This window comes from Mesoplodon mirus (genome assembly GCF_964341445.2).
Source record: "Mesoplodon mirus genome assembly, chromosome: 13".
Classification (NCBI taxonomy): Eukaryota; Metazoa; Chordata; class Mammalia; order Artiodactyla; family Ziphiidae; genus Mesoplodon; species Mesoplodon mirus.
Window position 1 is genome coordinate 34,368,988 of NC_138989.1, and position 72,089 is coordinate 34,441,076.

At 38.7% G+C, this 72,089-nt stretch overlaps 1 pseudogene across 1 annotated transcript; it reads left to right on the forward strand.

The window, feature by feature from the left end:
* The first annotated feature begins 40,041 nt into the window (after window positions 1-40,041).
* On the forward strand, window positions 40,042-40,456 carry LOC309814702 (large ribosomal subunit protein eL28-like; annotated as a pseudogene). Its single transcript has one exon. The product of its transcript is annotated as a large ribosomal subunit protein eL28-like (transcript).
* The last annotated feature ends 31,633 nt before the right edge of the window (window positions 40,457-72,089 follow it).

The window sequence follows — 72,089 nt, forward strand, 5'->3', positions numbered from 1 at the left end:
GCTCACCTTGCACTATTTGAGCGCTTTCCGTCTTCTCTGCAGCTCTGGGAGCCACTAGCCATTATTCTTCTCCACTTGAAAACAGTTCATTTCCAGAAGCCCTCACTGCATTCAGGCTTAGTTATTGATAGACATAGAAGAGATTAGCTTTACCTACAGTATTAAATACGTTTGTCTTACATGTTTGATAAGTGGGAGGAATAATAACGACAGCAGCTAAGCTCTTTGTCATTAGTAATTCATTTCATTATTCTAACGGTGCTATGAGGTAGATTCTTACCCTGAGAATGAAAAGCTTGATGGGAAGGAATGTAATTTACATGTATCGAACAATCATGATTCTGTAACCTTTGAATCTAATCCTGTAAATAAACACTCGTAAACAATAACATTTTACTTTGGCTTTTTTGTTTGTTTTTTGTTTATTTTTCATTTTTTATTATTTTTTATTGAAGTATAGTTGATTTACAATATTATGTTAGTTTCAGGTGTACAGAACAGTGATTCAGTTATACATATACACATTTTTTTCTTTTTCAGATTCTCTTCCCTTACAGGTTATTACAAAATATTGAGTATAGTTCCCTGTGCTATAGAGTAGGTCCTTGTTGGTTATCTACCTTATATATAGTAGTGTGTATCTGTTAATCCCATACTCCTAATTTGTATCTTTCTCTTTTGGCACCATAAATTTCTTTTTTATATCTGTGAGTCTCTTTCTGTTTGGAAATAAGTTCATTTGTATTATTTTTAGATTCCACATATAAGTGATATCATGTAATATCTGTCTTTCTCTGTCTTACTTCACTTAGTATGATAATCTCTAGGTCCATCCATGTTGCTGCAAATGGCATTATTTCATTCTTTTTTGTAGCTGAGTATTATCCCATTGTATATGTATGTATACCACATCTTCTTTATCCATTCATCTGTCGATGGACATTTAGGTTGCTTCCATGTCTTGGCTATTGTAAATAGTGCTGCAGTGAATATAACATTTCACTTTGTGTTGATAACTGTGGATCCACTAGTTTGAAAATGTGTCTTGGTACAATCATGACAGCTTACATTTGTGAATCCTTACCACATGTCAACACTGTTCTTAGTGCTTTACAGGGCTTATCTCATTCAGTGCTCCTCAAATATCTATTAGGTAGGTGATATTATCCTCATTTTACAGTTATGGAAACTGAGGTAGACTGGAGTTAAGTGAGTTGCCCAGGAGCACACAGCTGTAGGTCACTGGTCCCAGCCCGAGAGACTGGGCACACAGTGCTTGCTTATTACCACCCTGCTCTGCTGCCCACAAATTGCCTGCATACTGCTGCATCTGTGAGGTTTTGAAATCTATTCCCTTTCTTATTTGGACCCTGAGTCAGTAGTTCATTTGAACAATGGGCAGTTTTGTTCCTGTTTCACTGCATGTCATTAAATGCTAATAGTTATTCAATTTAGTGTCACTTAGTACAAAATGCATTCTCTCCTTTTATTTGTTCTTAAATGTGGCCACTTTTGATGATAATGCAGGAGTACATTGCAAGTGTGCAGTATTTTGTCATCTGTAATTTCTGATAATAGAACTTAGACAAACATTTAACTGCATGTTTGCACACACAGATGGTGCACACACACGTGCACAGAAATTGCACAGGAAATGCTTTTACTTCATTAGTTAAGGAAATTAGAAGTGCTAAGTACTAGCTCACATTTTAGCAGTTTGTTTTCTGGCTGTATTGTGACACCCTGCAGCAAAAGCTTTCTTTGAGTACTTTAATTTAACTAAATGTAGAACTGCATAGCTATCGCTGTGTTATTGAAAGATGCAAATGGATATGTTTCTCTCACCTTTGACAAGAAGTATAGCAGAAGACACTGTAGCATCTTAGTGTTGGGAGGCCTCTTAGAAAGTTCCTAATGCTCTAATACAGCCTCCCAATTATGAAATAATTTTTATGTGGTGTTCCTGACACTTTAAATGATGGTGAACAAACTTCTTTACTAGGTGTTCTATTCCATTTCCAAGCAGATCTCATTATTTAAAAGTTGTTCCAGGGACTTCTGGCGGTTCGGTGGTTAACACTCTGTGCTTCCAATACAGGGGGTGCAGGTTTGATCCCTGGTCGGAGAACTAAGATCCCACTTGCTGCGCGGCACGGCCAAATAAATAAATAAGTAAGTGTTTGATTCTGGTAAAAAAAAAAAATTATAAAAAAAAAAAGTTGTTGCATTACTGAGATGAGTATCTACTCGCTTTCTTTGTCTCTGTTATTAGCTAACTTAGCCCACTGCCTCACTGCTTGGCCCTTAATAGGAATTCAATATATATTTGTGGTTGATGGAAGCTCATTCACCTTTTAATATCACGGACATTCAGCTCAACTCAGCTAAAGTCATTCACAGCCATTAGAAGTTAGGTTGAATCTCTGCTTTCCAGTTCCCCTGCTGACAGAAGTTATATGTGGATCATTATAATTAAGTATATGCTATAAGTGTGCTAAGGATACTGTAGAATCACAGAGGAGAGACTCTGGATGGGGCAGGGAGATGGAAAGTAGAGGAGGGGGCGAAAATGTTTTCAAGAGTAAATAAGTTTGATCTGAGTGTTAAAGATGAGGAGTTATCCCAGGAAGAAGGAATGCAGAGGTGAAAGGGCACCTTAAGAAAAGGAATAGTAGCACAAAAGCAGGGAGGCATCCTGCTGTGTGTTGGCTCCGTAATGCAGGAGTTACAATTCAAGGGGAGAGCAGAGGACTGGGGTGGAAATGGTGGGGGGATGGGGGGGTAAAGTCATGAAGGCCCTGAGTGCTGTGTGTGGTCACTATATTTGTGGAAGTTGGGGATCAAGGGAGGCACAGAGTCACACTTGGATGCTCTCTTATTTTCCTGAATTTGGCTCCTTTTCAGACTAAGCAGCTACTCCCTTTCTTCCCCATCCCCGATGACATATTTTCCATCCTGTCCCCATCATGCACATCCTCTGAATGTCTTCTAGATTTCAATGCACCACTTGAAATGGTAGTCCAAAAACTGAACTGAATATCCTGGTTGCTTCCTGAAAAAAATCAGGGTACCAAGAGATTGGTGTTTTTCCTTTCCGTACTCTCATTCCATGAATACCGTCTACCTGTGCTACCTTTTTGGTAAGCCATGTCATACCTTTGATGCATTTGAGTGTGTAGCCAATTAAAATGCTCGGTCTTTTTCAGATGGCCTACTTTGTAGCCAAGACTTTCCAATCCTTTCTTAATGCCTTTTTATTTTGCTTAATCTCTGTCCATTTTTTGGCAATATGAGATATCACCCAGTTCACCATGCCTCATCATGACTGCTTGCTGAGATCATTGGAATCCAGACTTTGCCTCTAGTGTAATCATAAATTTAGCCTTTTACCATTTACCTATCTGCTGAGGATGCTATTGCATCTTGGGGCAAAGCAGCACAGATCTGTTTTCTCCTGAGAATTGGATGTTCTGTAAAAGGCATGAGAAGGATTCTCACTCACCTCCCCCATATAAAATATATATCTGATATTTATTTCAAAATATGACTGTTAAGTAACAAAAACAACTTAACCATATCAAATTTCATTTATATTTAATATGTCTGTGCATAGCAAAATAAACTAGAACAAATGTCCCTAAAGAAGGTAATGTCAATTTATTTTCTTTTCTATTTCAGACAAAGGTAAATGCATTATTAAATAGCTAATGACAAAATAAATACCCCTTTTTCTTCAACTTATATGATCCTGAAATTGTACATTGTTTCCTTGGTTTTCAAGATCACGTTCTTGTTATTACATAAAATTGTTTCATCTTCAAAGGAGTACTTGTCCTCAGTATTATAGGCTGGCACCTGTAGAAAAGTAACAGAGAATAGGCATAAAATAGAACAATAAAAGATAGCAGTAGACTTAATAGAGATTATTCTGATGGGCAGTAGATGTTTTGTTTGGGGAATGTCTGGTTCACTAATGCACCTGTCTACTTGGTAAGAGTGCCATCAGCCCTTTGACAAAAGTTGACTGTTTATTTTTGTTCTTTATATTATTATTTCTATCATTTATATTATCTATCAAAGTGCATTAACCTTGATGCTAAATATCAGGTGTTACTCTGTGTAACCACATACAGGTCAAGTACCCAACCCAGGAAATCTCAAGAGGATACTTACATTTCTGTGGAAATTGGTTTATTTTTAGAGATTACCTTCCTCCTCCTTCTGAGTGATGCAGGCCCAGAAACTGAGCCTGACCACTACTGCCACTGAATAGGTGATATCAGTAGAAATTTTCAGACCAAAGTCTTCTCTCCACCATTTATAGGGAGAAAGTTGACAGACTTAAATAATGAGTAATTTGTCTCTAATTAATGAATAATTTGTCTCTTTCTTCTGTACCCCAAAGTATCCAACTTGTTTGTGATTTAGGCACAGGTCTAATTTACTGTCTTCTAAAATAAAAATTTTTTTTATTTCCAATGTGTTAATTTCTGTTGTATAGCAAAGTGATTCAGTTATACATATATATATAATATTCTTTTTCATATTCTTTTCCATGATGGTTTATCACAGGATATTGAATATAGTTCGTTGTGCTACACAGTAGGACCCTGTTGTTCATCCATCCTATATATACTAGTTTGTATTTGCTAACCCCAAACTCCCTATCCTTCCCTCCCCCAGCCCCCCACCTTGGCAATCACAAGTCTGTTCTCTATGTCTGTGAGTCTGTTTCTGTTTTGTAGATAAGTCTAATTGTGTCATATTTTAGATTCCATATATAAGTGATATCATATGATATTTGTGTTTCTGTTTCTGACTTAGTATGATAATCTCTGGGTCTATCTGTGTTGCTACAAATGGCATTATTTCATACTTTTTTATGGCTGACTAGTATTCCATTGTATATATGTACCACATCTTAAATGAGGACTTTTAAGATCTTTGGTCTAAATGACTTTTTAAAGAGATCTTGCAGATGAAAACAGTAAAGGACTATTTCTTTGGGCTTATTCCATGTTCCACACTCATATACCTTAGGCTCCTCTCGCCAGTTCCCCCTCTGCTTCCCTTGCTTCTCTCTCCTGCATTTCCTCCTCTGCTTTTCCTCCTTCCAACCTCAGCCCCTGCTGCTGGGCTCAGCTCCGCACCCTATGGAGGGTGAATGATTGCTAGGAGTCCTTGAATGCAGTTGTGGCCCAGACATTGTCTGAAACCCAGATCATTGATGACTTGCACATATGTACAAATACTACCTTCAGAAGTATGTATAGTTGCCCCTGGAATAATGCAGGGGTGTTAGGGCCACCGACCTCCTTGCAGTTGAAAATCTGAATACTGCCGCCTCTGCCTCTGAAACAAAGGAATTGCTAAATGACTCACCCAAAGGCAGGAAGCTGAAACAGTTTGGGTAGAATCAGGACTCAAACACTGATTCTTTTGATTCCACGTCTTGTGATCTCTAATCGACCACAAACTTTCACCCACACTTAGTTAATCTAAAGATCTGTAAAATGAAAATATAGGTACTATATTTATTGAAAAAGATTCGTGTGTAAGATGTATAAGTGGACCTACTCAATTCAAACCCATTTTGTTCAAACAACTAACTTGAAAAGCAGCTATAACTTCAGTGTTTCATAAGATTAGTATTAGGAGAGGGAAAAGAAGGTTGGAAGAGTCTCTGCTTGTCTCCCATTCTTCCTAATACTGTAAGGTTTAAGATCCCTCAGGGTTCTAAAGATGGGGAGATCTAAAGATGTGGTATTGCTATAATGAATCATCAGTTGGAAAATAATTGAAGTGAAATCAATCAAGTTTTATGACTTTTTTCCCAAGTCATTATAACTTGGTTGCAGTATTTAATATTTTAAGATTATATATTTTTTCACTTTTCTCACTTATCTTTGGTAGTTATATTTTTCTTCCCTTAGATAGGAAATGGTAAAAGTGATGCTTGGTAAGTCTTACTGGCTGTGGGGAAATGGAATATAAAATAGAATCCAAATCAATTTACCTGTCCTTCAAAAATGGAAACTTTGGGAAGGGTAAATCATCAAGAGATGGTCTTGTCATACAGAGTGAAGTAAGTCAGAAAGAGAAAAACAAATACCATATGCTAACACATATATATGGAATCTAAGGGGAAAAAAAAGCCATGAAGAACCTAGGGGTAAGACGGGAATAAAGACACAGGCCTACTAGAGAATGGACTTGAGGATATGGGGAAGGGGAAGGGTGAGCTGTGACAAAGTGAGAGAGTGGCATGGACATATATACACTACCAAACGTAAAATAGATAGCTAGTGGGAAGCAGCCGCATAGCACAGGGAGATAGCTCGGTGCTTTGTGACCACCTAGAGGGGTGGGATAGGGATGGTGGGAGGGAGGGAGACGCAAAAGGGAAGAGATATGGGAACATATGTATATGTATAACTGATTCACTTTGTTATACGGCAGAAACTAACACACCATTGTAAAGCAATTATACTTCAATAAAGATGTTAAAAAAAAAAAGATGGTTTTGCCTATTATATTGAAAACAGGAGTCTTAATTTTGCCTAAATACAAACTTGGCTCTTCTAGGGAACGTTTTCAAGGCTAACTTACCCCTGAATTTTGGTTGATAACATGGATCAGATGAGTCACATGCTTCTTCAAGCAAAAAAAAAAAAAAAAATTTGTTTTTTGCTGACAGAATTTGACATAGCCGTTTTTTAAAAATGTATGTACAATTCCTGTCACAGTCTATAACAATTACTTAATAAGGAAATAGAAAATGAAGTGGCCAATAAATACTTTTTTATAATTCCTTTCATGTTGATGATCACATTTGTTCCTAAGGGTTTACCGATTGCTTGGTTAGTTTATATTTTGGAAGATAGGAAGTCAACGGCTATCATGGGACCAGAAAATTCTGAAAGTAAATTAATCAAGGGAGAGTAATAGAACTTTGGGTCTTAAATCAGAGTTTATAAAAATTCTGGGAGACAGTTTATTGAGAGAAGTAAGTGATTCGACTGATACCTTTCTTTAATAATTATGGTTTTATTATTATTTTTTATTTATAACATTTTTTTTGTCCCACAGCTTGCAAGATCTTAGTTCCCCAACCAGGGAATTGAACCCATGGCCCCTGCAATGGAAGTGTGGAGTCCTAACCACTGGACTTCCAGGGAATTCCCAATTATGGTTTTAAAACAAGGTTTTGTTCACAATTCTAAGATAGGACAATTTCCATATTAAGCCCTAGGTGTTTAGCCAGATGCTGCTAAGTCACCTGGTATTTACATTCACAACCAGACGAGTTAGCATCAGGCTCTATTTTCCCTTCAGAACTAGAGGACTTCAGCTGAGTGCCCTTCTCCAGCCCCTAAGTCAGATAAGGGTCCATCTGGCCATGTTGATGCTTTAAGCATCCTTCATATCATTTGGACATCTTGTTCAACATTTCTCTTATCTCCTTGTTATGGATCACGACACCTTTCTGCTTACCCTGGCAGTTCAGTATCCTGTACTTTCAAAGTTCTCAAAGTATCAACATAAGTAACCTCTTTACTCTGCTCTCTGCATGGTTCCCTTCCCCCTGAAATGAGATAAATACATCACCATTATACAGTGCTTCGCAGTATGTTATTTCTGCTCCTTCCCTCAGTCAGAATCAATGCCAGAGTCACACTCTGGGAGCTTTGACAGTGCTCTTCACATTTGCTCTGTGCTGGGGAGAGGACCCAGACATGACATCCCTGCTCTTCCTTTCCAGCTGACTTCATCCCTTCTCTTGGTCATGTCACGTTTCCTTGTGTCCTTGGACTGTAAAGGAAGCTTTGCATTCAAAACCAAGAATAGTCCAGTTGTCTTCATAGCTTGTTCTACTTTTCAAGGGGGGTACGTTTTCAATGACTGATGTAATTTCACTACTTCAGGATCTCTCAGGAGAGATTAATACAATCCAACATAATTGTTCAAGGCTTTGGCATAAAAGACATGTAATTGTAAAATGAAAACCTTAGTTAATCATGATGTGTGTGCCTGTGTATACACACACACACACACACACACACACACACTCACTCTTCACCTAAGAATTCTAAGTTGAGTAAGTCACAGTAAATTTTACAGAACATATTGAAGTAAAATGAGTCCCTTTGAAGTAGTAGAACCTATGTACAGAAGTATGATTTTTATTGCTAGGATTGCTTTTGACAAGGTGTTCCCACAGGGCTGCTCAGAAGGGCAGAGCATCAAATGATTTGCTTGAGTAATGTGGAAAGTCAGGGGTTCAACTTGCATTAGCATCTGCATGCTTGTGTGTTGCCTTGAGTTGTCAGAGCACACTGTGCTTTCTTCCAGTCTGTGTTCTTACACATGAATATTAAGGTGAATGATTGAGTGGCACAGTAAAATCTAATCTTTCATTCTTTTGCCAAAGAAACTAAATAAGGACAATTGACGGTGAATTTCCTTAGAATTAGTTGAAATTTTCTAGATAAAAGTCTATAACATTTTACATTAAACATGGTGTCTTTTGTATTTTCTTTTTCTTCGGCAAAATTTTTTTAAAAAACATGTTTATATTTAGTTTCTTTGGGGAAAACCTTAATTTATATCGCCTCAACTGAGATTTAAGTAGTAACATCTCTCAGCCTTGCCTTTAGACTTGAGACATGTGGAAATGATTTATGCGAAATGGCCCGGACTTCAGGGTAGGTCAGACTGTGGCGGGAAGATGCTGAGTTTCATTGATGTTGCTTTTCTTTTCATGCTCAAAGCTGGAACTTTGCAGGATAGGGAAAACAATGGTCACTAATGAGTTTAGTGTAAAAAAGAAAAATATATGTATATAAGTAATTGAAGTCAATTTGAAAGAAAATCAGAACAAAAGGTAAGAAAAAAAAACCAATTTCCTTGACAAGATGATGGAGAAGAAATATTTTGCTGAATAAAGGCGTGAATTAAAAACTCAGAAATCTGCAATTTAGGACTCATGAAAACAAGTTTTTGTTTTCATTTGTCACCTCCCTGGTTTCCACCTCTGCTTCCCAAACAGGTTCAATAAATTGTGGCAGAGGTCAATCTAAAGGATTGATAAACTTGGACGTGTACTCTATTCCATAAATGTATTAAATCTCAATCCCTGCTCTGGGGTTTCTGTCTGGAATGCCTGAAACAAATTCCTACGTTATCTCCCAGGCTGCCTCAGCACCTCTTCTCTGCTTTGTCCAGCTCAGTTTGATTTCTTCCCTGGTCCGTCCTGCTAATTTGGGGCCTTTGTTTATGGTTTCTCCCTCTCTGCCTTTTAAAGGCTCTGCCTGTCTTCCTAGATCTTGTTCCATTGAACTGCATTCTATTCCTGGAAGTTTAGCACTTGACTGCAGACTGTCATGATTCATGCTTTTGTATGTTACTGTTCCTGCATATAAGCTATTTTAGGTCACGTCTTATTCATTTGTGTTTCTACAGCTGTCAAAAAATCAAGGGTCACTACAAAACATTTCTTGATTCAAGGTGTTTCTGTGAGAATTAGGACATAGAGTCAAGATGGGAAAAATTTTTTTAACCTCAACTGCTCCCCAATTTCCATAGACTGGAACAGGCCAAGATGTGCCTATTTATGTAAAACTATGCTAAATTTTTTATGATTTCTTGCTTATGGACCTCAGAATGTGGTCTCATAGTCTGTCTTTTGGAAAATATAAACAATGTGATTGACAATAAGCATTATTTTAGATTCTGGATGTGTTCCCAAATGCAGGACAAGTTGACTAGAGGTAAGAGTGATGTCTTGGATGGGTCATGGTTGAGTCTAGTAATATGTAGATATTAGATCAGACTCAATTACCAGCAGTTGGGTATCTCAGAATTAACATCTTGAGCTATCAGTTTTCTGCTAACAAGCTGGGCAATGATGGGCATGGTATTTACCTTCTCTGCATATGAACATCCTCAACTTCAAGACAGTTTGGACCAGTTGATCCATCTCTAATCAACCTTGCAGCTCCAAAGTTTTGGTTTCCATTTAATTGTTGATAACTGGGGCCATCAACAGAAGTACCTCTTTGTGCAAAAATAGGGTACCTGCGGATCATGGCACTTAGAGAGAAGAATAATTTCTAGGAATTAGGATTCCAACTTCCAGGTCTTGAGAAGAAGGAATCTCCTGGGCAATATTTGCCATGCATAAGCCTTCCCTCTCTCCTATGAACTGTCTCTGCCTTATGTAGCACAATGGGGACACATTACATAGGTCTTGATCTTCAAACTGGTTGTGCATCAAGGGATGAGAAAGAGGGGAGGCAGGATGAAATGTGAGATGTTACCTACCAGAGACTTATTTTTGTCTTCTCTGAAGCATACAAATTTTAGAAAGGGAAGGGAGGAAGGGAGGGACTGACCCAGAGATGGTAGACAGAGTGCTGACCCTGAGAACAGAAGAAGGTAGAAACACGCTTATATGTGGAAATCTAGAAAGAAAAATGATACAAATGAAGTTATTTATAATACAGAAAAAGACCCACAGACATCAAAAACAAACTTGTGGGTACCAAAGGGGAAAGCGGGGGGGTGGGGAGGGATAAATTAGGAGTTTGGGATTAACGTATACACACTACTATATATAAGGCAGATAAACAACAAGGACCTTCTGTATAGCACAGGGAATTATATTCAATATCTTGTAATAACCTAAAATGGAAAAGACTCTGAAAAAGAATAGATTTATATATATATATGTGTGTGTGTGTGTGTGTGTGTGTGTGTGTGTGTGTGTGTGTAACTGAACCACTTTGCTGTATACCTGAAACTAATGCAACATTGTAAATCGACTACACTTCAATTAAAAAGTAAAGACCCCAAAAATTATTTTAAAAAGGTAGAAATGGTGTACAAAATACAAATATAAATGGAAGGAATTCTTGGAATTTAGTTGAATTCCAAAGGAATTTAGTCTTGTGTTTAGCAAAATCAACCAGGGATTGGATCAGTATTTATGCTTATTCTGGTCCAAAGTCATTAGTATTGAGAGCCTGAACCATAATCACCTTAGAATCAGGAAAAATGTCTTTTGATAATAAGAGTTCTAAGAACTCTCTCTTTTGTTTGCAATGTTTGAATGTTTCATAATACTATTTTCCTTTTCTCACTGAAACTTATCTTTTGCTTCTTCTTTTGTAACTCTTCATAGCATCCTGGAAAAGGTTAGTTTAGGGCTGGCTGGATGGAGTTGAATGGCCATAAAATCTTACTGCACAGCCCATGACTGTGTTTCCTAGGATTTTTCTTTTATGAGACTTTACTGCATTAATGAACGGTCCTTTGCTACTTCCCTGGGAGTGGAGCAAGTGGGTGAGTCTCTGCTGATACATAACTGCACACGGTGCTTACTGCATCAGTTTCCTGCCTTTCTCTTCTCCCAGGGATTTCAAATGCCAGCCACCAGCACTGGGCTTGTTGATAAAAATCTTTAACTGCTATGGTACTTTGAATCTGAAGGCCAATCTCCAGGTGTCTTGAAAGCATTCAGCCTCAAAAATTCTCAAATGTGAGGAAAATATGAGTTTGTTTAAGGAAAAAAAAGGTGGCTTACGATTAGGGGCACAGCTATTGTGAGATGTGAATTGGTTTCTGATATTCAGCTCTCCGGTGATAACTAACACTGACATCTGGGGCAGTGTGCTTTGTCTCACCAGCAGCCAATGTTTTATCTTCCGTGGCTGCATTTGAATTCTGCAAAAACTATTCTTTTTGAATTTGAAGGTAAACCTGACTGCTTTGTTTTGTTTTGAATATTCACCTTCCCATTCTTAGCTACTGGTTTACAGCGAAAGCACAAATGTTTTAAAAGCCCACTTCTGTAAGAGCTAGGAGTGCTCTTTTGTGTTAAACAAAGGAGTCTAGAATACAGTGTTTCATGAGAATATTGTCGATTTTTTCTTTCTTTCTTTTCTGACTCGCCTCAATATAAGTGATCACAAAGTTTATTTTCAGTGGATGCAGTGAAGCCACGGCCAGCCGCAACTTCAGATACATTTACCAGATCCCCCTATTGATACTAAAAGAGGTTTTATTTATTTTCATAAGAATATTACCCCCCCCCAATTGCTCTTATGTCAGGTTCCTATTTACAGTGGCCTGAATGCATAGATATGATTTGCACATTCACAGTTTCAGAATGAGACAGTGAGTTCTCAGTCTTTTTCAACTCTAAGCAAATTCTGGAATTCTGCAAAGAGAGTGTGGTAAGGCAGGTTGTCTGCAACTTTGGTTACCGAGAAAAACACAGAGGACGAAGTTGGAGGCCCCACTCGTCCCATCTGCTTGACCATGACTTGTTCTTCTCCTCGGAGCCCAATGTTCCCATCTGTAAGGTCAAGTTCTTGGACTAAATGAACTTGACAGACCTTCCAGCTTTAAAAGTTATATAATCCCATGTCTGGAAAATTTTCCTAAAAGATAAACAATTTATACGATATATGTCTATGAGGATTTTGGAGAGAAAGATAAACACCCTTCCTCCCTCCCTCCCTCTCCCCCCCCCCCAGTGTATCTAAGTGTATTTTACTGGAGGCTGCGTTCCTCTGAGAATCCCTTTTACTTCCATGTTTCTAAAAGTGTTTAGTGCCCTAACATTCTGGTTTAACTTGGTTTCCTGGGGAATAATAGATTTTTTTTTTTTGAGTATTGAATGAATCGGATATGATACCTGATTCAACTTATGTGGGTATATTCTTCCTAAGTCCATACTTTAGGATTTTGTTTTCTCTTTTCAGTATGTGAATCTGCTCTTAAATAAATTAAGCAATCAAATGTTTTTTGAAAGTCTTGTTTTATAGTCAACTCTGCATGGAGAGTCTGTAGGAAGGAAGTGACACGTTGTCACTGCATTCATAGTAGGAAGTCACATGGAACAGGTCTGAAGACCTAGCTTTTATCCTTAAAGTGAAGTTTCTGAGTAAAAATCTTGCTTAAGAATGATGGTGACAGGCATGAGAAGGTGCAAGGTTGCTAAATATAAACATAGAATTGTAAGAACAAATGTTCCTGAGCTGAAAAAATATTAGCCCGCCAGTAATCTAATCAACCACGAACTATAAAGCAGTAGCAAAATACTCTTTCATGGTGATCTTCAAAGTTGTTGGCATGAGGACTTTCTCAGGTACAGAGAAACAATGTGACACCAAAGCTGCCGAGTAGTTGTTGTTTTTGTTTTTTTTCGGTTTTTTTGTTCCTGTTAACTACCTGGGGAGGTGACAGCTGTGGGTGTTGGACCTAAGAGCAGAAGTGAGCTTACCACCAATTATAAATACCAAGGTGAATGGAGTGATAACTTCTCCCTCCTAAATGTTTTGCCCTCTTAGATAATAAGGCCTTCGGTTTCTTCTAAGAGGTAACTTCTCTTCTGAAATGACTGTGGGCCAAAGGCAAAGAATGGATCTTGGAGTAGAAGGGAAAATAGTGGTCCCCCCCTTCCCCAACATCTGCAGGTTCCATCCTGTCTCTGGGGAGGTTCCAGAGGAACATCTGCTAGACTTTGGAAGTGCGATTTGCTTGGTGGAAACCAAATGATTCTTTTCTCTGTAAAGAGGCATAGAAAGGTGAAGTTACCTGCCCACAGACACCTGGCTGAAGGATATGAGCTTAGAGTCTATTGGATATAACTATGGACAGTGGAATAGAAGGATGGAGACGAGGAATGTTTACAAATGGCCTGTGGATCTGGGGAGATTGAAAGTTGAGAAACAAATACTAAAGTCTGTCTTTACTGCATGACTACTCTACTGCATCAGGGTAAACATCATGCCTGGTTCCTTTGGGCCAGCATATCTAGAACCAATTTCACTGTTATTTATCTTTGCCAGAGCATTTGACCACATCAGGCCATTAATGTGCATCAGGCTTCCACATCAGGCTGTTGTGCATCCGACCACATCAGGCTTCTTACTGTCCCCATGTAGCCAAATGCATAGTTGGTCATTCCATCTAGTCTCTTTTCCTTATTTTGCAAAATGAAATTCTGTTATTCATTCATTCATTCTTTTATTCATTAATTCAAGAAATACACATTGAGCACTTGCTATGTGCCCGGTGGTGTTCTATGCATTGGAAATTGAGTGTGGACAGAACAGACTCAGACTTGTCCTCATGCCGTTCACACTGCAGAGGGGGCATCTATACAGCCATGAACAGAGTACATTATGATAGTAGATACAATGTATGACATGGGGACAGGTGCAAGGGAGAGAAATAGGGCAGGGAGATGAGTGGAATGGCAGGAGACAAAGCTGCCATTCTCAATAGGGGAGGGAAGGAAAGGAAAGGAAGCCTCACCAAGCAGGTCACATTCACCTAACAATGGGAAGTCGATGAGTGCCACACGGGTGTCTGGATGCTCCAGATGGCGCCCAGGGCCCTGAGGTGGGAGGGTGTCCAGTGAACTTGAGGAACCGCACGCAGACCAGTGCACTGATGCAGCAGAGGAGGCTGAGGCCAGAGGGGCCCTAACATCATGCAGGACCTGGATTCCACTGTGATGACTTCACCTTTACACTGAGAGAGAAAGGAAGCCACTTGGTAGGTTTTGAGAAATGTGATTTGATTTTTTAATTTTGAGGTGTAGTTGACATCTAAGATGATATTCATTTCAGATATAATTGACTGACTTTTTAAGAGGATCGCTCTGGCTGCTGGGCTGAAAATAGACTGAAAGGGAGAATCGAGGAAATCTTTTGTAAGCTTGAGAATTGCAATAAACATCCAGGTGGAGATGATGAGGGGCAGCCTGATGGATGAGCCCGGGCTTCTGGGGCTGCCCACTCATACTTCCAGCTCTCCTTTTTCTGCATTCTTGGTAATGTGTCTACATGTCTTCCCTCTGCCCCCTTGAATAATTAACCAGATTCAGCAACTACAGTAAGTAAATGATATAAAAGGCAGTTAATTAAAGTAGAGAGCCATTCACGAGGCTGATATGCTGGAAAATAATGAGACAGGTTTGATTTCAGGAGAAAATAAGTCCTTACGCAGTGAAATCTTCACAAATGTAGACTTGAAGCAGTAAATATCCTGAAGGCATTGAAATATCCTGAAGGAATATGGTTAGAGCTCCTGCAGTTGTGTTCTTTATTTCACCGCAAAGGTCATTGTTCATTGTTTCCTTTGAGTTTTAAGGTCAACACCCCTGCTTGCTTCTTCAAGTTTTTTTTTTTTCCTAGTAAGCTAATTAATGCCATTGTATAGGAAGCCCAGGACAGGCTCGCGGAGGTCAGTACGGGGCCTGTGGCTGGAGCTCCTGCAGGCAAGGCCAGGGAGCCAGGAGGCCACGTCTCTCTCTTGCCATTTGAGGGTGACTTTGAGCAAAATCACCAAAGTTTTGTTCCCCTCTCCATCCCCGGTGCCGTGTTAATACCCAAGGAATTAAAATGATTTTGCTGTGCCTGTCACTGGCATATTGAATTTTAGATCTCAGTACATACCGAGTTCTTAGATGACAGGGATTTAATTATACAGCAGAAACAGAGGGAAAGCTTAGGTTGCATTCCCATATCTCTCCTTTAGTAACCTTGGTAAAGGTGTCAGTCCTCTTAACTGCAGTGTCTTTATCTGTCAAACCTTTGCTGTGAAAAACATCCAGGATAACATTTCTAAGGATGCTTTTTGCAGTAACAGGGCATAGAAATAAGGCAGCCTAGTGTAGGCATTGAAAAGCTGAGGCTGGCCTACGAGGATTCAATTTATGATTCTATTCCTTCCTAGCCAGGTGAACTAGGCCAAGTTTCTTAATCTCTTTTTTCAGTTTCCTCATCCAAAAAGTGGGACTGAGCATCAGTCCAACTCAGCCAAAATAAATAAATAAATTTATTAAAAAAAGAATTACCGGGCTTCCCTGGTGGCGCAGTGGTTGAGAGTCCGCCTGCCGATGCAGGGGACACGGGTTCGTGCCCCGATCCCGGAAGATCCCACATGCCGCGGAGCGGCTGGGCCCGCGAGCCATGGCCGCGGAGCCTGTGTGTCCGGAGCCTGTGCTCCGCAACGGGAGAGGCCACAGCAGTGAGAGGCCCGCGTACAGCAAAAAAAAAAAAAAAAAAAAAAAAAAAAAAAAAAAAAAAAGAATTACCCTTAGGACTGAAGTCTTGGTAACCGAGGAGGTGTGGTGTAGGTAAATGGGGAGACTGTGGGGATATATCCTGTTCTGCCTCATATCCCAGGTGGTTCTGAAGGTGAAATGCCTTAATCCATAAAAAATGCTTACAACAGTGACAAACTCACGAATGCACGTGGCCGTGATTTACGATAAGCCTCACCACTGTGATTGTCAGGAGGACTCCGTTGTTTCTTGTACCTTCCTCCCCGGCCCTGTACTGCTACTGTAAGTGAAATTCTAAACCTTCCAAAGCTGCTTCACTACCAGGATCCCAGGACATGTTTTTGAAATAAGAGACCTTATCTCATGGGGCTTCACAGCTTTGAAACAAGATATGATGAAAGAATTAGTATCACTCTCTCCCTCTCTTTTATTTCTGAATGGAGAAATAAAGGTACAAATGTCATGAGGAATTGAAAAGAAGCCTAACTAACTAGCTTGGAGTCCTCTCACTCCACATCCGTGAAATCGTGTGCGACGCTGTCACCTGTTGTGCAGACTGCAATTCCTAGACAACCTCTGTTGTCTTGTCTTTGTTACTCTTTTCCATCCTGTGATAAACTAGAAGAATCTTGTTTTCTAAAGAATTACCCTTAAGGGCTTCCCTGGTGGCGCAGCTGTTAAGAATACGCCTGCCAATGCAGGGGACACGGGTTCGTGCCCTGGTCCAGGAAGATCCCACGTGCCGCGGAGCAACTAAGCCCATGCGCCACAACTACTGAGCCCGCACGTCTAGAGCCCGTGCTCCGCAGCAAGAGAAGCCACCGCAATGAGAAGCCCGCGCACCGCAGGGAAGAGTAGCCCCTGCTCGCCACAACTAGAGAAAAGCCCACACGCAGCAACAAGGACCCAACTCAGCCAAAAATAAATAAATAAATTTATTTTAAAAAAGAATTACCCTTAGGACTGAAGTCTTGGTAACCGAGGAGGTGTGGTGTAGGTAAATGGGGAGACTGTGGGGATATATCCTGTAGACTGTTGGGGCAGGTATCCTGGCCCCGGGAGGATGGATGACGCCTCGCTGGAACAAGATGTTAGGAGCTGTTTTGTTCTTTGCTGCATCATCAGCACCCCCCGAAGTGCCTTGTGTACACTGGACATGCAGTGGAGGAAGATGAAGTTAGAGGGGTGGCAGTGTCCTAGGTACAGCTTTAATATAAATGCTGTATCCCATTGATATAAATGCTCTCAATGGTGAGTGCTTAGGAAACAACACCCACTTTAAAACAAGGTTGTTTTCTAATTGAAATATAGTTGATTTACAATATTGTGTTAGTTTCAGGTGTATAGCACAGCCATATATATATACACACACACACACATGTATACGTACACACACACATTCTTTTTCATATTATTTTCTCTTATAGGTTATTACAAAATATTAAGTATAGTTCCCTGTACTGTACTAAAACAAACTTTTAAAAATCAGAAATCACCCCTTAACAGAACTTGATAATAGAGGCATTCTATGTCAGTGGGTAACAGAGAACAAGGATGGAATAGTTTGAAACAATAGATATATGATATGTATTTAAAGTTAAGTATATATTTTATGGAGTACCTATAGACATACAAATGCTAACAATGCAATTAGTTGGTACCTCTCTGTTACTGCCAGATCATCCAGTTTCATTGCATATAAAAGTGTTACACAGGGCCTCCCTGGTGGCGCAGTGGTTGAGAGTCCGCCTGCCGATGCAGGGGATACGGGTTCGTGCCCCGGTCTGGGAGGATCCCATATGCCGCGGAGCGGCTGGGCCCGTGAGCCACGGCCGCTGGGCCTGCGCGTCCGGAGCCTGTGCTCCACAACGGGAGAGGCCACAACAGTGAGAGGCCCGCATACCGCAAAAAGAATAGAAAAAATAAAATAAAATAAAAGTGTTACACAGGAACACTTTGTCACCGAAATTCTGAAAACAATTTGTTCAGCCTTCTGAAATAATACCTCAGGAGAGTGAAAAAAATCATTTAGAACATTTCCTTAATATTGTTAAAAAAGCAAAGTTCCACTGAGTGAATTAGAAAGATCTTATGGACTGTATTCAACGATTCCTGAATCTGGCAACATCCCAGGTAGTAAACAGAAGGGAGCTCCGAGGAGCTGTACAAAATGAAAGACTTTTAAGGTAGAAGGGAACAGGAACAAGGAAGTTATGCTAGGAAAAAGTGGACTGATTGGGGCAAGGTCGCTTTCCTTTAGGGGATGGCAGGGGTCCCTCAGGCCGATAATGTCACTAGTGTTGACCAGGCAATTTCTGAGTGACTGGTTTAAGATTCCATTTCTGGGAGAGCCAAAACTGTTATTAAGTCTGGGTTTGGTGATGAGGGGCCTGGCATAAGTGACTCCATTTTGGGCCAGTTGTCTTGTTTTTAACATTATCTATGTTAAGAACTTGGTAAAACCTAATTATACTTTATTACATTTTATAATTGTATCATGCTCTGCTGCCTCTGGGGAATATCAGGTAAGTATCTCCAAGATACATGCCTGCGCCCTCCCCCTCCTTCCAATAATAACGAACTCATAAACCCTTCAGTAATAACTGAGACAAAAATATACATGAGGGTTTCTTTCTCATCAGCCAGTGGTGCTAAAAATTACAGGTTTTCAGTGTTAGTGTTTGAACATGTACTTAAGGCATTGGGTTTTTATGAAAGGTTCCCCCTTCCATAAAGATGACTTAAAGTGGAACCTTGCATATGAAAAAAAAGCAACTGATGGATCTGAGCCCTGCCCCCAACCTCTTTGCTTTCTCTTCAGCACGTAGGTGTGATCATGTTAGGTGAATAAAGAACATGTGTGCATTCATTGATATAAATGCTCTCAAGCTCTCTAGAAATAGCAAAATCAACTCTGACTTGAAAAGGAAGTGTAATGCTTCTCAGCAAAGTGATACTGTCCAAAAGGATTCTGATGATACATCATTATTTCCTGCTGTAAGGTCAATGAACTGCTCTGGGACTCTGTATTATCTCTGCACTGCTGTTGTCTGGGACTTATTGCTCCTTTTACAATGTGGGCCTATTGCTTATAAAGAAGAAAAACTGCTAGGATTAAGACTTTTAAGAGATGGAATGTTTGTTTTATTGCATTTAAAAAAAATAGCAGTAAAGCTGCTAAAACAGCAAGCTTTGCCTTTTTTTTTTTTTTTTCTGAAATGCTTTACTTTACTAAAGAAATGTGCTGAAAAATCTCTTTGTAACATAAGCTTCCAAACGTGAGCATATGTCTTTTGTGGATGTCAGGTCACATCTGTAACTCATCACAATATATATATTTGTAATACTGATGGAAGAAAGGGTATGCATAAAATGTTAGAGCTTCAATGGCAATTAATATGGAAATGTTTGGACCTTCGAGAATTAGTAGACAGAGTCACAGCCCTCATGAGTGTGTCAGGGGTTCTCCTAAGCACATAGAGGAGCTTTATACAATTTGAATATCAGAATAATGTGCTGAGTAATAGCAGTAGTCATTGGAAGAGTAGTAGAATGTAGCTATTGCAACTGCCACGTTGAATGTTATGAAATTGTTAATGCTGGGTCATTTTTAATCTATAGAGTGGTAATTTCATAGGACTTAACATTACTATGGTTATAAGAATAAAGACGAGGTAAAAGTTTCTGGAATTTTACAGACTGTTCGGAAAATGTCTTACCAGACATTTGCTGCATTATAAGAAAAGTTCTACCAGTGTGGTATGCTATCACAGTGTACTTGGCTAAGACCCACTCCGTGACACTGAACTACAGCAGACATCATTGAAATGCACGTACCTGGGATTTATGATATGCCCTATCATGTATGAACTAAAAGCAATTTTATCCTATATTCTTTAGCCTCTTAGTATCCTTGTGATGTGGATAGTGATAAAATCTTTCCTATTTTATGGTTGAAAACAATGATGCACAGACCCAAGAACTCATCTGTAGTCACTTAAATATTCTGACTTGGGAGAGAGACAGGCTTTGGCACAGAATCAACAAAGAATGACCAGTGATATTTATTTTTGTGTTATTGCCATTTCTCCTGTCACTAACTTGATGACTCATATAAATAAGAATCATATAAATATGATTACTGTCACATTTAAAGCAATATTTACTCCAAAATAGGTACCACATGATTTTGTATAAAATTGTATAAACTAGGCAGTTTTTATTTTCAAAAGATAAATTTAATATGTTATGGCCATGTTGAAAATCTAAAAAAAATCTCAAAAATCTAGAAAAGAAAGAATGTTGTCTAATGCATAATTTTTTTAAATTAGAAAGTTAAAGTCATTTGTTAAATTCTTAAGAAGTGGCCCATTAATCTGATCAAAGCATGGTCGTATTAAATATCTTCCCCTCCCACAGAGGACTTGGTGGGAGGAACAGGACTTTGTTAGCCAGATATCCTGCTGGCACTCTTACCTATGGAAATGCATTTCAAATTATTAATAGAATGGACTGCATATTAGGTAATATTAGTGTATTAAAGTGACATTTTCGGGGGCTTCCCTGGTGGCGCAGTGGTTGAGGGTCCACCTGCCGATGCAGGGGACGTGGGTTCGTGCCCCGGTCCGGAAAGATCCCACATGCCGCGGAGCAGCTGGGCCCGTGAGCCGTGGCCGCTGAGCCTGCGTGTCCGGAGCCTGTGTTCCGCAACGGGAGAGGCCACAACAGTGAGAGGCCCACGTACCGCAAAAAAAAAAAAAAAAAAGGGACATTTTTGGGTGTACTTAAGGTAGGGTGGTTATGTAGGAGAATGTCTTAGTTCTTAAGACATGCATGCTGATGTATGTAGGGTTAAAACATCATGATAACTTCAAATGGCATAGCACAGAAGAAACAAAAGGATAACAAGAATGAGCAAAATAATAACAATTGATGAAATTAGGTGATGGGCACACAGATGTTTATTGTATTGCTATTAATTTTTTGAAGGCCTGAACAATTTGGAAATATAAAGGTAGAGAGAAAATATTCCAACATATAGGGATCCTAAAATCCATTTTTAAAGTCCATTTGGATGTTACTTACCTTTGAGCCACAGTGTAGGGTAGCCCAGCTAGGAAAAAATAAAGTGGGTTTCCATCTTTCTAAAGCTACACCTGAATGAAATATACAACTTCTCTTTTTTTTTAAAAAAAAGTGAACATTTCTGACGCCAAGGGGAAATCTGCATATGATAATATTTATCATCCAAGTAAATGGACTTAGAAGTAAACATCGTGGGGCATGAAGACAGCATGGAATAGCCCATTGCTGTGAAATGGTTGTGTTTGGTATTCAATTTTGTTTGTGTTCTTGTGGGTTTCATAGTGAAATCTAAAACATATCATCATGGACTCTGAAGTGACCTTGAATTAGCTCTTGAGCTGACAAAGTCATGGATGATGAATATCTCTGCCCATGGGAATGACTTCTCCTCTCATGATGACTCAGGGATGCCAAGCCTTAGGAATACCTGGCAGTAAGTTCACCAAAGCAAAACTGGGGCAAGAGTGTCCTAGTCCTCAGTGCCCATCAGTTGTAAGTTGTAAGTCTGTGTTCCTACCTGAGAGATGACAACAAAGATGCTCTTAAGGAACACTTACTATGTGCCAGGCACGGTACTAGGAACAGGCACTTCCTACAAGAAAGGAATTATTATTTTATCCATTTCACAGATAGGGAAATGAAAGCTTACAAAGATTGCAAGTAACATGGTTTCAAAAAACTGTGAAAATTTATTTGTTATAAATTCTATAACAAATTTTTTTGTTATAAAAAACAAAATTTTTTGTTTTGAAAATTTTGAAACATTTTTGAAAATTTATTGAAGTATAGCTGATTCACAATGTTGTGTTAGTTTCTGCTGACAGCAAAGTGATTCAGTTACACATATGTATTTGTTCTTTTTCATATTCTTCTCCATTACGGTTTATCACAGTGTATGCTATACACTAGGACCTTGTTATTTACCCATTCTCTATATAGCAGTTTGCATGTTCTAACCCCAAACTCCCAGCCTTCCCTCCCCCACCCCCCTTGGCAACCACAAGTCTTTTCTCTGTGTCTGTGAGTCTGTTTCGTAGATAAGTTCATTTGTGTCATATTTTAGATTCCACATATAAGTGACACCCTATGGTATTTGTCAAGAAACATAGTTTTTTTTAAGTGTCCAAGGCCAACCGTTAACGCAAATGACTATGACTCCAGAACTCCCTGCTTTGCCCCCTACTGCAGTGCACGAGCTTCACAAAGTGTTGCCTAAGGGCAGCTCCGTCCACCAAATTAGCTCTGGGTTTGGGGCAGCTGGGAGGGGAGGTGTGTGGCAGGTGTGTGTACACTCTCCCGTATCTGATGTACTGTCACCACACTCACGTGAGCTGAGTAGCCTGAGCAGCTGAGGGCATGCTGCATGAGTGCACCCCCTAGCCCTAGTTGTATATATGACATGCACCATCGCAGGTCGTACCAGCTGCCTAACTCCTAGTGCCTCTTTCTGTCTACGCTTCTCCCCTGGTTGCCGCCCTGTTGTCCTCATGTTTCTGAAAAGAACTTCTGAATGAACAAGTTAGCAAATCTCTTTGCTCTGCCACTGCTCAGAGGAAATTGGGACTGTTTTTTAAGCTAAAAGTTTTTTTTTATAAGTTCCTACTTCCAAGGCCAGCTTTAGCCCCAGATCTCCTTCACATCTGGCCACTTGTGTGCACCTTCATTTTAGGTCTGTCTCCCGGAATGCTGGGCATACAGGTTTGCAGATGCTGATGCAATCAGCTGCGAGACAGACAGTGTCCTTGAAAAGGTGATCCACACAAGCCAAGTTAATTCCCATGGCTTAAAAAAAAATAGAATGCATAAAATAGTTCAGGATGAGTCTTGGTAAAGTTGTCATATGGGCAGTACTCCTTCGGCCTCTGAAAAGACTGGGGAGGAAGCTATAAAATGGAGTGCATTTTGTTGTTATGGAAAGCCACATTCTATTAAAAAAAATCAAAATTATGCAAGAATCGATTGAAGGCTATGAGGATAAAGGGGAACCATTTTTGAGTAGCAGATATGTCGGCATCTCATGGTTTCCATGAAGGAAGCATGTTAGCACATCATTCTTCTACATAATGGCAGATGACCACCCCAGGTAAATAACTGTAAGGGAGAAAGTCCCCAGATGGTATCACCGGCTACTTAATATGTTAACAGAATCATTGCCTGGGCTTCTTTCCAAAATATTCAGGATCATACCAATGTGTAGCAATGTAATGGCAGTGCACAAAACCTATATTTAAAAAAAAAATTGAATAAAGGGAGGAATGAGGCACCATACTATTTTTTGCTGGTGTTATCCCGTATCTTACAGCCAGGGCTTTGGGATTTTGCATTTCTGTTTGTTTCAGATTGGTGACAAATTATTTCCTTTTTCTCATTCATCCATTCAACAAAGAGTTACCTCTTTGTAGGCACTGTGTAATTTCTATTGTATTTTATATGAAACCATTCTTTTGAATTTTTTTTGATTAAAGTATAGTTGATTTACAATATTACATTAATTTCAGGTATACAAAATAGTGATTCAATATTTTTATAAATTATACTCCGTTTGAAGTTACTATAAAATATTGGCTATATTCCCTGTGCTGTACAATATGTCCTGTGTCTTATTTTATACATAGTAGTTTGTACCTCTTAATCCCCTACCCCTATGTTGCCCCTCCCCTATCCCTCTCCCCACTGGTAACCACTAGTTTGTTCTTTATATCTGTGAGCCTACTTCTTTTTCATTATATTCACTAGTTTGTCATATTTTTTAGATTCTACATGTAAGTGATATCCTACCGTGTCTGTCTTTCTCTGACTTATTTCATTAAGCATAATACCCTCCAGGTCCATCCATGTTGTTTTAAATGGCAAAATTTCATTCTTTTATGACTTAGTAATATTCCCCTGTGTGTGTGTGTGTGTATTATCTTCTTTATCCATTCATGTGATGATGGATACTTAGGTTGCTTTCATGTTTTGGCTATTGTAAATAATGCTGCTATGAACATTGGGGTGCACATATCTTTTTGAATTAGAGTTTTCCTTTTCTTCAGCTATATGCCCAGGAGTGGGTTGTTTCGGTAGTTCTATTTTTAGTCTTTTGAGGAAACTTCATACTGTTTTCCATGGTCGCTGCACCAATTTATATTTCTAGCAACAGTGTAGTAAGTTTAAATACAACCATTCTTGGGCTTCCCTGGTGGCGCAGTGGTTGAGAGTCTGCCTGCCAATGCAGGGAACACGGGTTCGTGCCCCGGTCCGGGAGGATCCCACATGCCGCGGAGCGGCTGGGCCCGTGAGCCATGGCTGCTGGGCCTGCGCGTCCGGAGCCTGTGCTCTGCAACGGGAGAGGCCACAACAGTGAGAGGCCCGTGTAACGCCCAAAAAATAAATAAATAAATAAATAAATAAATAAATAAATACAACCATTCTTTGTAAGAGTTGTATTTTAAGCGGATTTCCTAAGATAATATTTTATCATAAATATTTTTTCTGTAATAGTATATTAAATCAAATAATATTTAAATATAGTAATATTTAAATCCAAATAGCATATTTGTAATAGTATATTAAAAAGTTACGGCATCATGGTGCTTATTCTTACTGATAAAATATACCAACTAGATTTTGATGCATAAGTACCTATGTGATAAAAATACATTGCCAGGGCTATAAGGGAAAAAAACTACACGTTTTTTATTTAAAAAAAAAAAAATATATATATATATATATATATATATATATATATATATATATATATATAAATACTGTGGAAAGCAAGGAAACAGTTAATCATTCCCTGGGATTTCCTTGTCTATTAAAAACAATAACTTGTGTCTGGTAACTGGTACTGCATTTCAATAAAGGACTATTTGGCTACCTGAGAATTTCTAACACAAGTAAAGTACAAGATAAAGGAAGTATCACTTTAGAGGGCAAACTTGACATGCTTGAAGCACTAAGAAGATGAAACAAGATATTTAGGTAAACAGAGCATGTAAAAAGAGGACAACAGATATGAGTGAGGAAATGATATGAAGGAGGTCCTGACAGATTCAGTCTCTATTATTGAAAATAACCACGAACATGCAGATAACCAGGAAGACTTATGTAGTTTGATTTTAAATGGAAGACACTTTGCTTAGCCTTTGATTTGAGAAAAATAGTTGTTGAGATGCTGCAATTCTGATTGTAGCTCTGAGAGCCATGAGCCTGATTATCACTTAACCACTGGCTAATTTTTCTAACGTGAGACAGTATTTTAAAGAAGCAAATCGGGTTTTGGTACTTATTTCAAAAGAAGAAATGTATTTTTCAAATGGATTTTTTTTTTCTCTTCAGGGATCTTCTAAGTGTATACTGAATAACTGTAGACTAAAGACTGATCATTCCCATTAGCTAAGATTGCTTAACCAATACTTTCATGGTCAAAATTTTCTAACAAAATATTTTTGTTTCTCTAGCTCCTTGTTTTAAAAACCTAGATTCCATGAAATAAATGATGAAACAAATTGAATTTTCCAAATGATGTCAATAGTTTATTTAACATATAGGGGGTAGATCACAATGCAACCCTTCATACATCTCATACTTGATGACATTGATAACCGAGGCTTTGGAAAATGCAAATGAGATGGATTCTGAGTTGCTATTTTGGTCACTACTTTTTGGCTGTTGTTAGATATGACTTAAGTCTTGCAGTCAGAGCTTCTGTACTATAGACTGTAATATCAACAGTCTATATCAACTCCCCCAAAGCTGTCCAGTGTACCACTCTCCCACATCACATCATGGCCCTACTTTGCCGTCTGTCTGCTCGGTGATGAAGTCTGTCCCACGTGACCTACACGATAGTTCTCAAATTTTGACGTTCATGAAAATACATGGGTCATTTGTTATTAATGTTCATTCCTGTTTCTACTCCTCAAGAAATTGAAATTTAGTAAGTCAGAGGGTTGGGGGACATTTCACACATCTACTCTACTAAAAAGTTACTCCAAGTAATTTAGATGCAGGGGGTCCATGGATTATTCTCAGAGATCTTTACCTAAAGGTTACCCATTTCTAACAATCTGAAAACAAGCATCTTCCATTGTCAGTTCATTTGCTTTCAGTAGCCTGAAAGGGAAGCTACATACTTTGATTAGAATTATTGGTGCTACTATAAATGTATAATCCTTCAGTATGTTGTATCATCATGTTCTTTTTTACTATATAAACCTTCTCAATAGTTACTGAATATGTTTTCCTGAAGGAAGCATACCAAAAAAAGGAGTGAGAGGAGATAATTTTTCAAACTTCTACTGTGTATTTGAACAGTTGAAAAAAAATTTTTTCAACACCAAGAAGGTTTTTCTGCTTCTGTTCAATTAAAGGAAAACACAGTCCATCAAAACGTTGTCTGAAAATTGTCAAATTGACTTAAATTAAAAAGCTAGCCTTATTCATTTTTAGGATCTAAATAATTTCAGATGTCAGCCCCTTTTTTTCTACTTAACAAAGGCATAAACTTAACCTTAGGTTATCAATAGAAAATAGTTTAGAATTGTTATGTAGATTTTGGTCATAATTTATGGAGGGTCTTCTAAGAACTTTTATAGATATAATCTCATTTAACTCATGATACTTTGAGGAAAGTGGCATTCTCTTTTACAAATGATGGAACAGACTGAGAGGAAATGTACCTTCTGCAAATAGAGGTATGACATACTTGAAATACTCTAAGTGGCATGTGTCATCTACAGATTGTTTTTGCAGGTGTTGAATCTTAATGAATTTTTTATTTCGTGTATATAATAATTTGCATCATAATATTTTCATTATAGCTTTACAACTCATAACTAATTTCATGCTAGTCATGATCCGTGACAGGAAGTAATTACAAAGTGATTCATGTTAACATAACTTAGTTTAAGTTTCATAACTTATGCTATCACTGGAGCCATTTGTACACATTGAATTTCATCTACTCAAAACTCAGGCAACAATTGCTTCCTTCCCCCCCAACCCCAAATGGCGTTTTGCACATACATGCAAACATACAAGCATATACACAGACATGCATACCCACATGCAAATGCACACATACATGTATACACACATATACGTGCATACACATGCACACATAAACATTCATACACACACATAAACACACACACACACACACATAAACTGAGAAATCAAAAGTGACAGTGTCACCTCTTTAAGTCACAGTATAGTTTACAGCCAGTGGGCCTTGCCAGCCTCCCCTCTTAATGAGACAGACTCACACGTAGATACTCACGCAACTGTGAGCCCCAGTGCCCCCAAGGGTGGCCCCGACCAAATGGCAGCATGCAGGCCAGTATGAAGCCTCCTCCCTGGCAGGCAAACCCAAAAGGAAGAAGCGGCAGAGGCCAATCGGAGCCTGCTCTGTCCCTCCTCTCACATCGCCCATTCAAATGTCAACCCTTTGCCATGGGGAGGCATGTGGAAAAAGACCAGAGGTTATTATTCTAGCAGAAGTCTTTTCACCAAGACCTGAGGTCATGGAATTTGGGGCCACCCACCAAACAGTATCCATTATAAGTTTAATTTTTTGTATCATAAAAGTGATTCTTGCACAGTGTAAAATTCAAGTCAATAAAGTACAAATAACAAAATTAAACTTTCTCATAACACCACCATCCCCTAAAAAAACACTTAACATTTTGATGCTCGTGCTTCTTTCATTTTAGACATTTATGTACATATGCATGCCTACATATATTTACTTATATTTTAACACACATCTTAACACATACACACATGTATGTCTCCATCTTCATAGGGATAATTCTAACATGACCCTAGTAATTCTTACTGCCATAGAATCCACACTTTTGTGTAATCACCTCTCCTTGAATGTGGGCAGACTTTGTGACTTACTTGTTTGTTTCAACCATTTTTAAAAATTGAAGTGTAGGGCTTCCCTGGTGGCGCAGTGGTTGAGAGTCCGCCTGCCTCTGCAGGGGACACGGGTTCGTGCCCCAGTCTGGGAGGATCCCACATGCCGTGAAGCAGCTGGGCCCGTGAGCCATGGCTGCTGAGCCTGCGCGTCCGGAGCCTGTGCTCCACAACGGGAGAGGCCACAAAAGTGAGAGGCCTGCGTACCACAAAAAAAAAAAAAAAAAAAAAATCTTCTTCAGATTCTTTTCCATTATAGGTTATTATAAGATACTGAATATAGTTCCCTGTGCTCTACAGTAGGTCTTTGTTGGTTATCTATTTTATATATATAGTGGTGTGTATATGTTAATCCCCAACTCCTGTGAGTCTACGTCTCTTTTGTAAATAAGTTCATTTATATTAGTTTTTTCGATTTCACATATAAGTTGTTACATGAGTTGACGTGGGTTGTGAAAGAATTCACAGAAGTATTAAGGGAAGAAAAGAAAGTTTTTATTCACTTTCCAAGGAGGAAAGGGACCAGACACATAGAGTGGCATTAGCACTGAGGGGTGAGGTTTTGAGTCTTTTACTAAGTTTCAAAGGGTAAGATGCAGGAAAAGGGGGTGGGTTCATGTCTCTTCTGGTCCACAGCAGTACCCGGGCTGGCTGTGTCTCTATAGGATGTGGTTTTTTAGAGAATAGACTTGCAGTCTCAGTAATTTTCCACTCTTTGGGTGTCTGAAAGAGACTTGATAGTGGCCCTTGACAGGCGCTACTCTATTATGAACAGTGTTAGGTGGGTTTACATAAGTGATATTGTATGATACTTGTCTTTCTCAGTCTGATGTACTTCACTTAATATGGGAATCTCTAAGTCCGTGCATGTTGCTACAAATGGCATTATTTCATTCTTTTCATGGCTCAGTAGTATTCCATTGTGTATATATATCACATCTTCTTTAACTATTCGTCTGTTGATGGACACTTAAATTGCTTCCATGAGCATAGTTTTATTATATATGAGGGTAAATATGTCTGGACCCAAAGGAGCCATGGATGTGGTTTATTGTGTTTTCAAGAATAGGAAAAGTGCCTATGTATTGGTCTCTCCTGCTCAAGTATGCCACCAAGCACATTTCTTGGAATTTCTCAATAAATAGTTGCTAAATAAAAATGAGGGGGAAAGAATAAAAGAGTTAAATGTAAACAGTTGTTATTCAGCATTCTAAAAATTGGTAGGGATGTAAGTCTTATAGGTTTTGAATCAGCTAGACCACACAGCTGTGTAGATAGTATTATTTACTTTTATGTAGTAGATGTCATCTCCTCAAGGATAAATATCAATGAAAATAGGGAAATAAACAGCATTGCATTAAAGTGTCAAGATAATTCATTTAGGGCGAAAAACATGCCACAATTTATTTATAAACCTTAGGTGATCTGAGCTATAAAATGCAGCTTGGGAATCAGAGAATCATTTTTGACTGGTCTTTGAAAACATTAGCTCAGTGTACCACTGTAGCATATGAGCCAACAGATTTCCTGAGCCCTATTAGGAAGATATATGAAAACAGAGGTGAAAATACTGCAGTGTTCTTATAGCATTCCAAGCTTCACCATCATAAATAGTATGTGTGGTTTGCACACTGTCCCTCCAGGAGACCTAATGGACTTGATGAAGACCCAGAGAATGACCAGAGGGATCATGGCACTTCTATTAAAAATAATATTAAAAATAAATTTTATTGAAAATGGATTCTATTAAAAATAATTATAATAAGAATATCCAGCACTGCTTCAGTTCTTACTCCAGTCCAAGTGGGAGTTACTTTGCGTGTATTTACAGATTGAATCCTCACAAAATCTTCTTGGGCAGGTAATATTATATCATGCCCATTTTACAGATAAAGTTACCAAGGATCAGAGAATTTAAGTGACTCACCCAAGTTAGACAACTAGTAAGTGGCTGAAGCAAAATTTGAACCCAGGAAATCTGGTCCTAAAATCCATGCTCTTAACCATGACACTCAACAGGGAACATCATATATTCTGTTCTGTGAAGTGGAAGGCAGGGACAAAGTATTATGAACATGTACAAAACAGAAAACCATGCCGAGAGACTGAACTTGGATTTGTCCTCCATTTACCAAAATACTGAAAATAGGTTATATTTTCAGATGAATAAGAAAAAGTGTTACTTTGGACAGTACAGGCAAAAACAAGCAAAAAAACCACACTTTTATTTAACACATTATTCCAAATAATGCTAGGAATAAAATAGCCAGTTCAATAAAGGCTTAGATAGTTTTATGGCTTATAGCTCCAGAACTAGAATAACTGCTATTTCACCTACAAACATTAACAATTTTCATGTGGTTCACGTGATTATTCATCTCATGCTGGTGTCATGATGTCACCCCTGGCCTCCAGGTCACTTCCTCACATTTGGGGGTAGGGGAAATGCACCAGACTCACTTCCTCCCCTAATGGGTGACTAGCACAAGTGATAGTGTCACAGTTACTTTTCCTTTATTCCCGCCTTATTTTAGCAATTTCCCCATATTGGTGCGCCTTGAACCTTGCTGTTACCCAAACCTCTCCATGTGTGAAACGTTTGATTGGCAGTAAACCCATTCTTATATTAATCCTCTCCTTTTAAAATTTTGAGACCGCCCTCCCCCTGCCCTGCCCCCATCCCCCCGTCACTCAGATTCTTTCTTTTCTGAACTCTGTCTCTCCTGGATAATTTCATTTCCTCCTTGACCAGTCATCATTTCTTTAAGATTTGCAACACCCTCAATTCCTTTACCCCATAGTCATTGGACTCGACCTGTCCTGATCCTAATCTTAAACCCAACCACATTTTTCCTTCCGCTTCTGTTTTTAAACAGCTAGAGAGTGTCTAACATATGCATTTCCTATTATCTGTCAGGGAGATATTAAATATATGATTCATGAGTCAATAAATGCATGAGAAATACAACAGCTTTCCTAACTGGCTGTCACACATTCATGATTTCCAACCTCAGATGGTTCATTAATATCCATTGGCAAGCAACACTTAAAACCCTTTACAGTATCACACGGTGGTTGAGAAACTGACACTGGAGCCACATCTTTGGGCCACATAACATCTCTAAGCCTCAATTTCCACATCTGTAAAAGGGGATAACAATATTAGCCACCTTATAATTTTTTTTCTTTTTTTTTCTAACGGTGCTTCATTATTTTTCTTCATTAAATATGTGTGATTTTGAATTTTTAAAAGAAAAGATATTTATAAAATTCCATTGAACACAGATTTAATGGGGTGTCCACTGTGTTTTGGACACCATGAGAGCACAAGATGAATGTGCTGTGCCCTCTTGTTTCAAGGAGTGCTTCATCAAGTCACAGAAGATGTGCTTCCAGTGAGCTGGAAAATAGGCTTGACTAGGATAAGTCTTAGAAGAGAAGGACAGAAATGTCCTGGGTGAGCTCAGTGAAGGGAACAGCACTGACCTGTGCAGAAGTCAGGATACTGTTAGCAAATGAGGTAAAGTAGTCTCTGAAATTTTCTTTTAAACACCCCCCCCAAAAAGTTTAAAGAATAAGTTCTAGGATGCACTTGCTTTTCTGTTCCTTCTGCAGTAAACATCCTAACTCTTCTTTTAGATTCATTTTTATGAATCAGTAAGAAAGGAGACAAAGAATGTCAAGATGTATTCAAATTGCCATGAGGAGAGAGGGGTGTAATTACTAGTCATAAGAGCAGCACTAAATTCATTCACTTATTGTAATTCTTCTAAAGGAATATATATTGAATATTTTGAAACATATTGTTAAAATATGATTCAAAGAAGAGCGACTGTTTTGATAATTTATAAAACAGAAGGACTGGATTATATAAAATGTTTTCCATTTGATACAGTCTTTCAATCAAAGTTAAAAACCTAAAGAAATCTTCCAAAGGAAATTATTGTTCTCAGAAGGAAGGGTGGACAAGTTTGTGATTTGGAAATTAAATTGGCTGGGTGAATAAGTAAGAGCTGACTGAAAACTTAGAGCCCTTGTACTGGGAGGCATTAGCTTTGGGTTGAATCACAAGTTTTCCTTGGTTACTGTCAAATGGAAATAGAAATTAAATTTAAGCAGAGCTTATTAAGAATTGTTAGTCTGAAGAGCACTTCATCAGTTCTAAAGTATATGTAAGTGTCATGGCTAATTAAAATTGAATTTTAGTGCTGCTAATATAATTTTCAGTCTTAAGAATCTGCTCTCTGGAAACCTCTCCAGTACTTGGTTGAGATATTCTTGGTACTGTAGTTAGTATTCATTTGGGACCGGTATAGTTATGTCTCATTGACCTTCCATCCAAGAAACAAACAAACAAACAAAAAAAGCAAAACAAAAACTTTACACATCTTGGGTTTGGAGAAGATTTTTTTGGTGTAATTGTTTATAGATACGTTGAATTCTTCTCAAAAAGAATCAGGATTGAAAACTGAGATACGTAGGCTTTGAAACCATGCTTATCAAAGCATTTAAAAAAATTTTAGTGGAATCATGACAGGAGGAAGATATAATTTATGTGGACTGTGTTTACTCATATTAAAATAAGAATAGGAATAAAGAAACGGTGACAGGCTACGAGTAATCAAAAAGAGTAGAAATATTTTCCCAGATGTCCTATGGTGTTATCTATTTCCTATGCAGTTCTCTGTCTCCACCAAAAATGGAGATAATCCTTATCTTCTATATTTCCACACTTGTATACATCCCTTTCATACTGAATCAGGACTGACCTTTGTAGCACAATACTGCAAACGGGATGGTTTGTGCTTTCTGAGCCTGGGTCCCCAAAGGCTGTTGAGACTTTCACCTTGGGCTGTTAGGTCACTTGTTATGGGATCCAGTTGGGCTCTATGCTGTGAGGACTCTTTACAGACCTGTGGGAAGTCCCATTTAGAAAGGAATAAGACCTCTGGCTAATAGGCAGCACCAGCCTACTAGCATGTGTGTGAACCAACTAGTAAATGATCTTCTAGCCTCAGTTAGGCCTTCAGATGGCCAGAGTCCAGTCAACATCTGTCTTTATAATCTCACGAGTGACCTTGCATCAAAAATTGATAATAATTATTGCTTTAGGCTATTAATCTTTGGAGTATTTGGTTATGCATTAACTGATGATCAATACAGTTATTTACACTGTAACGTATAATTTTATCAAATGCCATTCTGACCAAGGAGATGATACCACATATTATAAACAACTGTTGTAGCCATTTAATGCTACTTAGAATGTTTTAGAACTGACATCAGATGATCAACAATATCAGTTGCTACCAAATTTGGAGCTTAATGATTAATGAAACATGTGCTTATATTCCAGATAGTAGTAAGATTAAGCCAATGGAGGCCATGATCTACCAAGCTGAATGATAATTAAATATTTGCCCATACTTGAAACTACTTCTGTTTTTTCCACATTACTGTGAATGGCATGCATTCCTATTTTTTGAAGAGTAAAACTTGGCTAAACCTGAGACTTTAGATCTACCGAAGAAACAGCCTCCAAAGAAAACTCATAATAGTTTCACACATCATCAGGTACCATTAATGTCACTTTTTTGGGTGACTATTTCACATTTATTGGCTGTTATATATTTTTTTCAAAGAGCAGGAATTTCAAAATCAGGAATTTATCCTTGACCTTCCCCTTGCACTGAGTAACTCTCTTGAACTCCAAAAACCAGAAATTGCAAAATTTCTCACATTTGTTATGTTAGCACATTGCTTTCCTACTCGAAATATCGGACTTTTATTTTTTTTAACATCTTTATTGTAGTATAATTGCTTTACAATGGTGTGTTAGTTTCTGCTGTATAACAAAATGAATCAGCTATATGTATACATATATCCCCATATCCGCTGCCTCTTGCATCTCCCTCCCACCCTCCCTATCCCACCCCTCTAGGTGGTCACAAAGCACCGAACTGATCTCCCTGTGCTATGCGGCTGCTTCCCACTAGCTATCTATTTTACATTTGGTAGTGTATATATGTCCATGCCACTCTCTCACTTCTTCCCAGCTTACCCTTCCCCCTCCCCGTGTCCTCAAGTCCATTCTCTACGTCTGCGTCTTTATTCCTATCTTGCCCCTAGGTTCTTCAGAAACTTTTTTTTTTTTTTTTAGATTCCATATATATGTGTTAGCATACGGTATTTGTTTTCTCTTTCTGACTTACTTCACTCTGTATGACAGACTCTAGGTCCATCCACCTCACTGCAAATAACTCAATTCTGTTTCTTTTTATGGCTGAGTAATCTTCCATTGTATATATGTGCTAAATCTTCTTTATCCATTCATCTGTCGATGGACACTTAGGTTGCTTCCATTTCCTGGCTATTGTAAATAGGGCTGCAATGAACATTGTGGTACACTGACTTTTAAAGTTGATGGTGAATTCCAGGCTCTTACACTTATTTCTGCAAAAATGACCATTACAGCAACCTTGTCTTCTTAATTCTGTTGCACTATTATAGTCTTTAGGCCTTCATTCATATAAAGGAATGCCTTCAGGGTGCTGATTTCTTGCAGGAAGATCATTACTGAGAAGACAAGTCTAACCTGTTATAATTTCTCTCTTCTATATGCCCTGGCCCATCAATTAGTATATTTACATCTCCTATCAAATATGAATACCTTAAACTGCATATAACCTTAAACTGAGCTGCTTTCAAGTATGAAGAATTTTCAAAAATGTTAACGACCTATTAATAGAGCAAGAGAGCAGATAAATTTTTTCTGTAATTAATGTTGCATTCTTGACCAGTGGCATCCGTTGATGTGTTGGTGGCAGGAATTCTGGGGGCAGTCTTTGGGTTTTATGTGCAATTTTTTTTCTCTTTCTGAAACTAATGAGTAAAATTAATAAGTCTAAGTATGACTAAAGGAATCCTTGATTTTAGTAATACTGTATTCTAAACTTTTGAGCTAACTCCATAGTAAACTCCAAATATTTTAAAAAATATTTTTTGATACCTAGTATTAATAATGGATGCATGAGTCAATCTTCAATTACATAGAAAAGTAGCCATGTATTTGCATTCACAGTGCTTATAGCCTGTTCCCTTCTGACTTGTATATTTTGTGGGCTTTTAATGTTAAGAGTAGTAATGTTCTACTATTCTGTCTTCTCAATTGAATATATTAGTTATGGTTCAAACACTTTCTGTATCACTCACGGACCTGGCAGGAAGTAAGTTGCACTCAGGTGGTTTAAATGAAGAAAGTTTTTTAAGGAAAGGTCGACTTACAGAGTGGTTGGCAGGACTAAGGAAACAAACAAAAGATGTTGAAGCACCAGAGAATAGCAACAGTAGGAAGAAGTTATATCTGTTAAAAGATAAGAAACAAAGGGATGAGCCCAAGAGAGCTAGAGCCCTAAATGAGATCATTTGGTAGATGTGATAGTCTTCAAAAGTTATAATTATTCCTGAAAAATTTTGCCACAGCAGTGAATATTCAGGGAGGAAATATCTCAATCTCTCCCACCCTACCTGCTGATCTGCTCTCCTGCAGATGCTTCTTACAGGCATTTTCCAATCAGAAGCTAGTGTAACAATATGTCCTAGAGATCAGCCACCCAGGTCTGCAAAGCAGAGCAGAGAAGTATGGAGATCTTGGAAAGGGAATAATGGAGAAAAACCAGCATATCACCATATGAAAATGCTTTTTTGGTAAGAGGCCTTCTGATCTTCTTAGGTCATACTTAAAATGCACTTAAATATGAGGAAAAAATAGTAGTTGTTTGAAATTTTATTCAAATATTAATATAAATGGAAATAATTACAATATCCCTGAATGTGGCATATTTCTTCTCAAAGGTAATATCAGACAATAAATAAGTAATAAAAAGTAACTGATAATCTTGAAATTAACTTATGTATGTGTTGACCATACAATAAACCCCAGTGGGTGGCCTCTTCAGGACCATGGACAGATTTCGCCTGGCTGTTCTGTAGTTCTCAACAGTATATGGTGCTTTTGCTACTTTCCTAGCTAAAACTTCCCAAGTTGTACTGAAATGGTTGAAGCTGTTATCTGACTGATTTTATAAAGATGTTATGAGATTACAGCTAAAAACTTAGTTAAAACGATTAGGCACTTTGTTGTAGAAATTTTCCCTCGTATGGCAGGATCTATGAACGTCTGCCGTGATGACTCTCTTAAGACTAATTCTGTCCTCTGTAGAAGCTGTGAAGGGTGATGTTTTGTGTTACAGAGCAGGATGCCAGAAAAAGTTAGTATTTTACCACTACAGCTTCAAGAAGATTTGCATTTCTGGCACAGTAATGTAATAATTCAGTGTAGCTTTTAGAACTACAGTAATGCCTTTACATAGCAAGTGACCTTTAACTGTTGTTACATAATCTTGAGATTTATTAAGATCATTATAGATAATGAAATTCCAGATGACCTCACTAATCACATTTTTCCAACTATATCAACTAGATCATTTCCTTTATTATTTATTTATTTATTATAAATTCATTTATTTTTGGCTGCATTGGGTCTTCGTTGCGGCGCATGGGCTTTCTCTAGTTGCGGTGAGCAGGGGCTACTCTTCGTTGTGGTGCAAAGGCTTCTCATTGTGGTGGCTTCTCTTGTTGTGGAGCATGGGCTCTAGGCACGCGGGCTTCAGTAGTTGTGGCTCATGGGCTCTAGGGCAGAAGCTCAGTAGTTGCGGCACACGGGCTTAGTTGCTCCGCGGCATGTGGGATATTCCCGGACCAGGGCTCGAACCCGTGTCCCCTGCATTGGCAGGCGGATTCTTAACCACTGCGCCACCAGGGAAGCCCTATCATTTCCTTTAAAACAAAAACATAGTACTGTGGTTTTTTGCACTTAGCTCATCTTGTCCAGATGTCAGAAGCACCCACTAATACCTCAGAGGACTGCATAGAAGACTGCAACTATTTTGGTGCAGAATTATAGACTAAGCCACTAAACTAAAGGATTTCAAAACATGGATCAGTTCTTGGAATACATCTATAGTTTAGGAAATATGAGGAATAGTGAACTAGGCTGGTCTTACTTTCTAATGAATTATAGATTTTACTTCTCCATAAACATGTTTCATACTCAGCTGGAGATAAGAAAATGCATTTTTATATTTTTATTAAATATTAGTTAAAGCAATATTTATAAAACATCTGTAGGGTATAAAGAAAAACAGTACACTAAATACATAACCTACACACAGTTTTAAAAGAAAATGGTAACAGTATCCTGAATATGTATTATTCCCTTGATATTCTTTGTCACTCCAGTCTTGAATTATGTCCTTTCATTTTCCTTCTATATTTCAAAATTAGACATTATGGTTTATTTAGTAAATATTTGTATAGATTTACCCACACATTTGCCACTCTCCTGTCCTGCATTATTCTTGCATCTCAGATTTCCATCTGGTATCATTTTTCTTCTGCCTAAAGTATATCTTTTGGGATTCTCTTTAGAGAGGAGCCACTGGCACTACATGCTCTTCAGTTTTTAATTTAGGTGAAAAAGTCTCTAATTCTGTTTCATTCTCGAAAGATCTTTTCATTGAATATAGAATTCTAGGTTGAGAGTGTGTTCTTGCAGCCTCTTAAATATACTATTCTACTAACTTCTGGCTTTCTCTGTCAGTTCTAAGAAGTCAGCTGTCTGACTATAGTCAATCCTCGAATGAAAAATACCTTTTCTTTTCACTTTAAACATTTTATCTTTATCTGCAGTTTCACCCTGATATGTATAATTGTTATTTTTAAAATTTATCATGCTTGGAATTTTTGCACCTTCTCAAAGGTACTGTAAGAGTCAAAAACAGATGTGGGCTCTGTCTTATGAAGCTTGTGAGGAAATGAGAGAAAATGAAATAAACGCTAGAAACAAACCTGGTTTTGGATATATTGAACGTGATGCTTCTTGAAAGTATTTAAGTGGAGGTACAAAGTAGACAATATATATATTCTATATATATATAAACTCAGAAACTCAGAGAAATTCGTATTGAACATATAAGTTTGGACATCAGGTAGACAAAGGAAGAAAATAATATCATAGATCTGTTGAGACTTTTTAAGATTATAATGTAGAGTGAGAAGGGATGAAGTCTTAGGATAGATCTTGAGAAATTCCAGTATTCACTGGCCAAGGAAATGGGGACTGAGGACTGAGAGGAAGCAACAAGGGACTAGGGAGAAGTCAGGAAGAGTCTATGTTTGCAGATTGCAATACAATCTTTAAATGAGATAACCCTGAAATCAGACTTAAGTGGGTCAAGGGTAATGGAGAGAGAGAATGGAGGCAAGAAGTCATGGGCAAGTCAATGTAGGCTAAAGTATGAGGCAATAAAGAACAACTTTGAAATTTCAATGGGCATATGATTGCAAAGGTTGACTTCGTGCTCAGCCAGTATCCACTGTGGATTAACATCAGCCCTTCTGATGTCCTGAATCATTCAGAACCAGAATGAAGTGAGAGCCATTATCTGGGACATTATTGGTCTCATAGTGGTTAAAAAAAAAAAAAAAGTGGCAGGACCATGCAATTACTCTAAAAGCTTCTTCTTAGAAGTGGCACATATCACTCTCACGTATAATTTCATTAACTAAAGAAAGTCACATGGCCAGACCTAATGTGAGGGGGGGTAGCAATGAGGAGGGGGATATTTTAATTAAATATACAATCTAATATGGTTAAGGTCTCATAGGTATAGAGAGATTTTTTTTCATTATTTTCATTGTAAATGAGGAGAATGAGAAATGAGCAGCCCTGTGAGTTGAGAGATTTTTTTAAGGGAGATAATTAATGACATTTAACTATGATAGGGGTGAATCTAGCTGTAAGAGAATTATTGACCATATTGGGAGAATAGGGTCTGGTTGATATTTTGAGGTTTCCAAGAAATAGAATCCAATTTAGGAAGGGTAGCCCTGGTCCTAGATAGGAAGACCTTCTCCCTCACTAATGAAATAAGTTTTAAAGAAGGGATAAGAGCTCCTCTAGATAGATTTGTAGGTTTGTTAGAGGGTACTAGATAGAATTCCAATATGTATGATGGCTTCTCTTTGCTCTGTGAAGTAGAACACAAGAAATATACTAAGACAATGGAGAAAAGTAAGGAAGGTGTCCTAGGTCGAAGAAAGCTAGGAATATAGAGAAATTCTTCAACTTGATAAAGAACATCTACAAACATCCTACAACTAACATTATACCTAATGGTGAGAAACTAGAAGCTTTTCCCTCTAAGATCAAGAGCAAGGCAATGATGTCCCGTATCACCAATCCCATTCAACACTGTACTGGAAGTCCTAGCTAATGCGATAAGACTAAAAAGGAGATAAAATTTGTACAGCTTGAGGAAGATGAAATAAAGCTGTCTGTTCACAGATGACATGATTGTCTATGTAGAAAAAGAATTGACAAAAACACTAGTGGAACATGGAATTCCACTAGTGACAAAAACACTAGTGGAATATGCAATTATATCAAGGTTACAGGACACAAAATTAATATACCAAAGTCAATTTTTCTTATATACCAGCAATGAACCATTGGAATTCAAAACCTTTAACACAGTAACATTTACATTATTAACACCAAAAAATTAAAATACTTAGATGTAAATCTAAAAATTATGTACAGGATCTGTATGAGGAAAACTACAAACTCTGATGAAAGAAATCAAAGAAGATCTAAATAGGTAGATATTCCATGTCCATGGATAGGAAGAGTCACTATGATTAAGGTGTCAATCCTTCCTAATTTAATCAGTAGATTTAACAGAATCTGAATAAAATTCCCAGCAAGCTTTTTGGCACTGTCAACCAAATGATTCTGAAGTACATATGGAAAGGCAAAAGGCCAAGAATAGCCAATATAATACTAAAGAAAAAGAACAAAGCCAGAGACCTTTCCATCTCTGGCTGCCGCCAGGAGAGGAGCTGCTGCTATGTCCACGCATCTGCAGTAGATTGTCATGAGGACCTGCTGCAGCTTCTTGATCAAGAGGAACAGGCAGACGTACAGCACCGAACCCAATAACCTCAAGGCTTGCAACTCCTTCCGCTACAACGGGCTTATTCACCACAAGACTGTGGGCGTGGAGACGGCGGCGGACAGCAAAGGGGTCGTGGTGGTCAGGAAGTGGATATCCGGCCAGGAAAAGCCAGCCACTTCCTACATGCGGACCACCATCGACGAGAATGCCCAGGCCACCCTCAGCAGCAACCGACACATGATCCGAAAGAACAAGTATTGCCCAGATTTGCCCATGGCCGCCATCCTCAGAGCCAGCCACCATCCTGCACAGCCAGAAGCCTGTGATGGTGAAGAGGAAGTGGACCCGTCCCACCAAGAGCTCCTGAGCGATCTATCCCCTTACCCCATGCAATAGAACTGTCAGCTGACATGCCGCAAAGAAAAAAAGAAGAAAAAACCCCAGAGAACTGACAACTAATACTACCTGACTTCAAGACTTAATATAAAGTTACAGTTAGTAAGATGGCATAGTAGTGGTGAAAGAATAGAAATAATACATCAGTGGAATAGAGAGTCCAGAAATAGACTCATACATTTATAATCAACTGATGTTTTTACAAGGGAGAAAAGGCAATTCAATGGAGGAAGGATTGACTTTTCAACAAATGGTGTTTGAAAAATTGGACATTCATATACAAAAATAATTTATACAGACCTTACACTTTTCACAAAGATTAAATCAAAATGGATCATAGACAAAAATGTAAATCACAAATCTATAAAACTTCGAGAAGATAGCAAGAGAGTAAGCTAGGTGACCTTGGGTTTGATGGTGAATTTTTAGGTACAGTATCAAAAGCACCATCTATGAAAGAAAATATTAAGTTGGGATTTACTAAAATGAAAAACTTCTCTGTGGAAGACACTGTCAAGAGAAACAGAAGAAAAGCCACAGACTGGGAGAAAATATTTGCAGAAGACATATCTAAAGAACTGCTATCCAGAATATCCAAAGAGCTCTTAAAACCCAACAGTAGGAAAACACACAGACACCCCCACACCCCCACACACAATCTGATTAAAAAATGAGGAAAAGACTTGAACAGATACTTCATGAAAGAAGATATGCAGATGGCAAATAACCTTAAAAAAAGATGCTCCATATCTTATATCATCCCTTAGGGAAATGCAAATTAAAACAACAGTTACCACTACGTCTTAAAATGCCCAAAATCCAGAACACTAACAACACCAAATGCTGGCAAGGATATGGAACAATATAAACAATTATCCATTGCTAGTGAGAATGCAAAGTGGTACAGCCACTTTGAAAGACAATTGGGCAGCTTTTTATAAAAATAAACATTTTTAGTATACGATCCAGCAGTTGTGCTCCTTGGTGTTTACCCAAATGAGTAGAAAACTAATGTCCACACAAAAACCTGCCACAGATATTTACAGCAGCTTTGTTAATAATTGCCAAAACTAGGAAGCAATCATTATGTCCTTCAGTAGTGAATGGATAAATAAATGGTAGTATATCCAGACAATAAAATAATATTCAGTACTAAAAATATATGAGCTATTAAGCCATGAAAAGACATGGAGGAACAGGGCTTCCCTGGTGGCACAGTGGTTAAGAATCCACCTGCCAGTGAAGGGGACACAGGTTCGAGCCCTGGTCCAGGAAGATCCCACATGCTGTGGAGCAACTAAGCCCATGCGCCACAACTACAGAGCATGCCCTCCAGAGCCTGCAAGCCACAACTACTGAGCCCACGTGCCACAACTACTGAAGCCTGCACACCTGGAGCCTATGCTCCGCAACAAGAGAAGCCACTGCAGTGAGGAGCCCTTAACACCACAATGAAGAGTAGCCCCCGCTCACCACAACTAAAGAAAGTCCGCGTGCAGCAGTGAAGACCGAACACAGCCAAAAATAAATAAATAAATAAAATTTAAAAAACAATTTTTTTAAAGATATGGAGGAACATTAAATACATATTACTAAGTCAAAGAAGCCAGTCTGAAAAGGCTACATACTGTATAATTCCAATTATAGTTGGCTCTTGAACAAAGCAGGGGTTAGGGTTGACCCTCTGTGAAGTAAAGAATCTGTGTATAACATAGTTGGTCCTCCATATACACAGTTCCTCCCTCTATATCTGCAGTTCCATATCCATGGATTCAGCCAATGGTGGATTGTTTAGTACTGTAGTATTTACTATTGAAAAAAGTCTGTGTGTAAGTGGACCCATGCAGTTCAAATCTGTGTTGTCCAAGGGTCAACTGTATATGATGTTTTCGAAAAGGCAAAACTGTGGAGACAGTAAAAAAGATCAGTGGTTGACAGGGATTCCTGGGGAGTGAGGGAAGAATGAATAATACGGAGCACAGACAATATTTAGGGCAGTGAAACTATTCTGCATGATACTGTAATGGTGGATGCATGCCATTAGACATTTGTCAAAACCCATAGACTGTAACAACACAAAGAGTGAACCCTAATGCAAACTATGGGCTTTCATTAATAATAATATGTCAATATTGGTTCATCAACTGTAACAAATGGATGGACCATACTAATACAAGAGGTTAATAATAGGGGAAACCGTAGAGGGTGAGAAGGGTATATGGGGACTTTCTATAGTTTCCATTGAATTTTTCTACGAACCTTAAACTGTTCTAACAAAGTCTATTAATATAAAAAATTGATATTAATCTAATTCCTTAACCCAACCCTTTGGAGGAATCAGATAGGTGTTATCTATGCTTAAGCGTTTTGTACTTTTCTCAAAAACCAAAGCCTACGATGATAGATGCAAGGTACAGCCAAAGACTCATTCATTGTATGTACTAAGCTATGATATATTTATTAACACTTAGCCAAATAAACATGAATGTGTCTAGAGATGTGTTTGTGTATGCCATGAACATGTCTCTCCTAAGCATTCAAAATATTATTTAAATAGTTTGTGAATATGGATAAAATATAATAAGGAAGAAAAGTAAAGAGAAAGAGAGGGCAACTAATTTAACATCAGTTGATAAGAGGTACTGAATTTGCGGGAAGCAAGGTGTTCTAAAATTGCTCCATGCTTACTCCTTTTCATCTTTCCTTCATTGGTGTAAACCTTGACTCATTCCAGTGAATTCCCAATGTCCCTCCTCCTTCCAAAACCTATTCCTACTCACACTTTTGGTGAGGAAAAGCTACACTGACCTGAAGAGAAGCTGCCGTGCCAGTGATGTGATGTTTTACCTTTGCTGTGGAAACTGCATTAGTGCTTATTTAAAGGACACACCAAGCCGTTATTTGTGTGTTTAATATCTGCAAACATCCTTGGCAGAGAGAGGTTGCTCCACATTAGAGTTGATCCTCCTCACTTTTGGCCAGTAAATGAGCCAATCTGTTTTAATGAAGAGGCAGGTCAGGGAAATGTCCCTTTTACTTGCCGCACAGAACCAGAAATTCTGACTGAAATATCAGAGTGGTGGCTTTGCTTCCAAGAGTATTTACTTTTAAGGTTCATTTGCTAAGTCAATTCAATAAAAGCATAGCAGTGAAGTCAGCTGAAACCTGGATTGTACGAACGTATTGAATACAAAGGATGAGACTGTTTGCCCTCTTCAGTATCTGTTCATATGTTAACTCTTTGTCTTGAAAATCTTGGAAGTTGTATGAATTTATCTTTGAATATTGACATAGGTCATTGGTAACAATATATATGCCATATATGCTATGTTAACTAGCATTTTGTCCTACTTAGCTTTTATTTGAAGATATTTCATTGTGATCTCTCAGTTGATATACATCTAGATAACATCATTGTGTTTTCACATTGAAGTTTTTTTAAAAAAAAATCTATTTAACTGTATACAATAAAAATTTATGGGGGCTTCCCTGGTGGTGCAGTGGTTAAGAATCCGCCTGCCAATGCAGGGGACACAGGTTTGAGCCCTGGTCCAGGAAGATTGCACATGCCACAGAGCAGCTAGGCCCGTGCGCCACAACTACTGAGCCTGTGCTCTAGAGCCTGTGAGCCATAACTACTGAGCCCACATGCCACAACTACTGAAGCCCATGTGCCTAGAGCCTGTGCTCCACAACAAGAAAAGTCACTGCAATGAGAAGCCCGCACACCGCAGTGAAGAGTAGCCCCCACTCGCCACAACTAGAGAAAGCCCATGCACAGCAACAAAGACCCGATGCAGCCAAAAATAAAATAAATATTTTTAAAAATTAAAAAATAAATTTATGCATTCTCCATAAATGGCAGAACTTTGAAGTATTTTAGATGAGTTTATAATATTCTTCTCTATTAGATATAATAAGATATTAATAGCACAAAATTATCTTGCATCTCACATAAAGGGTAGCTGGTGCAAAATACAGTGAAATAAAGTGAATGAAAAGTACGCATTTGATATTATAGTAAAATAAATCGCAGCTTTCCTGACAACGTAGCCCAAATTTTCCACTTCTCGTTCCTTAACTATTTATAGATCTAAACTGTTGTCTTTATTTTACCGTGCATTTTCTTATCAGAGGAAAGACACACTATCAAAAATTGCATTATAATCCTAATAATTAAGGTAAAAATTCTGGTGTGTGTTTGTATGCTTTGTTCTGTTAGGGTTCCTTCCCTGAATGAACCAGATAATTAATCATGTTCTCCAGAGTGGAAAATTGGCCTGATTAGACCAAGGTCAAAATGCAGTTCACTGCTAAGGTTAATTAATTCCAGTACCCTGGCTAGGTTTATAACTAATCTAGCCATCCAGTGGTCAGCATGTATGAGATTGTGATTTGCATTTCTATTCGAGTAGGTGGACGCAGAGATAGAAAAGTATATAGGGCTTTTCTGTACTCATTGCAAGCTATAAATCAACCCTAAATTCATCACAGATTGCCTTGAAATTAGAAATGTCTGTGTGCACACTCTGCCTCCACAGGCTCCACTGGACCAAACGTGGGTCCCCTCCCCTGTGTGCAGTAAAACCAATCTACTGACACCAGCTTGTGGTGAGGGAAAGTACAGCATTTACTGCAGGGTGCCAAGCAAGGGGATGGGCAGCTTATGCTCAAAAGACCCAAACGCTTAGATGGCTTGCAGAGAAGGAGTTTTAAAGGCAGCGTGAGGGAGGGGGCTGCAAGGTGCGTGATTGGCTCGTGCCAATTCTTGGATTGGTTGGCATCAAGGTGAAGTTTCAGGCATCATCAACCTTGTGGTTTTAACCAGTCTAGGGTCTATGTTCTTGCAGTCAGCAGTTTTCATCTGGAGGGGGTCTGCTTCCGGTAAAAACAATTTAGGAATGTGTGTCAGGCCTTTATCTATCTCTTTCAGGGAACTGGGAGTTCAGTGTTTCTGCTACGTGGTGGATTTATAGTCTAAATTGTACTACCTTCCGGACGCGACAGCTATTCTTTGTTTCTACATCTTCACATTCCTAATCATTATCTCTTGAGCCAGCCTTTTGAGACTCAAGAGAGGCCTGGGAGACTAAAGCAAAAGTCTTTTCCTTCAAAGAATAGGGACACAGGAGCATGCATATGGTTTGAATCCCACCTTTTGTTTGACACTCCTCAATCTTGAGAGGAGCAAGTTCAGGAAAAGAAAGGGAGTAAAGTTTGGGGTAGAGAGGTTAATCATAAACTGAGCAGAGGAACTCAGTTTTAGGGGAACTTGGTTTCACACCCCACCACTAAAGCAGTGAGTTCCTTGCAGGGAGGGACCTTGTTTGATTTCCCACCATAACCTCTGTGTGCCTAGCACAGCATCAGGACAACATTGACCTTCAATAAATGTTACTAAATGAATCTGAAGAATTGACTCTCTTTGGGAGAATCAGGGTCACATGTGGGGTTTTACAATGAATGCTTTCCCAAATAAAACAAATAAAGGAAAACGCTGCCTCCTTAGGCTGCATCTTTATGCTGAGTTATCACTAGTTACCAGAACTCCAGTTCCCATTCCCATCTGCCTCTTCCTTACTTCATCAGTTTCTCTTTCATTTTTTTTAAACATCTTTATTGGAGTCTAATTGCTTTACAATATTCTGTTAGTTTCTGCTGTATAACAAGATGAATCAGTTATATATATACATATATCCCCATATCTCCTCCCTCTTGGGTCTCTCTCCCATCGTCCCTGTCCCACCCCTCTAGGTGGTCACAAAGCACCCAGCTGATCTCCCTGTGCTATGTGGCTGTGTCCCATTAGCTATCTATTTTACATTTGGTAGTGTATATACGTCCATGCCACTCTCTCACTTCGTCCCAGCTAACCCTTCCCCCTCCCCGTATCCTCAAGTCCATTCTCTATGTCTGCGTCTTTATTCCTGTCCTGCTCCTAGGTTCTTCAGAACCATTTTATTTTTTTTACATTCCAAATATATGTATATCTGTTTTTCTCTGACTTACTTCACTCTTATGACAGACTCTAGGTTCATCCACCTCACTACAAATAACTCAATTTTGTTTCTTTTTATGGCTGAGTAATATTCCATTGTATATATGTGACACATCTTCTTTATCCATTCATCTGTCAATGGACGTTTAGGTTGATTCCATGTCCTGGCTATTGTAAATAGAGCTGCAGTGAACATTGTGGTACATGACTCTTTTTGAATTATGGTTTTCTCAAGATATATGCACAGTAGTGGGATTGCTAGGTCGTATGGTAGTTCTATTTTTAGTTTTTTAAGGAACCTCCATACTGTTCTCCATAGTAGCTGTATCAGTTAACATTCCCACCAACAGTGCAAGCGGGTTCCCGTTTCTCCACATCCTCTCCAGCATTTATTGTTTGTAGATTTATTAATGATGGCCATTCTGACTGGTGTAAGGTGATACCTCATTGTACTTTTGATTTGCATTTCTCTAATTATTAGTGCTGCTGAGCATCCTTTCATGTGTTTGTTGGCAATCTGTATATCTTCTTTGGAGAAATGTCTATTTAAGTCTTCTGCCCATTTTTGGATTGGGTTGTTTGTTTTTTTGATATTGAGCTGCATGAGCTGCTTGTATATTTTGCAGATTAATCCTTTGTCAGTTGCTTCATTTGGCAATAATTTCTTCCATGCTGAGGGTTGTCTTTTGGTCTTGTTTATGGTTGCCTTTGCTGTGCAAAAGCTTTTAAGTTTCATTACATCCCATTTGTTTATTTTTGTTTTTCTTTCCATTTCTCTAGGAGGTGGGTCAAAAAGGATCTTGCTGTGATTTATGTAATAGAGTGTTCTGCCTATGTTTTTCTCTAAGAGTTTTGTAGCGTCTGGCCTTACATTTAGTTCTTTAATCCATTTTGAGTTTATTTTTGTGTATGGTGTTAGGGAATGTTCTAATTTCATTCTTTTACATGTACCTGTCCAGTTTTCCCAGCACCACTTATTGAAGAGGCTGTCTTTTCTCCATTCTATATTCTTGCCTCCTTTATCAAAAATAAGGTGACCATATATGGGTGGGTTTATTTCTGGGCTTTCTATCCTGTTCCATTGATCTATATTTCTGTTTTTATGCCAGTACCATACTATCTTGATTACTGTAGCTTTGTAGTATAGTCTAAAGTCTAGGAGCCTGATCTTTCTCAAGATTGCTTTGGCTATTCAGGGTCTTTTGTGTTTCCATACAAATTGTGAAATTTTTTGTTGTAGTTCTGTGAAAAATGCCAGTGGTAGTTTGATTGGGATTACCTTGAATCTGTAGATTGCTTTGGGTAGTATAGTCATTTTCACAATGTTGATTCTTCCAATCCAAGAACATGGTGTATCTCTCCGTTTGTATCATCTTTAGTTTCATTCATCAGTGTCTTATAGTTTTCTGCATACAGGGCTTTTGTCTCCTTAGGTAGGTTTATTCCTAGGTATTTTATTCTTTTTGTTGCAGTGGTAAATGGGAGTGTTTCCTTAATTTCTCTTTCAGATTTTTCATCATTAGTGTATAGGAATGCAAGAGACTTCTGTGCATTAAATTTGTATCCTGCTACTTTCCCAAATTCATTGATTAGCTCTAGTAGTTTTCTGGTAGCATCTTTAGGATTCTCTATGTATAGTATCATGTCATCTGCAAACAGTGACAGCTTTACTTCTTCTTTTCCCATTTGGATTCCTTTTATTTCTTTTTCTTCTCTGATTGTTGTGGCTAAAACATCCAAAACTATGTTGAATAATAGTGGTGAGAATGGACAACCTTCTCTTGTTCCTGATGTTAGAGGAAATGGTTTCAGTTTTTCACCATTGAGAATGATGTTGGCTATGGATTTGTCATATATGGCCTTTATTATGTTGAGGTAAGTTTCCTCTATGCCTACTTTCTGGAGGGTTTTTATCATAAATGGGTGTTGAATTTGTCAAAAACTTTTCTGCATCTATTGAGATGATCATATGGTTTTTATTCTTCAATTTGTTAATATGGTTTATCACATTTATTTATTTGCATATTTCAAAGAATCCTTGCATTCCTGGGATAAACCCCACTTGATTATGGTGTATGATTCTTTTAATGTGCTGTTGGATTCTGGTTGCTAGTATTTTGTTGAGGATTTTTGCATCTATGTTCACCAATGATATTGGCCTATAGTTTTCTTTCTTTGTGACATCTTTGTCTGGTTTTGGTATCAGGGTGATACCAAACACTCCCGTTCTCATCAGAATACCAAACAGAATACCAAACACTCTCATTCTCATCAGAATGAGTTTGGGAGTGTTCCTCCCTCTGCTATATTTTGGAAGAATTTGAGAAGGATAGGTGTTAACTCTTCTCTAAATGTTTGATAGAATTTGCCTGTGAGGCCATCTGGTCCTGGGTTTTTGTTTGTTGGAAGATTTTTAATCACAGTTTCAATTTCAGTGCTTTTGATTGCTCTGTTTATATTTTCTCTTTCTTCTTTGTTCAGTCTCAGAAGGTTGTACTTTTCTAAGAATTTGTCCATTTCTTCTGGGTTGTCCATTTTATTGGCATATAGTTGCTTGTGGTAATCTCTCATGATCCTTTGTATTTCTGCCGTGTCAGTTGTTACTTCTTCTTTTTCATTTCTATTTCTATTGATTTGAGTCTTCTCTTTTTTCTTCTTGATGAGTGTGGCTAATGGTTTATCAATTTTGTTTATCATCTCAAAGAACCAGCTTTTAGTTTTATTGATCTTTGCTATCGTTTCCTTCTTTTCTTTTTCATTTATTTCTGATCTTATCTTTATGATTTCTTTCCTTCTGCTAACTTTGCAGTTTTTTTGTTCTTCTTTCTCTAATTGCTTTAGGTGTAAGGTTAGGTTGTTTATTTGAGATGTTTCTTGTTTCTTGAGGTAGGATTGTATTGCTGTAAACTTCCCTCTTAGAACTGCTTCTGCTGCATCCCATAGGTTTTGGGTTGTCGTGTTTTCATTGTCATTTGTTTCTAGGTATTTTTTGATTTCCTCTTTGATTTCTTCAGTGATCTCTTGGTTATTTAGTAGTGTGTTGTTTAGCCTCCACGTATTTGTATTTTTTACAGTTTTTTTCCTGTAATTGATATCCATTCTCATAGCGTTATGGTCAGAAAAGTTACTTGATGTGATTTCAATTTTCTTAAATTTACCAAGGCTTGATTTGTGACCCAAAATATCATCTATCCTGGAGAATGTTCCATGAGCACGTGAGAAGAAAGTGTATTCTGTTGTTTCTGGATGGAATGTCCTATAAATATCAATTAAGTCCATCTTGTTTAATGTATCATTTAAAGCTTGAGTTTCCTTATTTATTTTCATTTTGAATGATCTCTCCATTGGTGAAAGTGGGGTGTTAAAGTCCCCTAGTATGATTGTGTTACTGTCGATTTCCCCCTTTATGGGTGTTAGCATTTGCCTTATGTATTGAGGTGCTCCTATGTTGAGTGCATAAATATTTATAATTGTTATATCTTCTTCTTGGATTGATCCCTTGATCATTATGTAGTGTCCTTCTTTGTCTTTTGTAATGGTCTTTATTTTAAAGTTTATTTTGTCTGATATGAGAATTGCTACTCCAGCTTTCTTTTTTTTTTCTTTTCTTTCTTTTTTTTTTTTGTGGTACGCGGGCCTCTCACTGTTGTGGCCTCTCCCGTTGCGGAGCACAGGCTCCGGACGCACAGGCTCAGCGGCCATGGCTCACGGGCCTAGCCGCTCCATGGCATGTGGGATCTTCCCGGACCGGGTCACGAACCTGTGTCCCCTGCATCGGCAGGCGGACTCTCAACCACTGCGCCACCAGGGAAGCCCTCCAGCTTTCTTTTGATTTCCATTTGCATGGAGTATCTATTTCTTTCCCCTCGTTTTCAGTCTGTATGTGTCCCTAGGTCTGAAGTGGGTCTCTTGTGGACAGCGTATATACAGGTGTTGTTTTTGTATCCCTTCAGCCAGTGTATGTCTTTTGGTTGGAGCATTTAATCCATTTACATTTAAAGTAGTTATTGATATGTATATTCCTATTGCCACTTTTTAAATTATTTTGGGTTTGTTATTGTAGGTCTTTTTCTTCTCTTGTGTTTCCTGACTAGAGAAGCTCCTTTAACATTTGTTGTAAAGCTGGTTGGTGGTGCTGAATTCTCTTAGCTTTTGCTTGTCTGTAGAGGTTTTAATTTCTCTGTCAAATCTGAATGAGATCCTTGCTTGGTAGAGTAATCTTGGTTGTAGGTTTTTCTGTTTCATCAGTTTAAATATGTCCTGCCCCTCCCTTCTGGCTTGCAGAGTTTCTGCGGAAAGATCAGCTGTTAACCTTATGGGGATTCCCTTGTATGTTATTTGTTGTTTTTCCCTTGCTGCTTTTAATATTTTTTCTTTGTATTTAAGTTTTGATAGTTTGATTAATATGTGTCTTGGCATGTTTCTCCTTGAATTTATCCTGTATGGGACTCTCTGCACTTCCTGGACTTGATTGACTATTTCCTTTCCCATATTAGGAAAGTTTTCAACTATAATCTCTTCAAATATTTTCTCAGTCCCTTTCTTTTTCTCTTCTTCTTCTGGGACCCCTATAATTCAAATGTTGGTGCATTTAATGTTGTCTCAGAGGTCTCTAACACTGTCCTCAATTCTTTTCATTCTTTTTCTTTATTCTTCTCTGCAGTAGTTATTACCACTATTTTATCTTCCAGGTCACTTATCCGTTCTTCTGCCTCAGTTATTCTGCTATTGATTCCTTCTAGAGAGTTTTTACTCATCATTGTTGTTGTTCATCATTGTTTGCTCTTTAGTTCTTCTAGGTCCTTGTTAAACGTTTCTTGTGTTTTCTCCATTCTATTTCCATGGTTTTGGGTCATCTTTACTATGATTACTCTGAATCCTTCTTCAGGTAGACTTCCTATTTTCTGTTCATTTGTTTGGTGTGATGGGTTTTTACCTGCTCCTTCTTCTGCTGTGTGTTTCTCTGTCTTCTCATTTTGCTTAACTTACTGTGTTTGGGGTCTCCTTTTCACAGGCTGCAGGTTCGTAGTCCCCTTTGTTTTTGGGGTCTGCCCCCAGTTGCTAAGGTTGGTTCAATGGGACTGCATTCTGTGGTGTGTTTTGGGGTGTCTGTGAACTTCTTACGATTTTAGGCAGCCTCTCTGCTAATGGGTGTGCTCCTGTCTTGCTAGTTGTTTGGTGTAGGGTGTCCAGCACTGTAGCTTCCTGATCATTGAGTGGAGCTGGGTGTTAGCGTTGAGATGGAGATCTCTGGGAGAGCTTTTGTCGTTTGATATTATGTGGAGCCAGGAGGTCTCTGGTGGACCAGTGTCCTGAACTTGGCTTTGCCAGCTTAGAGGCACAGGCCTGATACCTGGACGGAGCACGAAGACCCTGTCAGCCACGCAGCCAGGTATGTGGGGAGTTTCTTGCCTGTTGGGAAATCTGAGGTCTCTGCCAGCATTCAGTAGGTGTTCTGTAGGAGTTGTTCCACATGTAGATGTATTTCTGATGTATTTGTGGGCAGGAAGGTGATCTCCATGTCTTACTCCTCCACCGTCTTGAAGGTCTCTCTCTTTCGTTCTTTTGAGGCTCTGATATTTCTCTCTTGGCTCTTGAAACATCTCTGTCTTCAAACACACACAAATCAAAGCACGCTTTTGAGCCCTCATCCATCTTCATACTTTCTTTTAGCCTTTAGTGTTAGCTGAGCTTCATGGAGGCATTGCCTTCATGTAATGACTCCCCCTTCCCACCTTCTATGTCAACTCTTCCTCATTCCAGGGCTCCTGGCCTCCCCCAAGCTTCTCTGTTGAAGACTCAGAAGACTCTCTGGAGCCAAATCAAGAGGTCTTGCTACCTGGACTCTGAATCACCCTACGCCATGTCCTTTTTCTTTACCTTTGGTTTCCAGGACATTCCCACCACTCACTACTTTGATTTTTCTACTGCTGGTCTGGCTAATTTCTAGTCTTCTTGTCAGGATGATTCCTACCTAAATCTTTGGAGTCCAGTACTTGTTCTTTGTTTTGTTAAACTCTAAAAACATTTTCTGAATGGGGGAGGGGGTTTCTCAACCTTTTCTGTAGCTATTAGAGACTGTTGATGCCTCTGTGTGTATGTATATATGTACCTATATATGTATGTACAGATATATACCTCCCACTTTAGAATCTCCCCTGAGCTTCAAAGGAAGCCATTTCTATTGGAATTTCCCACTGAGATTTCCAGTATAATATGCCCAAAATGCATCTCATTATTTCCACAAGATTGCACCTGCTCTTCTTCCTGTGTTAAACATCTCTGTGATTGGCAGCATCATCTCTCCAGAGACTCAAAGTTTGGGAATAAGGACTTCCTTGGTGGTCCAGTAGTTAAGACTCCATGCTCCCAGTGCAGGGGTCACAGGTTTGATCCCTGGTCCAGGAACTAAGATCCCACATGCCATGCAGTGCGGCCAAAAAAAAAAAAAAAATAAGCCACACACACACACAAAAGTTTGGAATAACCTGCACCTCATTAAACCTTAAACTAGTAGATTTTATGTTCTTAATGTCTGTCCAGTGTATGTACTTCTCTCCATTTTTCCCACCAACTCTGTGATGTCCGCCTGGCATCATTTCATTCCTGAATTACTGCAGTGCCCTCCCAGCTGGTCCCCTCCAATCATTTCTCATACCAATCTCAGTGCAGAGCTGATTGTATCACTTCCCTCCTCCACGCCCTTCCACAGTGGTTCGTTGCACTCAGTGTAAAGATGGAATGCCTTAGGATCAACGCTTATGTTTAGACCCTATTTACTGTGGAATCTGCTTCATGGAAGGGCAGAGATTGTGTCTCATTAATTTTTATACCCTCAAAATCTAGCTTAGTAACTTGTACTTAATTAATGCCCAAAACATTTGCTTAAAACATAAGCAAACAGATAAAGATACAAATAAGTGTTATCAGTATGTTTTAATACAAGGAAGAGAAAGTACTTTATGGAATAACATAGTTTGTCACTTTATCATCCATAGATTTCTCTTAACTTGGTTTTCCTCATCGATGATAAATAGGATAAGTGTTTGCATCAATAATGTTGAGTTATTTGGGAAATAACGTTTTGAAAATTGTTTTAAATGGTCAGAAATTAAGTTACCTAAAATAGGATTTCAGTGATGGGGTACTTTTTATACCCATTAAAAATTAATGATCCATGTATGATATAGATCCTATTAACCAGAATACCTGTATTATTAATGATATTATTAAAGGCATATGACACACCCATTAAGCTATATAATTTTCATAAAGGTCCTATGAACGTGGTATAATTATTATTTCTTCTTTAAAAAATGAAATCACCCTATTCCCTTCTCTTACATTTCCAGATTAATAGCAGAATCAGTCAGTTTGGGAGTGATTGACACTGATGATGTGTTTGAAGGACCAAATAGCTCTGGCAGCATCCTAGTATCCAGCAAGAGCATCTCAAAGTCACCATGTTTGATGACATTTGGAGTTCAATGTCCCCTGCCCTTCCTGTGGGTACCACTTGTTAGGCACAGGCTGCCTGCCTCCTTGTCACAGAGTTAAGTGACATATGATTGGACCTGTGTAGATTCTAATTCTGCAGGGAAAATGTATTCCTATTGGGAATATCTGCTTTTGCAGAAAGAAACACAGGAAAGAAGCAGTATCTACCAAGTGTGGTAAACTAATAACTTTTCAACAATGTTCACCAAACACGTGTATATATTTATATCTTAAAAAATACTTTCCTAGAACTGCTGAAAACATGAAAACATGCTTGCATTCTGTCCTTACCTGGATGAATGAACTGTGAAAGAATGACCGAAAAAACCAAGAATGGGTAGAAAGTGAAGCTAAAATACAATTCAGAAAAGCCTCTTTAATACAGTGACTTATGTTGCCATTGTAGAAATAGCATCTCATCACTCCCGTATAGTGATTCAGTCATTTTACATAGTGATGTGTTGCTTTATCCTTGTCTCAAGAGATTAAAGGAAGGTCTTTACTGTTGTTTCACTGAGGAAGCATATTGAATGATTGCTGATATTTCTGGGTAAAATGAAGGGAATAGTGATTTACCATCAAAACTTTCAAAGAGTGTCTGGGCCAACTTATACCAATTCTGTTGGGGACAGTCTAGGCTGTTCCACTGATGAAACACTTAAAAGGCTAGAGGTCTTACTGGGCTCTACTGAGACATCAACTCATATCACCCTACACCATGTGCAATGAATAGGTTTAATGCCTTCCAGATTTAAACTAAAAATCCTACCAAAAAGGACAATTAAGCAATGTCCCTTGATAACTCTAACACTTAGTAATGAATAGAGTTAATGCATACCTACTCCAAGTCTATAACACTAAAATGTTGGTCCATCTTTTTTCTTCTGTACTTAGACATTATGAACAACAGATGTTTATCGTCTTCTACCAGTGGCTTGTGATTAATGTCATTAATAACTCACCCCTCAGTGTAAAACACCCTGCCATCTGCAGTTTCTTTTTTATCACAGGTCTAGAGAATCTTTGAGATTTATTGTGATCAGAGTTCCCTAAACATACTGGCTGCATTGTACTGTGTGGTCCCTTCTCACCCATGTGGCTCAGTGCTCAGATGGAATAAAGTAGGGTCTACTTTAACCTCAAAAATGTATTATTACGGGCTTCCCTGGTGGCGCAGAGGTTGAGAGTCCACCTGCCGATGTAGGGGACGTGGGTTCGTGCCCCGGTCCAGGAAGATCCCACATGCCGCGGAGCGGCAGGGCCCGTGAGCCATGGCCGCTGAGCCTGCACGTCCGGAGCCTGTGCCCCGCAACGGGAGAGGCCACAACAGTGAGAGGCCCACGTACCGCAAAAAAAAAAAAAAAAAAAAAAAAAAAAAAAATGTATTATTACAAGTGAATGAAGCTACATGCTCTCTTTGGAATTTTATTCTTCCAACTTCTGGCCAACTCTTGTACTTCTTTAGATTTAATGCTGTGGGCTCTGGCCTCAAGGTCAAGAGACTGGTCTTAGAGTCCTAGTTCTGCCGGTAACGGCTTAGCAATGGCAACATGTCTCTTCTGAGGTCAGTTTCCTTATGTGCAAATGAAAGAACTGAACTAGATCAGAGGTTTTCTTTGCATATCAGGGTTGCCTGAAGGGCTTTCAGTAGATTTTTAGGCCTCACACTAGTGAATTAGAATCTTCTGGGACTGGAATCTTCTGAGTTTTCCCAGGTTCCCTCTCTTGGAGTCACTGGGGTAGATAAACTTCATGTCCACTCTAGCTCTTCAATCTCATATCCATTCTCTGAGAGGCTGGCACCCCACTTCCATCTGCAAAGTTTTCCATTCCCCTGGCCCATTTTCCTGACTGGTGTCCTATGTACAGTACATACTGAATCAGTCAAGACAGCAAAAATCATGTTTAAAAGTCTCTTCCACTGGAATCCTCTTTTCCTTTTCCTAGCCCAGTACGTAGGGGACATTAGTGTTAACTGTTGAGTCGAATTCTCCATCAGTGATGTCCCACCTCAACAAAAAGACACCCAAGTCACTCGATGAGCTGACTTCTGCTACATCTGCACCCTCATCCACAACCACTCTGTGCTTTGAACGTCTACTTATGATCATAGACTCAGTCTTCCATTCATTTACTCTTTCTTCATTTGTAAATACTTACCCCACACCTTGTAATTACCATGCACTTGATAGGGAAATGAATCCCATGGCGAACCTGGCTGAAATGGTGACAGCCCTCAGGGAGCTAACAGGCCATGAAGTATATGGACATATAATGGATCAACATTAAGAAATGTGTGAGGAGTGATAGAGGTCATAGAGCAGGCCATGGGAACACCTGGGAGGGTTCGTTGCCCTGTCTACACAGTTAGGAACAGTCTTCCAAAGAAATGAATTTTAAGCTTGCGCAGAACTGCTAAAGAGACTTTAATTAAGCTGAAGGAGGACATGTTCAAGTCCAATGTAAAACTGCCTCTGAAGATTCAGGGAGAGAAGTTCTAATGGAGCAGAGCTGAAATCATGTTGTAATAAATTAAGGAGTTGGTGGGGGCCCAGGAACTATAGATACTGAGTTTTTTGTGTATTTTCCTAGAAATCTCCCCTCTCTGCTCTCTCCCCTGGGCATTGGCAAGTCCTCATAGCACCCTGTGCACCAGCTTCCGTAATACACTGACTATGTTATACTGGCCAATTGCTATTATTCATCTTCCCTGACTACCAAACTCTTTGAAGACAAAGACTATCTTATTCTTGGTATCTTCAACCTCTAACACAATGCAGTACAACTAGTAAGTATACAGTTACCTTTTAAACTGATCTGAACCAACATCCACCTCCTGCATTTCAGTATATGGCAATTTCCTGTTTTCCTGTCTCTTCTGATATGCTTTATCGTTCAAGAGGACAGAGAGTATATCTTTCTTATATCGCTATATTCACACTACCTAACATAGGCCCTGACACCAATGTGCACCTAATAAAATTTTGTTTGATGGATTACCTTTATAAATTATAGTTAAATTTCAAATAAACACATATTAGGTAATGTATTCTGCTTAATAACATACTTTTTACACATTATTGTTCCAAAAATGGATTTAAGTTTAATATAATGTAACCATCATAAGTATATTTAAATATGAGGCATGCAATCTTTTTTAAAATTTAGCTAAAATAAAGCAGGAGTGAACACCTCAATGTTGGATGGCTGTATCAATTTAAATTTCTCAAGTTGAAGACATTAAAGAGTCCTTTAATCACAGTAGATGTGTGTCTCTAATATTCAGGATTAAAATAGAAGTCTCTGATTTAAGGACACATACCTGACTACTGTCCTTTAAATGAAATGGTGTTTTTCTGTGTGAACCTCCTTCTATTGGGCAAGAACAACTTTAGTTTGCCTGTTTGGGTGTATTTTTATGGCTTCAGTTCTTTCCTGCTGAGGTGATTCACCACTGCTGTAACCCTAACCCTCACCCCTCAGGCACCAAAGCCAAAGAGCTCTGGCCCCCTGTCTTCTTTTACTGGTGGATGTGGGGCCACCATTACCTGCTACTCCCCTGACCTCACTCAGTCCACTCATTCTTACCCTTTCCTCTCTTCCCTTTGATAGAGGGGGCAGCTTTGGTTTTTTTCCCTCAGATTTTCCTCACTTTAGAACAGTTACTGTAGTTTATTTCTCTTCCCACTACTTGGCAACTTAATTGCCACTGACACCTGCTCTGGTTGTGTGGGAGCTCTCTCCTCTCTGCCTGTTGTAACCACCATTTTGTCTTCCACCTGAGGGCAGGCCTGGAGAGGTGCCTTGTTCTCACAGCCCTCATACCCGCTGTCTCTCTCTCCACTCCCACCCAATTGGTCCTGGTGAGATGGGACCATCTTCATTATTTGCGTTTTAAGATCTGCAGAAATCAAAATTACTTCTCTTATTGTCCCATTCCTCCTAAATTCCAGTAACGTATTATGTTACTGGCATAATGAAAATAGGCCCAAATGAGCTCCCAGCTCCACCTGTGACTAAGACTGCAGCATTCAATTAGTCAAGCTGTGGAAACACTGTTCTTTGCATTGGTTCAAAAAGTGTTTTCATGTATGTAAAGGAAAACAAACTCTGATTCCATATGCTCTTTTCTATTGTTTCATGCAAATGTATGGTATTTCTAGTATATTGTGTCTCAAATTCGCTTGTCTGAGTTGGCTTGGAAACCAAATTATAATTTGTAATATTTTTTCTATGGAAATTACGTTCTCTGTTCCAAACACACAGTTTATAAGGGAAATTCCAATCACAGCAACTCAGGTGGAGACAGCCTGTGCAGCAAATCATAACTGCAGTGATTGTGTCTTCCTCTCTGACTGTAGTATCGAGAATCAATAGAGCCATTTTCCTTTTAAATTTTAAGTGTGTATAAGTTTTCTTTATGTAGCTGAACATTCACTAAAAATTATGCAAAATAATTTACAGTTAAAGATCCTCAGAGTTGGTTGAAATTCTAAGTATCAGAACTGAAATGGATACATGTTCATTGCTTCAGAAAATGTTTATGATTTCTGGTAAAACAAACAAACAAACAAAAAACCAACCACCTCACAGTTTGAGGCATCTATTCTCTTCTACATATGTCAATGATTTTCAAAACAGAAAAAAAAGAAAGTTTAAAAGACAGACCTAGGATCCAAACCAAGATAGAAACAGAAACACAAATCTGGGATATGGGTCCCCAAAACAGGGAATGGTGAATGACAGTTGGCTCTTTGGAGGTCACAAGGACTAAAACATTCTGTGTGGAGGAGGGGGGGACCCAGAGCCAGGCTCTGCATTCGGCCTTTCCCAAGGCTACAGCAGCTGCTTCCAAGCACTCCCAGGAGCCGTGACTTAGATGGAGCCACATGAGTCAGGAACCAAGCTTTAGGCAGGCTCGGTGACTGTCTCTAATGGGTAATTCCTTTGATGCCTTCAGGATCAGGTTAGATGTTGTCTCCTCCAGGGTTTTCATTCTTGCTTCCTTTCCTTCTGTGATGACGGAAGGGTGGTCCTTGCCCCACTCCAGTGCTAAACCACCCCCTGCACTTTAATCCCATCTACTCCAGCCTTTTATGAGACCTCATCAAGGAATTTTTCTCTTCTGTATCTTTAACTTTTTGGCCTTTCCTGTCTCTTTTACATGAATATTTAAACATTCAACTGACCACCATTCTAAAGAAATTCTGTCTCACCTCCGTGTCTCTCTGTATCATTAACCAGTTGGACCCTATGCCTTCTGTGACTCTTTTTGCAAACCAGCAAATAGATAGCAATGCCTTCCTGTGAAATAAGCAGGAAAGTAGAGATGCAGGAAGGTGGCAGGAACCTTGGAATTGGCATGTACTTCTGTGTTCTTTAGGAAGTCGGAGGCATATTCATTTGCTAAGAATAACGAGGAGGGGAATGAGAATTTTGGGGTGCAGACATAGCACGAGGAAGTAAGAAGTATAATACCAAAGCCACTTGAAAGTGGTGCAAAAAGAATTTCCTTTTCTGGTGGTAGGTAGACCCTTGAGTTGTGAGGTGGACCCTCTCCAGGCTTGTGGGTATTAAATGCTGGAAGGCACAGTTTCCTTCCTCTGACCTGAGTCCCATAGGAATGGGCACTACAGATCCTCAGACTTGGGAACTAAGGTTGCATTGGAGAGCCGTCGCCACTTCCTAGTATCCTTAGTTGGCGTATATCTTTGCCTGCTTATTTGCAGGTTTGGTAGCAAAATGAAGTGAAAGCAGTCTTAAACCTAGCTAGTCTCAGTCATTATTTTTGCCAGTTTGAGCCTCAACTCTCCTTTCTTGTTAAACGTACTTTATTTATTTTTTGTTTGTTTATGTTTTTTTAACATCTTTATTGGAGTATAATTGCTTTACATTGTTATGTTAGTTGTGCTGTACAACAATGTGAATCAGCTATACATATACATATATCCCCATATCCCCTCCCTCTTGCGTCTCCCTCCCACCCTCCCTATCCCATCCCTCTAGGTGGTCACAAAGCACTGAGCTGGTCTCCCTGTGCTATGCAGCTGCTTCCCACTAGCTACCTATTTGACATTTGGTAGTGTATATATTTCAGTGCTACTCTCTCACTTCATCCCAGCTTACCCTTCCCCCTCCCCCTCCTGGTGTCCTCAAGTCCATTCTCTACATCTGCGTCTTTATTCCTGTCCTGCCCCTAGGTTCTTCAGAACCTTTTTTTTTTTTTTTTTTTAGATTCCTTATATATGTGTTAGCAGATGGTATTTGTTTTTCTCTTTCTGACTTACTTCACTCTGTATGACAGACTCTAGGTCCATCCATCTCACAACAAATAACTCATTTCTGTTTCTTTTTATGGCTGAGTAATATTCCATTGTATATATGTGCCACATCTTCTTTATCCATTCATCTGTCGATGGACACTTAGGTTGCTTCCATGTCCTGGCTATTGTAAATAGAGCTGCAGTGAACACTGTGGTACATGACTGTTTTTGAATTATGGTTTTCTCAGGATATATACCCAGTAGTGGGATTGCTGGGTCATATGTTAGTTCTATTTTTAGTTTTTTAAGGAACCTCCATACTGTTCTCCATAGTGGCTGTATCAATTTACATTCCCACCAACAGTGCAAGCGGGTTCCCGTTTCTCCACATCCTCTCCAGCATCTATTGTTTGTAGATTTTTTGATGATGGCCATTCTGATGGGTGTGAGGTGATACCTCATTGTAGTTTTGATTTGCATTTAAAAACTTTAGGAGCCATTCTAAGCCAAGCTTAGAATGCTTGTTTTAGGCAATTGTGAAAGGAAGTCTACTGTAAAGGAAAAATGGCAAGAAATTACTTTTGAGACCTATTGACCCAAACCTCCTAAGTTCCAGGCAGCTACATCTCAACAGGTCAAAGGGTTAACTCCTCTCCACCCCACTGAATTCCTCTGGCATCTTCTAGTTAAGGCATCACCGTCTTCCCAGTCATCTCCACTAGAAACTTAGCATGGTTCTCTTGGTTCTGCCCCTCCAAATCTACTGAAATAGGCAACTTCCCTCCACTTTCCCACAACTACAATTTTAGTTCGGTCACTAGACAACTTCCGTCTTTTGGCGCTCTGTCTCCAGTCCTGCCAACTCTATGCCGATTTTTCACACTCTACTTTTTAATCAAGCACGGTTTTAAACAGGACGGTCTCTTGCTTTGTAATTAGCAGTGAGAGGTGGTTTCTCCTAATGTAAGGCACCGCTGTCCAGTTGGACCTTCAGTGATAAACGTTCTGTATCTGTCTATCCAATATGGTAGCCACTAGTTACACTACTGAGCACTTGGAATGTGGCTAGGGCAACTGAGCAATTGAAATTTTGCTTGTGTTTACTTTTCATTTAAATAACCATATGTGGATAGTGGCTGTCATATTGGAGAATGAAAGTTGAAGGAATAAAATCCAAAATCTTTGGCATAGTGTGTAAGAGCATTCACAGACCAACCACAGCTTTCCCACCTCCTGTCTCATCCATTCAGTACCTATGCTGTAGGTACTTCTTATTTCCTCAGAACTCCAAAAAGACCTCATATTCTGACTCGTTCTGTATGTGTCTTGGTTTGTGGGGGTTTTTGTCTGGTACATTCTTTCTCTTCCTAACCTCCTGTGAGCACCTATAAATCCTGTAAGATACTCAGATGTGACTTCTGAAAAGCCTCCTTCTACCTTCTCAGGCATCAGTTAACTTCTTTTTTCAGGGCTCCCATAACAATATTTATATCCTTTAATAAAGCATTTAGGGGCTTCCCTAGTGGCGCAGTGGTTGAGAGTCCGCCTGCCGATGCAGGGGACACGGGTTCGTGTCCCGGTCCGGGAAGATCCCACATGCCGCAGAGTGGCTGGGCCCGTGAGCCATGGCCGCTGAGCCTGCGTGTCCAGAGCCTGTGCTCCGCAACGGGAGAGACCACAACAGTGAGAGGCCCGCAACTGCAAAATAAATAAATAAATAAATAAATAAAATAATAAAGCATTTAACTACTGATTGGCAATTATTTGTTTCCATAGCCATTATCCTAAATTTCATTTTCTCCTTAAGCAGTCAATTAGAAAGCAGTTTTCAAAATTATTACCTATGTTAGATAATGAATATGTTGAGAAAAAAAAGATTCAAGCTAAATTTCAAGTGAATTATGAAAGGGCACAATGAAAAATAAAGTGGGAAGAGGATCACCCCAGTTACCACCACTGCATGCTCTATGCATAGAAGTCTGTTGAGGGAATTAAAGGGAATGAGTTGGCTTTGACCTTTATGGAACATCTAACATTTTCCTTTACAATTCCAAACTGTATTCTTTTACTTCTTACTTTGTCTATATTTCAGATGTGTTCCTGCTTGATGTCAAATCTCTAAAAGCTAATTAAGTGATAGATTTTCCATTGAGCACCCCATATATCTTTCAAGGTTAAGCAAGAATAAAACACTTTGCCTGGATTTTCCATTGTGAAATTGATGGGGGGGAGGGTGGAGGGAGGATATTTTTAAAATGATGCACTGGCAGCAGAGGAAAAAAAACAATGCTGTCAATTAAAACTGATAGATACAGCCAGCCTTATCAATGTTTTATAATCACTGTAAAAAAAATCAAAGTGAATTAATGATATTTTTTAAATTTCCTGGGAAAATGACTTCCTGCTCATTGAATTATCTTGGCAACATTCCCACCTTTTGAGCTCATTAGAGGGTGAAGAGAATAGCATCCTTCTTGTCCTGATTTTATGGAAAGCAAAGCAATCTGCTCTGTTTTTGAGGATGCTATTATTACCATTTAAAATAAATGAGTATTTAAATGAATCTGTTCCTTAGTACCTATTCAAACTCTTTTAGTTTCATTGACACTATTATGTACAGACAGTTGAAAGAATTATGGCTATTAAGCAGAGCTGAATATTATAGAAAGTGAATACATAATGACTGGGTTTATGTTACTTCCTGTTTTTATTATGAAGAGCTTTATAGTCAACCAGATTTTAAATTATGAACCATTTCTGGGCTGACAGTTGAATCTGGAAATTGTGGTAACCTTAAGCCTCTTGTTTTTGTGGGAATGGTATCAGGAATGACTTCTGAGAAAGAGTTTAAGTGTTAACCAAGCTACTTCCTCTTTTATTCCTTTCTGACCTCCTTGGACTCAGTGGAAACACTTTCCTCTCTGCTCCAAAGCACTCTATGTATACATGTTTGTATCACTGAATTTACTGGGTTATATAGTAATTAGATGTGTATATTTCTGCATCCCCACTGGCCTGAGTGCATCCACCCAGCGCCTTGCACATGGCCTTATACTAGATAGAGACTGAGTAAATGTGTCGGGGAGGAAGAACAGGAAGAAGAGAGGAAGGACGGTCATTTTCTGGGCAAAATGAATGATGAAAATATTCTCATTAAATTTCATGAGACCTAAAAGCCTAAAAGCTTTAAAGTGTGTCAAAGTAAAAGCCTAAATAAAAACTCGTGGCAAAACAAATTTATATTTTAACAGAATAATTGATAATTGCTTCTATATTAAAAATCTGAAAAATGGAACTAGATTCTACCCATTCCTAAAGTATTTCCCCAAGACAAATCTGAGCCCTTTGAAAATGTTTAATATTTAAGCAAAAATATTATAACGAATGAGAAAACTAAAGTAACTCAATATATGAATGGTCATAGGGACAGTTAATAAACAGAAACTATGATCAAACAAATATGTGGGAAGTTATTCAACTTTCTAATTAATTAAAGAAATGAAGTTAAGATTAATTTATCATCTATTAAAAAACTCACAATAAAAGAGCTATTCAACATCGCTAACTAGGGGAAAGTGCATATAATATCTGTACTATTATAAATAATATACAAGTAACTAGTATATTTGTTATACAAAAGTCACAATAAAATGTGTACCCACTGACATCCTAAATCTTGTGCCTTAAAGTCTGCCTAAATATTTCAAGATACATGAATCTTATAGCTTTTTGGAAACAATAGGGAAAATCACATGTAAGATACAGCACATTCATTTAAGAAACTATTATGCAGCCCTTAAAGGTGGCAATTAACAAAGTCTGGATAGCACTCAGTAAATACTTGTAATCCAGTTTTAACTAAATAGACACAAGATACAAAATTTTAGGGCCTCCCTGGTGGCGCAGTGGTTGAGAGTCCGCCTGCCGATGCAGGGGATACGGGTTCGTGCCCCGGTCTGGGAGGATCCCATATGCCGCGGAGCGGCTGGGCCCGTGAGCCATGGCCGCTGGGCCTGCGCGTCCGGAGCCTGTGCTCCGCAACGGGAGAGGCCACAGCAGTGAGAGGCCCGCATACCGCAAAAAGAAAAAAAAAAAAAAAAAAATTTATATACATACAATAACAAAGTACAATTATGATTATGCAAAAAGACCGGAAGGATATACATTCATAATATTAACAGTTGTGTTTGAATAATGGGACTCTAATTTTATAACTTTGGCAACTGAAAATATGTTGAAATGAAGGGCCTTCTGAAGAATGGCGTTACTTACCCAGGTAGTCAAACTATCACTATGCAGCACGATCTCCTGGAAGTCTCTTGGGAAAATGTTTTTAACCACAGCAAGACTCTTAACATCCTCTTTATAACATGAGGATGCCAACATTCTCAGAAAGAAGAACTACCCCTGAGAATTAAAATACCCTGCTTCACCATTTTTCCATGGTCCTGATAAAGCTGACCTGTCAAGACTGTTTTCCCATAAAGTAGTTTTCCAAAGTTGGCTTCATTCCTAAAGGATGAAACCCAGAAATCAGAGATTCTCTATGTGTTTGTGGTGATTATTTTTAAGTCAGTGGTTAAATGGGAGAACACTTCCCTCCCAGTTCACACATGCCAGATAATATTAACACAAATGACAGACACATTCCCGTTGGCATGACCAGAATTATTCATAATTATCTTAATTCACCACATCTGATACCAGTTGTAAAACACATCATATGTACCCTATGAGTCAGAAAACAATGTTTATATGTAAACTATGACATGCTACTAATTGTAAGAAGCATCCTATTTCATAGATGTTAAAATGTTTCTAAAATGCATATTAACATTGATGAAAACAATGATTCTAGCTTGCTGACAGTCACTCTTCCTTTACCCTGCTCTGGAAAAGACGTCTTGAATGCTAGCAACAGAAGACAAAGATGTTTGCCTACACAGTGGGCAGGAGGCCCGACCTCCTTAAGGGTGGAAGGCCAGGGCAGGGTTATCAGAGCTTCTGTGCTGCTTCCCTGAGCGGTTTGTACAGGGCTTGAATTGCTTTTCCACTGGTTTCCACTCATAAATACGCCATCAGCATTCGTTGCCAATAAAACGCAGGGTAGGTGCAAAGTCGGACCCCTTGTTGAGAGCTCCACCCAGGCGTGCAGCTGCACTGCGCTTGGATGATGAGCACGTGGAGGGTGGAGCCTGCCTCTCGCCGATCTTATACCTTTTTTTTTCCGGTTCCTCCTCCCAGCAAAACGCTTGTTTTTCTTGAGCCCCAAGATGCCGCGGTGTTTGCGCCTCACTCCATCACTCCAGAGCAAGTAAGTGAGGATGACTTTCTTCTAAGGATAATGTTGAATGTACCTTAATTGATTTTAAGTATACCGTTGAAAAACTTAAGTGGGTAACAAATCATATGATATGTACCCATAAGGAGCTTGGGGAGAAAGGTGAATTGTAGCTTGAGGCCAAACACCATAAATATCTTGTCCTAATTCATGTGGTCATGTTAGAGAGGTAATTTTTAAAAACTGCAAATTTGGAGCCTTTTACAATACAATGGTAACTTCAGAGTGTAGCAGTTTGCTGACATTCCTGGCAACTCTTTTATCTTAAGAAATTTGAGGCACTTCATTTCTGAGGTTAGAGAGTTTTATACTATCAATGACAATCCAAGTATAATTTTAAAAGATTACTGACAAAGGATTAACCTCCAAAATATACAAGCAGCTCATGCAGCTCAATATTAAAAAAACAAACAGCCCAATCAAAAAATAGGCAGAAGACTTAAATAGACATTTCTCCAAAGAAGACATACAAACGGCTAAGAAGCACATGAAAAGCTGCTCAACATTACTAATTATTAGAGAAATGCAAATCAAAACTACAATGAGGTATCACCTCACACCCATCAGAATGGCCACCATCAAAAAATCTACAAACAGTAAACGCTGGAGAGGGTGTGGAGAAAAGGGAACCCTCTTGCACTGTTGGTGGGAATGTAAATTGATACAGCCACTATGGAGAACAGTATGGAGGTTCCTTAAAAAATTAAAAATAGAACTAACATATGACCCAGCAATCCCACTACTGGGCATATACCCTGAGAAAACCATAATTCAAAAAGAGTCATGTACCACAGTGTTCACTGCAGCACTGTTTACAATAGTCAGGACATGGAAGCAACCTAAGTGTCCATCGACAGATGAATGGATAAAGAAGATGTGGCACATATATACAATGGAATATCACTCAGCCATAAAAAGAAACAGAATTGAGTTATTTGTAGTGAGGTGGATGGACCTAGAGTCTGTCATACAGAGTGAAGTAAGTCAGAAAGCGAAAAACAAGTACCATATGCTAAAACATATATGGAATCTAAAAATAAAAAAAAAGGCTCTAAAGAACCTAGGGGCAGGACAGGAATAAAGATGCCGACGTAGAGAATGGACTTGAGGACACGGGGAGGGGGGAGGGGAAGCTGGGATGAAGTGAGAGAGTAGCACTGACATATATACAATACCAAATGTCAAATAGGTAGCTAGTGGGAAGCAGCTGCATAGCACAGGGAGATCAGCTCGGTGCTTTGTGTCCACCTTGAGGGGTGGGAGAGGGGGGGTGGGAGGGAGACGCAAGAGGGAGGAGATATGGGGATATATGTATATGTATAGCTGATTCACTTTGTTATAAAGCAGAAACTAACACACCATTGTAAAACAATTATACTCCCATAAAGATGTTAAAAAAAATAGAACGGGTGACATCTGTCTGATGCATTATTTAAATATGCATTATCCAAATATGTTCTCTGATATCTACTAACTGTTTAGTGGGCACACTAATTGTTTTAGTGCTTAAAGAAAAAGAAATATACTATTTCATGTCATTTGTGGAGACAGAAGCTGATTGCTTTCATTGATAAAAGCCTCATTTGAGAAGTTCTGGGATTCCGGTTTTGTCTCCAGATGTGGCATGTATCTCAAATAGGTCCTGACCTTCTCTTAGGAATCTAAGAATCATTTTCAGCATCTTTCTCCACGAAGCTTTGCAGTTTCCCATGTATTGAAGCAGCTATGAGGGCTCTGGGAAAGCAGTGCTGGTTCCCTACACTTCTCAGTCAATATGTTCTCCCTACTTAATCTCCAATATTCAAGAGGTTTCAGCTGACACCTGAATGTAAACGATTTCCAAACCTTTGCATCCTAACTTCTACCAGAAATTCTAGTCCTGGATATTCTGCTGCTTGAACTCTGCATGAGTAAAGTGGAACCCATCAACCCTCTCCATACCTGCCCCTACTCTATTTTGTATCTCATGGGAAACATTCCTATTTTCTCAGTAATCCAGGCTGGGGGATCTTCTTTAACTTCATGCTCCCTCTCGTTCTCCATGTTTAATTAATTGAAAATCCTATCAGTCTCATAGGGATTTTTTTTTTTTTTTTTTTTTTTTTTTTTTTTTTGCGGTACGCGGGCCTCTCACCGTTGTGGCCTCTCCCGTTGCGGAGCACAGGCTCCGGACGCAGCAGCCATGGCCCACGGGCCCAGCCACTCTGTGACATGTGGGATCTTCCCGGACCGGGGCACGAACCTGTGTCCCTTGTATCGGCAGGCGGACTCTCAACCACTGCACCACCAGGGAAGCCCCTCTCATAGGGATTTTTGCAGTCTTTTATATTGTATGTCTCATGAACCTTGGATGGGAATGGCTTAATTTAGTAGTGTTCAAGTGCACGTAGACTGTCTGTGATAAAACTTTCTACTTTCCTATATTCCTGCTTTTCTAAAAGAGTAGTCATTAGTGATGACAATTTCAATTTTTTTGTTTTTTATCCTTCAAATGATCTTTGAGTTAAAGTGATAAATCTCTGTTAAATAATAGAAGGTATCCTAACATTTCAAAACTAGTATAAAATATACTTAAATTTTCTTAAATATAAAGGCAGAATTAATAACTGTATAGGTAGAGTTCTTGCCAGGTTTTAGCTCAAAAATAATTTATAAATCTGGAAAATATTAAATGAAATACTAGGACAAGTTTTAAATACGCATATAATTATTAATATGAGCTCTTTATTGGTGTTAGTTTGAAACAATTCAGTATATCTTTGGTCTTGAATTTACTATTACAACTTGATAAGGTTTTTCATCTGTAGCTAAGCTAATGATTTAAAGCTTGAAGAGTATATATATATTAATCCCTTTATCTCTGTAGTTTTCAACAATCTTAAGAACTATTACGAAATTTCAATTTTAGTTTCCACATTAGAAAAATAGAGACCAAGAACATCTTTAAAGTAACAGCTGCTGGAAATTAATCTTTTCTACTAATCTTTTCTACACCTAAGGTATTGAGTTAAACTTCCATGTTTTCCCATGAACTTTTGGATCTGAGCCCTTGAGAATCCTCTTTATTGCAAGGGGTGGTGGGGAGTGTTATTGAATTCACCTGCACTTCAAAGATACATTCAAAGCAGAAAAGTCAAAGAACCGATGTAGAGGAGAGTATACAAAACTCTGGGTTTTGGCTTTATTTCTCTTAATTTCCTGTCTCACATTCATTCATTATTTTATTTAACCAATATTTATAAAACACTAATGAGACATAGTTTTCTCCAAACATCATCAAAAATTTATAAAATCCTACAAGCTATAGTCATTGCTAGAATCATGTCCTTTTTAAAATCAAAAACCATAAAGCTGTTCCATTTGATTTGTTGTTAAATTAATCTTTTCATAGATTCCAGGATTAAATTTGTGTTAGTCCAGGGTCTGACTCTTTTTTCCATAAAGCTGTGGTTTTTTGGACCATTTCACAAAGTCATGATGTTGGCTACACTTCAGTATGACTACAGACCTTCCCTAAGCTTTTATATTTGTGCAGGGCAAATTGCAAAGGTGAATTATTAAGTCTACTTAGCTGATGATTTCATGTTTGACCTAGTTTCAATAATGTATGCATAATTTGGAAAATATAAAGAAAACACATTAAAAATGAGATCAAAAATGGATTCTTGCCAGAGCTGGCTGTCTCCCAGTCCTGAAATCGAGGCCAGGCCAGCGTCTAGCTCAGCCTTTTCTCTGCAGCCCGTTCCAGAGAAGCCATGTTGTCATAGCAGAGGGCGTGAAGACAGTCAGGTCCTCAGTACCTCTCCCCTGAGTGTGAGGACAGTTTTGATGGCCCTGGCTTCCAATCCTGTTTGATGGCTGCCTTGGCAGCCTGCAGACATGACACACATCAGAAATTGAAAGTGAACATCCACAAGGGGAAGTATGAAAATCTACCATACTATGTAGTTTTCTGTCACCCTTCCAATGTAAGCTAAGATGTCTTTTCCTAGGACCTGGACCATCAGTGCCTTTCTTCAATCAGAAGTTGTTTCCTACCTTCGCCTCCCTTCTCACATGCAATTCATCAGCAACTTGTGTCCTCTCTCTTTTTTTTTTTTAACTTTTTATTTTATACTGGAGTCTAGTTGATTAACAATGTTGTGTTAGCTTCAGGTGTAAAACAAAGTGATTCAGTTATACATATACATGTATCTATTCTTTTTCAAATTCTTTTCCCAAATAGGTTGTTACAGAATATTGAGCAGAGTTCCCTGTGCTACACAGTAGGTCCTTGTTGGTCATCCATTTTAAATATGGCAGAGTGTACAGGACTCTTTAGACAACACATAGCCTGAATTCCTCCCAAGCCCACAAAACCCATGACTTGATCTGCCCACAGCTTTCACCTCATCCCTCAATCTGCAACAGCCACATGGGTCGCCTTGGGTCCATTTTCCCAGCTTAGGGAACACTCGCTCTTTCTGTTGCCTGGAATTTGCTTCCTCTAGATTTTCACTTGGATGCCTCCTCTTGGCTTAAATGTTTCTTCCTCTCAGAGGCATGTAATAGTGTTACACAGTCAGAGAAATAGGAAACATCAACAGTCTACCTTTACCAAGTCTGTTCCACTTGTGTCCCTCTGATAGGATGCCTGAAAGAGCAGTGCAGAGAGCAGAGTTCAAATAAGTTGAGGTTACAGGGTAAACGTGTTCCCGTGATAGCTTCTGCTTTGTCGGATTAAATTACTGTACTTCATTTTATTCCAGTACCATTTCTCAGGACTGGCTGTTTTGGGGGAAAGAATAAGTTGCAGATGTTATCAAATCACATGCTTGGAATATCCCCATCCTTCTTTGATAGGCACACTTGTACAATCCATGATTGTTCTCTGTGAGGACCACCCTACTTTCTTTTATGCAATGGACTCACCAGGCACTATAGAACAGAATAGAAATTCAAACCAGGGTTTTGGGGTACTTTTCATATTTTTCTGAGGATAATGGGAGACAGATGGTGACAAATTGAATCCCCTTCCCTCACCCTTAGGAAATTTTATAATTAAGAGCTTTGGGGTGGTCAGGGAAACAGTGATGTCCCAAACTAAATGTATTGTTGACGATTCTTTCCACTTTTAGTTGAATATATTATCTAAATTTGATTATCCTTCCCCTTCTGTCATCTCTTTACAGTGAATCCTTGTGTTGCTTTTTGTTTCTCTTGATGATGAGTTAGTCATTCAAGAAATACGTATTGGGCATATATGTGCTGGGACCCTGTGCTGGATTTGGGGGATAAATACAAATCTTGTGCACCCATGGAACTTACTTTCCATTGGAAGAGATGAGTTGTACAGGTCACTGTATCCTTACACTCGGACAAGTGCTCTGGAGGAAACATACAGCATCATCTGATGAGACTGTAAGAGGTGTCCTAACGTACTCTGGAGCTCAGAATGCACCTCCTTAAGAAAGTCCCACGTGAGCTGAGTTCTGAAGAATGAGAGACAGTTAGCCACAGAGGAGGGGAGAAAAGAGTAAACTTTGTGCTTGGAGCCTTTGAAGGATTTTAAGCACAAATGTGATGTGATCAGATTACACTTAAGCAAGATCACTACAGTACTCTGTGGAGAATGGATTAGAGAGGAAGAAAATGAAAACAGAACAGTTAGAAGGCTATTAAAGTTGCCAAGGAAAGAAAGAGTTGTTGCTTAGATAAGGTACGGGTATTGAAGACAGAGAGAGTAGATATATTTTTGAGTTATAATTAAATCTTATGTAATACTACATGGGGACTTGCAAATTTCTGATTAATAGTACATCTGTGGTTTTCATCATGTAGCAGTCAGGCTTTATTTAAAGTAAAATTTATATAGAGGTTTCTTTGATATGAATTGTTAGATTGAAAAAACATTGAGAAATATGCTTGGTTTATCTGATCTCATAGAATAATCAAAAATTCATGATGCAGTCATAAAAGGTGTAGAAATAAATGTAAAACTGTAGGAAAACGTCATTTCCTCTGTCATCAAGGCAAGCATATTTTGATGTGCTAAATACAACAAAACAGTTTTTTAAAGGAAAAAGTATCAATTTTAAATTTGTAACTTTTGATAAGAGGATATGTATGAAGTACGTTCTTTCTAGATAATTTTTCTTTCTAAATCAGAAGATTAATAAAAAAGACTTTTAAGCCATTAGTTTCTTATTTAATATACATCACATGAGATTAATATACTTTGAAATATTTCAAATGAAAACTATTCTCAAATAAAATTTCTCTATTCCAAGAATAATTATGTATTATTTTGGGGGGGCGGAAATTAACTCTATTTGTATTGTAAAGAGAAGAAAATTCCAGTCCTTAGAACTTACATGACAGCAAATTGACTGCTGTTTCTTCTTACCTCCAAATCTGGAGACAAGGTTTCACTGAAAATTCATTACATATGAAGTAGGCAACAGTATTTACTTTTTTTTAATAGACTTTATTTTCTTGGAGCACTTTTAGATTTACAAAAAAATTA